The sequence below is a fragment of the Indicator indicator genome, chromosome 8, assembly GCF_027791375.1.
Source record: "Indicator indicator isolate 239-I01 chromosome 8, UM_Iind_1.1, whole genome shotgun sequence".
Classification (NCBI taxonomy): domain Eukaryota; kingdom Metazoa; phylum Chordata; class Aves; order Piciformes; family Indicatoridae; genus Indicator; species Indicator indicator.
In genome coordinates, this window is record NC_072017.1 from 34,659,900 (window position 1) to 34,730,552 (window position 70,653).

At 42.5% G+C, this 70,653-nt stretch overlaps 1 protein-coding gene across 1 annotated transcript; it reads right to left on the bottom strand.

Moving 5' to 3' along the window:
- Window positions 1-23,355: 23,355 nt before the first annotated feature.
- SLC39A8 (solute carrier family 39 member 8) lies at window positions 23,356-48,328 on the bottom strand (the record flags this gene model as incomplete). Its single annotated transcript, XM_054382961.1, has 8 exons — window positions 23,356-23,502; window positions 26,192-26,376; window positions 26,857-27,064; window positions 34,770-34,937; window positions 36,057-36,179; window positions 36,722-36,891; window positions 41,846-42,014; window positions 48,146-48,328. Coding segments are annotated over 8 exons (1,353 nt in total), but the record flags the coding sequence as incomplete, so codon positions are not given.
- Between the last annotated feature and the right edge of the window lie 22,325 nt (window positions 48,329-70,653).

Here is a 70,653-nt window from a genome sequence, read left to right on the forward strand (position 1 = left end):
TTTCAGATTCATTTGAGGACAACTCAGATGAGAACACTCAGATCAATGCACAGCATGCACAGGAGCAGAATGCTGGCATGCTTGGCCCTTTCAAAATATCTAAAGGGCAAGTGTCAGGAGGATGGAGCCAGACTCTTCCCAGTGGTGTCCAATGACAGGACAAAGAGCAATGAATACAAAGCGGAACACATGAGGTTCCACCTAAGTATAAAGACAAAATTCTTGACTTTGAGGTGGCAGAGCACTGGATCAGGCTGCCCAGAGAGGTTGTAGAGTCTCTCTCTCTCTGGAGAGATTCACAACTCCATGTTTTCCCATGTGATTTACTGGAAGTGATCCTACTCTAGCAGGGGGGTTGGACTAGGTGATTGCCAGAGCTCTGTTCCAACTCCTACCCTTCAGTGATTCTGTGATTGCAGCTTGGTATGACACAGGTGTGCATGTGCAAACATATTCCTTTTGGGGTTTTTATCCACTGAAATCATAAAGAACATGACTCTAAGCTTTTTAAATGCTCCAGATTGAAATAAAATTAACCAAAATGTTTGGGTTCTTTGGTTTTTGTTGTTTTGGGTTTGGTTTTTTTTGACCAGCACACACAACCATTTGTGCAGTTCGCACTGCTACCGTATTTCTCTTAGAATAACAAATTGCAAGATTCTTTCCTTGCCTTTGCTATCCAATTTCTTCTTTTATTTCTGGATTTTATTCTCTCCCACATGCTCCTCCCTTAATTACAACTCCAGGCATTAGAGGAAAAAATTGTCATGCTGAATCAGATGGTTAGTCCATGAGGAGTGATATCCTATTTAATACTGATGTCAGACTGGCAAATCACTTGGAAACAACACTGCATTGCAAGTCAGCTGAAGAGAAATTACTGTGAGCTTTTTGAATAGTCAGTTCCTTCTGCTGATTCCATAGTGTATTCAACAGGCATAAACTAAAGGGAAGACAAAAAGTCTGTCTGCAACAGCTGCCACACATGGATTTTGCATTTCTCTGGCAGCAACACAAGTCACCTACAGAAAAAGCATAGCAATTGGGTCTGCAGAACATGTTGATACAGAAAGCTGGTTTTCTACCAAGGCAAGAGCATAGAATCATAGGTTATGTTGGAAGGGACTCTAGAGACCATTTACTCCCACCTCCCCAGCATAGGCAGGGATGCCTCTCAACTAGCCTCAGCTTCTCAAGGCCTCATCCAACCTGGCCTTGAATATCCACAGGGAGAAAGCATCCACAACCTCCATGAGCAACCCCTTCCAGAGTCTCACCACCCTCATACTGCAGAACTTCTTGCTAAGATCCTGTCTAAACCTACTCTCCCTCGGCTTAAAATCATTTCCCCTAGTCCTGCTGCTAGATACTTTCCCTTGCAGCACACTATTCTGTACGCTCTGAAAGAGACTACAAAAATGGATTATGTGTTTGTCCTAGCAGAAAGTGTGAATCCCTTGAGAATCACATTTGCACTACCTTTTCAACTCTGCTTTTCAAGCAGCAAATTCTAACATTTCAGGATGGTGAAAAGGAAAGCAACAGTTAGAGTAACCTAAACTTCAGCAAGGTCTGCCTGAAGTCACAGGTAGTGCCAGGTTTAGACTAATTTTGGGATGAAATAGTTTCCCAATTTCAAGTTTACAGGTTTGAGCCCTTCAATAACTGGACCAGAAACTTCAGTTTGAAACTATTTCCTTGCTATTTGGTGTCAATAGATTCCACAAAAGAAAGGTAGATGCATGTGAGAAACTTAAAGTGATTAAGACATAAGAGAACAAAGACATGGATAAGAATTTCTACAGAGATGCAGTTAAGCCAAATACTGAGTCTTAAAGTTCATGATTCACAACCTTTTCTAAATATTTTGTTGTGTATTCAGTGTGACCTCTTAAAAAGGTTTTAGATAAACTAGGCCTCAGTGTAGCAGCAGGGCACACACCTGCAAGAAGATACTTCCACTCACCTCCACCAGAGCAAAATTAATTTTCAATAAGCCTTCTTGTTTATCACACAGATACATTATTTAGAAGTCTCTTCTCTCCTTCCTGCCTCGGTAGGTACTCAGCAATTGCAGTACTCCTTTAATAGCCAGAGCATGAACCAGAAGATACCTAACAAAACACTGTGTGCAATGTTATTTTATGATAGATTACACTTAAACCTGTGATTACTGTTTGCATTTATTGTGTTCCAAGGAAGGATTACAAAACAATTACCAAGCCTACAGACCTGCTAGAAGGCTTAATTGCTGAGCTGCTGTATCTGCACCACAAATTAAGAAAGTTACATTCTTTAAGCAAAAATCCACTTTGCCCACACATACATACAGAGGTTTTTTTCTAGTTGCTGGGTTTCACCGTACTTTATTATCCATTTTTATACATGTATAAAAGGCTCTGTTTTATACACTCTACATGATGCTTCAGGGATTAGAAAAGGAGAAATAAATGCAGCTGCACAAAATTTTAGAACTATTCACAGCAGTAAGAGTCATTGGTAGAGGTACTTCTGCTTGAGGGTTTGGGGGTTTTTTTCTTCACTTATTGGTAGACTTGAGATCAAAGTCCACCTCACTGTTTCTGCTAAGTTTTCTAAGGGTTGCACAGAGTTATTTGGCTATATGGTGTCCAGTTAAGTAAGTAAAAATGTTTGTTCCCATATGAAAAACCTGTCATGGCAGGACAAAGTCTGAAGAAAAGGATAAGAACAGGAATAGATTATTTTAAACACACACACAAATAACAAAAAACAAGGAAAAAACCAAACAAAAAACCCACCCAACCTCCAACTTTTCTCCAGTAGCTAACAATGTCTTTTACGTGTAAAATTCAGGTATTGTCAGTTTACATCCTTCTGAAGGCTGGAACTATTTATTCAGCACTTCAAAGAGATTTGACTTCATTTCAGCCTCAAAATGGGATCACCTCTCACATAATTGGAAGAAAACTGCTTCAGATTTTGAAGAGATTTCAAGCTTTTTGTGCTAACAATAGAGATCTGACAAACCTATGTCATATGGAAAGTACAGAAATTACTAAGATAGACAGGTAGGGATCCAAACAGCTCATCTGAAGGGAGCTCTTCAGCAAGGCCTTCATAACACTTATTTTTCTGTATCAATCAGTCCAGCTCTAAAGCCACACTCCAAGGAAATACCACCAAGTCATTTCTATGTGTGTACATGTGATGGTTTGAAACTGTCTTTTTAATTTTTTTCCTTGCAAAGTTCAGAACAGAGAAAGTGAAAGAGTGTAAATAAAGTCACTATTGGGTGTAAGAAAGCAAAATAACGATTGTTCTAAACACTTCCATTGGATAGATAGAAATGTTTGAGAACTATTACCCAAAACAAAGTAGGCACTCTGCACATTCTGCGTTCGGCAGTGGGGGCAGTTGCTGGGCTGTCTGGCTGCTGTTTTCTTCTTCTTCTCTTCTGGCTGAAGATAACACACTGACCTTGGCAGCTAAGTTAACAACTTTCTGCTCTAACTAACTCTGCTTTCTGTCCAAGAGGGGTCTGGGGGGAAGCTCCTGGAGAGGGAGGCCCCTTTGGGAAGGGTCCCCTTTGGGGGGAAGCAAAGGGAGATCGGTTGTGCTTTTCTGTTGATTGTATATATTTGTAAATGTTGTGAATTTTGTATATTTGTACATATTCATTGCATTTCATTGTAGATTGTAGATTCTGCTTTGTAAATACAGCTTTCATTTGCTTCCAGACTGGGCTAGCCTGGTTATTGTCAGTGGGGGGGGGGGGGAATTTCAGCTCACACCGACACAGTACATGAGCAACACCAAAACCAATCCTTCATGGCAAACTGTGAACACAGCAGGTACATGCCACAAAGAAATTCTGATAATTTAGGGTTGTAATAGCAAGTGGCATATTCAGCAATGCCACAGGGAATCAAGCTTGCAAGCTGTAACACAGAGCTAAGAGATGCTGTCAGTGGAGACTAGCCTGCATATCTCATCTGCAAGAACTTAAAAGTGTGATGGGAACATGCTCACACATGTAGGAAATGGACGCACATCTGTGGGTGCTGAGTGCGATCCAGCACTAAGGATTCAAAAATAAGTGTTGTATCCAAACAGGACATAGATGTCATGATGGATTTGGGGGAAGGCTTAGAGGTATCAAGTGCCTTCATAAGCCACAGATGACCACAGAAAGGTCGATTCTTCACATCCTAAAATTTCATTAGAATTTTTCCACCATGGCCCAGCACAGTTAACTCATTTTAGTGTCTCAAAGACCTGCTCTGGACTGTGGGATACCTTGTTTTTTTCAGGTAAGAAAGCCACTGGCCAGTGGCATTTGGTTTGCTGCCTCACAATTTAAAGCCAAATGTGTGGTCACACAAGCTATAAATAACCACAGCTTCTGTGCAGCAAGAGCCTTATTACAGCAAAGCTGCTATGCTGAGACAGGAAGTGATGTGATTAAAGACTGATAAGTATCTGACAGCTCAGGAACTTGTTTTTTCCTTAGAATAACATACAGCACCTTCCAAGTTCTGTAGCTGGTGTCTGTCTATTGTTGTTACTTCTCTCACAACAGAAGGGAAAATTGTTTCCAAACATAAGGAACAGCCATGTTTGGTATGCACCAAACATCTGCTGTCTACCAAATGAAAAACTATTTTCCCTGATACATCTAGCCAGTATGAACTGCTAGCAAATTCTCTGCTCAGCATCCTGTATAGTGCAAATTATGATAACAAATCCATTCCCAGTTACTTCTAAAGGGTATTTTTCACCAGGGTATTAACAGGAACTCATCACACATGCAAAAATAATGATTTTTTTTTTCTGTACGTGATTTTCTTTGCAGGGGAGGGAGACAGAGTAGACAGAATCTGCCAAGGGAAGAATTGATGTGGACTTTATGTTACAGCCCCCATGAAGAAAGCAGTCCCACAAGAGGGGTAATAATCACTGGTATAGTCCTAAAAAAAAAAAAAATCCTTCAGCCTGTTTATGAAACACACACCTATGACTAAAAATCAAGGTGATGCAGTTGAGAGGAAGGTGTTACTCTTCTCCAGTGTGGGCAGTGCACTGCATGAAACCTCAGAGTAGCTTTGAGACCAAGGAATTCAGCCAAGCTCTCTCCTCTCAGCCCATGTATTAGGCACAGTTACATCAGTGTTAGTTTTCTGTAAAACATCTCATATGGAAATCTTAAATGGGCAGACCTTACAGATATGAGCCAAGCATTTCAGTGGTAACTCTGCCACGACATCATCAGTGGAGTTGCCAACAGCACTAAAGGCAATGAAAACACCACAAAAAATGGCAAATGCACAGCTGACATGCAGCACAGACAAGCATTAATCTGTGCTTGTAGCAAAGATGAGAAAAGTGTGAAGAAAGAGGAGCTCAAGGCTACAAAGCTAATTTCAACAGCTGCAATATCAGCAAGTAAGATCAGAAAGACTTCAATCACAGTTGATAATTGCTCTTTTCCTCTTGCCATTCCTTAGAAACCACAACTGAAGAGCCAACTGATGGAGGGGGGAAAAAAATCCCCTGTATTGTACTTTTATTTCCTGTATTATTGAGTTAGTGTCTCATGAGCAAGGAATTTCTACCTTAACAGAATCAGTCCAAGCTTATCAAGAGAACATCAAGAATTATATTCCTTAGTCTGCCATCCTAAGCAAAATTTATGTTTCTTTTCTTTCCTTGTTTTTACTGGGTCAAAGGGAACACTAAGATAGGATCTGCTTCAAAGATACAGCTTGATTGTTGAGAAGAACATGCGAATGATCCTATGCAGGAAGGGCTTTGGGAAAGACATCTTCAATAGAAGAAATTCCTAAATCCCTAAGATGCTCCAGTAGTTCCTGTCAGTTAAGCTTAGGTTTTGAGCTTCTGTAGGCAACTTCCCTCCCTCCACCCCACCCAGTACTGTTGCCTGACACAAATAATCTAATGAAGTTTACTTCTAGCAGAAAGTACTTGATTCAATTTTAAGAATAAACAGGACAAGCATGGCACTGCTGACTTCAAAACCTTTTGCACCAATGTTGAGATCAAAAAATTTCCACAATTTACCCAAGGGACAAGAGATATTAGCAGCAAAAGGATACCCAAAAATAAAGTTACCATACATACAACTTCAGTGAGAGATTGCCCATTACATTTTTTTTTCTGTTCCCATTTATTTTACAAACATTCAGTATAGCTTCAGGAGTTTTTTGTTTTGTTTTGTTTTTTACTAAAGAAAGGGAAGTTGCAATTCATAATTTTTTTTCAGGTTTAATTTAAAAAAAAATGTAATATACTCAGACCCTTCTGTGGGAAAGCAGATGCACCCAGTTGCTAAGGCAAGAAAAGAGGAGTTGTCATTTCTTACACAGAAAAAAGCATAAGCAACCATCAACAAAGCAGCAATCAAGATCTATCCTGCTTTAAGCCTCTAGAGTCTGCAAGACTCCAAACTGTTTCTCCAAACTTGCTGTCTCTAAAATGATTTGCTACAGACTTCAGGCAGGTTTGAGTTCTCAACTGGGAGCACTATGGTCTAATGTTGTCTGTTCTATTTCAGCCCAGGCCACCCTTTCAAGTCCTGTATCACAAATATCCCAGTGCACAGACCTTTGCTGGGGACTCAGCTTTCTGGTTTATTCCATTGCTTAAGAATCATAAAACCATAGAATCATTTCTGTGTGAAAAGACATTTAAGATTATTAAGTCCAATCATTATCTAACTCTAGCCAGTCTGGTGCTAAACCCTGTCCATTAGCACCACATCTGTATCTTTTAAATACCTCCAAGGATGGGGATTCAAACACCTCTTTGGGGAGGCTATTCCAATGTTTGAGAATCCTTTCAGCGAAGAAGTTTCTTCTAATATCCAATCTAAACCCTGCTGCAAATTGAGGCCATTTCCTCTGATCCTATCACTTGGTACTAAGGAGAAGAGAACAACACCCACCTTGCTATAACCTCCTTTCAGGTAGTTGTACAAAGTGTCACCCTTTCCTTTGCCATCCACTGCTGTGGGACTCAGCAATCATTTCTCCCACACCTGCATTTCCTCTAGCATTGTCTTGGCTCAGTACTTAGAAGTTCTTCTGACCTGCAGTCCACACATGCAGGTTCTGCTGTCAGGAGGCCTCTCTAGCCCCATTATCCCAGTCTACAGATGTCAACAACCACTCATAAAGACTGGACCACCAATTTTCTCTTACTAAAAAGGGTACAACCAAGTTCTGGTCTACTCTATGAACTGAAGGTGTTCAGGGAAACCAACAGAAATTGCTGTAGAAGACAGAGCAGATATATCCGTACAAGTCTTACAAGAAATACATAAATCCCAGTCTTCTACTTAAGTCTGCATATTTTTAATGAAAGAAGATTTTAAGCTTCAACTACAAAGTATATGGCCTTGCTACAAAGGAACATTTAGCTCATTATCTTGGTCATGATATGGACCAAATCATCAGTCTGAACATGAATCTAGACAGACTGAATGTCCTTCCACGCTTGCAAAGCCAGCTGGACACCTGCATTTGTCTATTCATGTTGAGTGTTTCTATGCTCCTTTCACCTTCTTTGAAAGAATGGAGAGCTTAAAAACCTCAGCCTAATCTAAGGCTTTTACTTAGGTCACTAGATAGTTTCCACCTTGTCATTTTGGATCTGAAGTGTTTAGAACTAGAAAAGACACTTCTAGTTGGTTTGTCACACAATCAATGTTAATAGTAGCAGTCAGCCATGCTAAATCCTACTCCTGTGGGAAGATCCAGGATACTGAGGTAGCAAACACTGGGTTTTGATATGCAGAACTGTGCCACATCCATGAAAGGGAACTTCCTGTCCAGGGCAGCTAGGGAAAGCGGTAAGAAGTCAGATTTATGAATTTCAACAGACAGGCTTTGATAATCACTAGCAGAACTACAGAAAGGCAGGATAATGGTAGTACTCGGCACCCTGTATAGGAACTTCCTTTTCTTACTTTCACCCACACATGTGTCCCTGTCAGTTTCCAGTATATTGCTTTGCTATTCCCACAGTGCTCAAATTTCCTCTTTTTTTTTTTTCTTAAATCCTGAGAAACTTCCTTGTCACTTAGCTGCCAAGAAGTAATACAGAAGCAAAGCAGTGTTTTACCTCCAAGGTTGGAAACAGTCTTCCTGGATTTGTGTGTTTTGTTGAAAATCAGACATCAAGCAGCCCTGTTGCCACTGCATGAGTCACAAAGTGCATCCCCAGGCACAGGCCTCACTGTTGTCGGGCCTGGGGTCAAAAGTGGAGCTGAGGCAAGTTGACACTGATGGGCTTTTATTTCTGTGCTAATAACAGAGTGGCAATTTTATCTCACCCAAGACGGACATTCATTTTCTAACTGTTTTACATGCACTAACAGCTTGCAATTAGCAATGCTCTGAACAAGATGAGCCACTATTGCCATTTGAGGGAGGGTGAAACGGAAAAGAGAGATTTAAGTGAAATACACAAAATCATCATAGTAGCAGCTAAACTCAGAAACAACTTGGAAACCTCATGCTTTCTTTGTCTAAATGTTGACACACAACACAATGCGATTTGGGGAGCAGACCACATTTAACCAGACAATGGCTGCTTTAACACACAAACGCAGTCAGCCTTGCTCTAGACACATGCTGATGCAGACCAAAGGAACTTGGCCATACCTGTACTGTGTTTCCCATCCTTCTATTCAGGAATTACTACAAGCCAACCTGAATGTTTCTTTATCTGCAGTGTCAGCAAGTGTCCTAGACAGAAAAGATAGTCTACCCCTTTTTCAAGGGGTAAAATAAAAATACTAACCCTGGACTGGAAGTCTAAATGGAAACTCTGTTTACAAATATATATACAAAAGGCATTCAGGTAAAATGAATACACCTGGGCCTACCAGCCCAAAACCTTCCAGAGCCTTCCAGAAACCTCCACCCCACTCAGCTTCAGCAGGCCAAACTGCCTCCCTACAGCAGGCTTCAACAGGCCCAGTGGCGTAGCTGGAAATTCCCTGCCAGCCAAGGCCAAGAGAAAAGCTCTCCCCCACAAACCATAAGGTAACTGCATGTGTCCTGACTGGAGAGAAGAGAGAGGGAGCTTTGGCTGTGCATTCCCTTAAACAGAGAAACACAGGAAAACAGAATAAAATCACAGATTACAATATCCTGGGATGAGCTGCCTGCCCCCCTGGGACTCGCTAGCCTTTAGAGGACTTCTCTTTATGGTTATCCCAATTAACTCTGGATTTCTCTTAACCTATACAGCAAGTCACAGGGTCTTACTCTTCCTTGATCTCTTATTTTCCAGAGAGGAAAACAGAAAGAATTTGAAACCATTAAATTTAAATGTTCCATATGATTTCCTGCATAGCAGTCACTACAATATGTTTATATTTATGGATTTTGACTATACCACTTGTGGCAGGTAGGAAACTTTCAGCTTACAGATAAAAAACAAGCACAGAGCTCTCAACAGTCCTTGCTTCCCCCTCCTACACCACAGTATCTTCCTAACTGTTCATTCCCTTTGTTTTCTGTGATTCGGTGCTCCCTCCTACCCAACAGCAAGCAGAGGGGAAGTTATAAAATTTGTTTCCTGAACTTTTTTCTCCAAGAAGGCTCCCATTAAAAGAAAGCAAATACACTTCCATTAAAAAGGACCCAATCATACAAGCTGGCAGGCATCTTTGAATGCTCACAGCCTGCACTGGCTTCATTCCCAATAGAAAACACTCAGCATCTCAAGGGTTACCACACTAATTACCACAGCCAAAATAATTTTAAAACACTGAACAGTCTGGACACCCAACAGGAGAGTACCACACAAAAGAGAAAATGAAATCTCCATAAAACTTTGTATGTTCACAGGAAAGCAACCAACAATCATTAACAGTTCTCAGAAATCATAGTTCACACACTGAAAAATAACAAGATACAACAGATAGAAAATTATAACTATGAACAAATTGCTTTTCAACAGCCCAGGCAGAGCAGCATGTCAGCCCTACTATTTCACTTACCCCATTCCTAAGGCCACTCACACGGCGAGTATTTTGAGTTACATGAACACAGTCCACATTGTGCTGAGCAACTCCCTCTAGCACCCAGGAACAGCTGTAGCAATCAGGGCAACAAGCTTGAACTCACCTACCAAACATCACCTTGCATTCAGCTGTACAGTGGCATACAGCCAATACATAGATCTGGACAAATATATGTAAGCTGCAACTACTTCCCTCGCCATCACTTTTTATGGTGCCCACAAATTATACTCCACAGCAATTGTATCACTTCCAGCCCTTTTTGCAATAGTTCAGAACACCATTGTATGAAGACTTTGTTACAGGATTCCCTTAGAAGCACTCCATGATAGAGCTATCAGTACAGTGCCCTTGTTCATAGAGAAATCTGCCTTTGTCTCATGTTTCCCTTGGTTTTTATACATGTGGCCTTAGAGCACAGCTCCAGTACACTCAGCACTTCAGTTCAGAACCAGTTCAGAAAAGCAGAAAAACACACATAGCTCCATACCGCCTACAGTGGTAGAGGCTCCTCAGCCTCCCTTGCTCACCCTCCCCTACACCACCACCCCTCTTACCTCCTCCTCAGCTCAAATCTACACGGAAGTCCGAGGCAGTTCAACCTCCTGTCCAAAGTTTCCTGGTGTGATGCAGGCTCCAATCACTTTCCCTTTAAAGACAGGCATTCTGCTTCCTCAAAAGCCTTCAGGTTGCAAAGTCTGTCTCTGACCCACATATAATTCCAGCAGAAGTACAAGTGCAGTAAAATGCCAGAAAGGCCATAGATGAACCATTTTGTTCTAAACATCCTTAAGAGTGATTCTTCACTCCATTTTTGGTGCCTATCCTACAGTTTTCAAATTTTTAAAGCAAGTTGTTTCCTGGTCCTGCAAAAGCTGCCGTCAAGCCTGTGATCTGCCTAGCCCCAGCTGAGAGAGGTAGGGAAGTGAATCATTGCAGCTAATGGCTTGACAATCACCACCTGGGCTGGAGCACCCCTCACCATATGCTCCCCATCCACACTAATGGCAGCCGCTTTTGTCAACTTATTGCTCACACCTGCAACACATTCTACAGCACACATACACTTAATTACCTCACCTCCCTGATGCATTCCAGCTCCAGTCTGTATTTCTCCAATGCTACAGCAGATCTTTTATGCTTTTTCTTTATTGCAGATGCTCCAAATCCATGTGATCAGAAATCAGAAGGTGCACGACAGACTATATGCTGTCACCCACCTAGGCTACCTGCCCTTTTTTAGCCTAGATAAAACATCAGCAATTTTTTTTTCTTCTCCCTCACATCACCTGACCCTACTTTCTCAGTGTAACTGCCTCCAAATCCTCCATCTGACTTAAGAAGTACTTCCATCCTCAACAACACCATTACCAGCCCCAAGTCTTTGCTTCTCTTCATGATTGTTTCTCACTAGTTGCTCTGAGATCCATTCTTTTAGCAGTTGTCAGTAGAGCTGTAAGGCCTCCTTAATTCTCCCCACAACAGATTCATTTAGGTGCTGTGGTATTCCCTTCCCATACTGACATTTCAGCTTCTTCCCATCCTTCTACCCACTCCTGGGAACTTCACCTTTCAGACTCTAGCTTGAGCCTGTTATTGCCAGGTGCTACATTATCACTCCTGTTTATACAGTGACCAGTTAGACTACAGATGATTAGTTGGGCAGACCTCTCTTCCATATGCTCCCATTTCTTAAAAAGACCAATTGGTGTTATTTAAAGTATCAAACTACAATGTTTCTTGGTCTTAAAAAGGAAGTCACTGTTCACTGTGCAAAGGGAAAGCTCTAGTTGAACCAACTTTCATTTCACAAGCCAGAAATCACAGTATGTCCATAACATTAATTACAGCATTTAGTACAGAATTACATTGATACAACTACAAGTAATTACAATAATTACTGCTACTGTGGTGCAATTATTTTACTAATTGTGCCCTCTCGTATCATGATCACCCTGACTTGCATTTCTGGTATCAGTGATGTCTTTGTATACTTTTTTCACCCACTCAGAGAGAAACAAAAACTAAGCTCCTCCCTCAGACACAGCATTTAATCACTTTTCTAACCAAACTATCCTGTTCTGACCTGTTAGTATGGATTTACTTAACTTGTTAGGTTTAGATGCTCAGGAGACAGAATAGATACAGCTGAGGAAAAAGCAGGATTTGTGGCTCATGGGGTGCCTTCTATTATGTAGTTATTGATTAAAATTCCTAGAAATACCACTATTTTTAAGTGCCTCATAAACTGCAAACTGAGATGCAGTTTCACTTTGAAGATCCAAAAGGAGAATGTTTCTGAATGTCCTGGTTTCAGCACATTCCCTGAATCTGCTTGGCTGGGAACTTGGCACATATTTTATACTCACAAATGTGGTAACAGCTCTAATTGTTGCTCTAATATCTATGTTGTATCTATGTTTGTGTCTAAATCACAAGGCACTCTGGAGAGTAAACCACAGTTCATAGTACACCAGTTGCCTAAAGCAAAGGTCCAGATCTACCCAAGCAAACTGCTTTCCTTCCAGTGGAAGTGACTCAACACAAAATAATGAAGGTGGAGGAAGGTTGTTACTTACCTAGGTCTCATCTCAATATGGTGTCCAGATGTATCTGGACACCCCTCCAGTTATTAACTAAGAAGTACTCTTCAAGTTGTAGGGATGAGATCTGCCTCACAAACAGACCAACACTTCTCTGTTGTGTTCTCTATGAGCTTTCTCCTCAGTATGGCTAAGCAGACTAGGAAGCAGGGCTTTAGATAAGAAGTAAGGCTGAAACCCAGCAAGTAATTAAAAAGTCTTCAAGAACAGATGATCATAGAAAGCATGGTGAATCAGAATTACATTATGGTGCTGGAAGTACCATAGATTCATAGAATGGTTTGGGTTGGAAAGGACCATTGAACACCTCCAGGGGGGGCATCCACGACCTCCTGGGCAACCTGCTCCAGCGTGTCACCACTCCCACTGTAAAGAACTTCCTAATGTAATTTTTCAGATAAGGTATAAAATTCAGGTTCTGATTGCTGTGACCACTGTCAGCCTTTCAAAAGTAAAGAGCTTTACTCTCAGGGAACAAACCTGAGTTCCTCGTGTCATCCTTTTTAAATGCTTTGGGGAACTTATAGCTGCTTTCCACACATCCCGCTCTGAAAAGAAAAAAGATGAGTATGAGTATGCTAAACTGAACTGAAGAGTGAGAGCATTGGTCTACAGGCAGCTTTCATCCCAAATTTGTTAGAATGCAACTATGACGCAAGTTTGTAGTGCAGTTAAGTTCCAGTACTATATATATATATATATATATATGTATATGTATATATATATATATATATATATATGTATTTAAGACAGAAAATCCTGTGCCTAATACTTACTATGCAAATATATCATACTATGGCTTCATGGAGGTACTCCACCAGCGAGACAAAGAGATACTGTCATTTCATGACATAGTGCACTCTTCTTATTAGGGTTGGCTGCCTTATCAATATGGTTGTCCTCCTTCCTGCAGATACTCTTTAAGAACCCACACTGTTCTGTTTATCTGGGCTGGTATAGGTCTCTCTCAACAAAATGCCTCATTGTGCAGCACAGACATACCCATTCAATAAGTCAATCAAGAAATTATACACAGGGTAAGTCCAACAGTACCACATCTGTTCCTAAGTTCACCAAACAGTCTTGGCAGAAGATGTCTTCAAAGACATGCATTTTCAAGTATGAAATGTGGTGAGTATGGTCATAGTTAGAAATCATTTCTATGCCTCTTGCATTCCCAGAGCTCTCACTGAAGTGCAGAAGAAATTTGTTACAAGTGAACAAGGCCCTTTGTTGTTATCAATGGAAGGAATTCATTTGAGCTGTTAAGTGATTTGTCACCAGGGTAAGACAAGCAACCATAAATTTAGCTATGACTGGAAAAGCAATGAAAAAGCAAAAAGGGAGATAAAATTTTTAGGGACTGATTTTTTTAAACAACAAAAAAGGATCAGAGAACATTATATACCTCATCTAATTACTTGCCAATTCAGAAGTAGCTGGAGCTTTGATTTCACTAACGTACCACTGAGGTAAAAAAATCACAAAATCTCTACTGAATGGAGGACAATTTCTCTGTTGGCACAAGGAAACAAGCTTTTTAATACAAGAACATTAATCACAACAGAATAAAGGTTTTTTTGCACTTGAACCTGCTGTTTGTAAAAGGAAATTTCAAACAAATCACACCATAACTTAGTTCTAAAGAACACCTACCTATTGCAAATCACTACGAACACTTTTACAACCTACAGAGGATCTATATTATCTTACCACCAAATTTCTTTTTTTCCATTTGGTGTATTTTGAGGAGAGAGACTAAATGGAGCTTGCAATTCTGGCCTAGCTCTTTCCTGACACCACTTACAGCCATGTCTAAGCAGATGGAAAAAAATTGCTTTCCAAGCCGCAGAGAGACAAAGAAAATCATTGGGGGCTAACACATGAAGGGAACCTCCTAGCACCAAATTTCTTTGGCCATTTGGTGTCTTTTGAGGAGAGAGACTAAATGGAGCTTGCAATTCTAGGCTAGCTCTTTCCTGACACCACTTACAGCCATGTCTAAGCAGCTGGAAAAAAACTGCTTTACAAGCCGCACAGAGACAAAGAAAAGCATTGGGGGCTAACATATGAAGGGAACCTCCTAGCACCAAATTTCTTTTTCCATTTGGTGTATTTTGAGGAGAGAGACTAAATGGAGCTTGCAATTCTAGGCTAGCTCTTTCCTGTCACCAGTTACAGCCATGTCTAAGCATGTGGAAAAAAGTTGCTTTAGAAGCCGCACAGAGACAAAGAAAAGCATTGGGGGCTAACACATGAAGGGAACCTCCTAGCACCAAATTTCTTTTTCCGTTTGGTGTATTCTGAGGAGAGAGACTAAACGGAGCTTGCAATTCTAGGCTAGCTCTTTCCTGTCACCAGTTACAGCCATGTCTAAGCAGGTGGAAAAAAGTTGCTTTACAAGCCGCACAGAGACAAAGAAAAGCATTGGGGGCTAACACATGAAGGGAACCTCCTAGCACCAAATTTCTTTTGCCATTTGGTGTATTTTGAGGAGAGAGACTAAATGGAGCTTGCAATTCTGGCCTAGCTCTTTCCTGTCACCAGTTACAGCCATGTCTAAGCATGTGGAAAAAAGTTGCTTTAGAAGCCGCACAGAGACAAAGAAAAGCATTGGGGGCTAACACATGAAGGGAACCTCCTAGCACCAAATTTCTTTTTCCATTTGGTGTATTTTGAGGAGAGAGACTAAATGTAGCTTGCAATTCTAGGCTAGATCTTTCCTGTCACCAGTTACAGCCATGGCTAAGCATGTGAAAAAAGTTGCTTTAGAAGCCGCACAGAGACAAAGAAAAGCATTGGGGGCTAATACATGAAGGGAACCTCCCAGCACCAAATTTCTTTTTCCATTTGGTGTATTTTGAGGAGAGAGACTAAATGGAGCTTGCAATTCTGGCCTAGCTCTTTCCTGTCACCAGTTACAGCCATGTCGATGCATGTGGAAAAAAGTTGCTTTACAAGCCGTAATAGCTTATTAAAATGGTTGAGCTTCCTGTAGACCATAGGAAGTATATTACAAATTAGACAGGAGAAGAGACATTAGAAGTTCTGTGATAAACTTTACAAGATCTAATTATTTTCACTGTATGAAAATCTGAGAAATAATTTCACAGCCTTCTTGGTGTTACACACAAGAGTGATGCTCCCAAAGACAAAAGAAACATTCTGAAAATGCTTTCGTTGCAATTAAGTCACCTTAGTGCAAATCATTGCAAGGACAAAAATATACAAATTAGTCACACAGCAATAAAATTTTCTGTGTTAAGAAACAAATTGGAAATGATTTACTATTCTCTTCAGTATTTTGTTGTGTATTTCTTGTGAGACAAAAACTCTGTTAGCTTTCACTTAGAAAAACTGGATTTTAGTGCAGTTTCTGTATCCTTCAGGCCAATAACTTCAAAGCCATTTGGCATTCTTTAACTAAATATGCCTGACTTATTTCTTCTCATTTAATGTTTCTTCTAATTAGATCAGTTTTCTCAGTCTTTAGCAGTAGGGGGAATGCCACTGTGCATGTTTCTTCTCAAGAAATAGCCTATGAACAGATCACTGCTGCTGTCACTCCAATTATCTAAGGCTAGCTGGATATAAATATGTTTTCTTCCTGTCTTTCATTGTCTATACCACTACTGTTTACATAACAAAATCCCTGGTATAACTAAATGCTTTTATTGAACACTATTACTAGCTATTATTATTTTATTTTTAGTAAGTCAGGCATTGCCAGGACCAACTCCACAAAACACCATGTGGCAAATTTCAGCAACTTCAGAGGTCCAATTAAATTTTCTTTGCAAATAAAGTCACGATGGGTTCCTCCTCAGCACTCGCTAATATGGCAAAGCATTAATTTGGGATGGGATGTGTTTTTGCTTCCATCAGGAGATACCCGCTGTGAGAAGTGAGGCAAAGTCATGATAAAGCAGCCGGCAAAATTGAAGAGATCAGACTTTGCAGTTTCTGAATGGTTTGTGATCTCAGGCAAGAGCCACTCACCGAAGTTCTCCATGTATGCAAGGTTTGGATTTTATTTCTAGAGAACAGCATCATCATCTCCTTTCAACTAAACTGCATTCATGCATGTGCTGCTCCCAGTGTCATCACCAAGTGTACATACACAAAAGGTCCAGAAAAAAATGGGCAGATTGCAATCAGTACTTTTTAAAAGAGGGCAATAAACAACCAAAGAGAGTTTCTGATTATATTAGCTTTTGGAATGTTATCAGTCTTCTCCAATGGCCTAAAGGATAGCTAACAAATACAGAAAGAAAGAAAAGTCACATTATACTCCTAACCATATTTCTTGCCTTCTTCAGTATAGCTATTCCATAGTTTTCACTTCCTTTATGGGTAAGTGATGCTATTTACAAAGACCCTCTTACATGGGACAGTTTGAGATTTAGATCTGAAACGAACCCATGAGAACTAAAGAGTTCAATCTGAAGTTAACACAGTAACTTAATAAGCATTGGATTTTATAGTGACAATCACAATAGAAGTCTTTTCTACTCAAAACTCAAAGAATAATGTAATTAAGAACAGGAACAAATGTGGTACATCACGGTGAGCAAGAGCCCGTTTGTAACATTAAGTAAAAAGAATTCCTTTTTTTTCCTCTAACACAAGCTAAGATTGCAAGTTAAAAGATCAAGTAAGATAGTTAGTAATCAGTAAACAATTAACAACTGTCCATGGAGGTAGTCAAGACAAGAAATAAATAATCTTGGACTAGAATTAAACTGGGTAAATAACTGAAAGGGTTTGTTCATCTACTTTAAAACACAGAAATCTTGTTTGTGCTTCAGGCCTTACAAGTTCAGAGAAAATGTTTCTGAGTTTGGTCTAAAGAAGCAGTTCTCAAAGAGTTTTACTAAGCAGTTTTGGTAAATAAATAAAAATTTCTAGCAAATGTGTTCTACTTTATGTTCTCTCCTTGCACATGGCCTGTATGAAGAATTATTTATTGGAGCATAGTACAGCACTCCTGATGTGTTTTTAGGTACATTCCGTTTATTTTCTCCTACAGAACAGAGACAGTCCTTCCTGAAATACACTGACACACCAGACACCTTAACTTCTACAGGAAGGGGAAAGAGCAGGTGGAATACTGAGCATTGTGGAATCCTTCATGTCACTATTGCAGATGCTATTACTCACCTCCATCAATGAGTTTCCAAAAGGTTTTTGTCACATATAAAGACTGCAAATGAGAGTCACATGATGGAGCAGCTCTTCTGAGTGTGGAGAAGATATTCACATCCCTCTTTGGATACTGTAGTTTCCTGGGCTCTGGGTTTGGGGGTTTTTTGACTTAAGTTTTCTGTCTTGAAGAATGCAACAATTACTTAAAGTTGTTTGTTCTCAAGGCTCAGGAACAGTTATCTCGCTAAAGGAAATGAAATTTGGATCCTATGAATCTTTCCTATTGCTTTCACCCAGAACAGCAGTTAATAGCTATAAGTTCATATATATATTCATGGATAAGTTCATTATCTCCTAAATTTACATGCTCTCCATAAATTCCCTGCAATTCACTTCCTATACCATTTAGTATTTTTTCTGCTATTTTTACTCCAAACTTTACACAGAATCACAGAATGTTAGGGGCTGGAAGGGAGCTCAAGAGATCATCCAGTCCAACCCCCCTGCCAGAGCAGGATCACCTATACCAGATCACACAGGAACTCATCCAGGAGAAGATGATCATAACTGGGACTACAACCCATGTAAACACATTCTCTTCTTCAAAAGCACTGTCATAAGTTTTTAAAATCTATTGGGTACAAAAGAAATGTAGTAGAGATCAAGCCCCCAGAAGACAATGTAACCTTATCTTTGACAGGTACATGACATCTACTGCTAGCAGATGTGGCTCTCTAGTTTTCATTTTAGCAACCTTTGTCAGCCTCTCGCACCTATACATTTTTAATTGAACTGCAAGAGGAGGAGTTTCTTCTTGAATCTTGAGTGATAACTTGTGCATCAAGTATTTTAAGAGCTGATAAGGCAGCTACAGCATTCCTGGAAACTTTGGGATACTATAGTAAAAAAAAAAAAAAGGAAAAAAAAAAGGCTAGAACATGCATTTGGTGCACATGTGTATGTGAAATTGTTTGCTGGCACCTGCCAGAGTAGAAGGATAATCCAAGTTAGTGCCCTTTCCCAAATGTATTTCTGAATTAAAACATGCATTTCTATAGACAATTTTTCTCTGTCTTCTTTATCTCTAGTTGTGATAGTTTTAGGCTGCACCTTTAAAATTTTCCACAGATCTTGAACAGAAAGTAGTAGAATATAAATAAATTACTATTGGATGTAAAAAGGAAAATAATGATAAATTCTAAATAATCCCATTGGACAGACCACTAAGTAAGTTGGTTTGTATAAACTAACTTTCTCTCTTTTCAGTTTCCTCACTCTGGCTGATACTAACTTCTGGCTTCTGCTGCCTTTGCTGACCTTGACTGCACTCTTCTTGTGGTCAAGTAACTAACACCAACCCTCTGTTCTTTCTCTTATCCTGTGGAGAGGTGGGTAGGGAAGGGAGCAGGGAAGGGGAAGCTATTACTAGCCCCCTGGTTTGTCCAGGGGGGTTCTTCTGCTGTTTATAAATTGTATATATGTATGTAAATATTGTATATTTTCTACATATCCATTGCATTTAATTTCTAGATCGTAGTTTTGCTTGTAAATACAGCTTCATTTGCTTCCATCTGAGCTAGCTGGCAATTTTATGTTGGGGGGAATTTTCAACCCACCACACTAGTCAAAATTCCATTGAGGAATCTTAAATCATTTTGATCCTTTTAGAAGTGGCCTCACAGTGTCTCTGCTTTCTTGCACACATGTGTTTCCACTGCTGTCACTGCACAACTGAATGTAATTTATGCATGTCTTTAAACTATGCAGATCAGGTTTTCTAGCTCTTTTAACTAAGGCAATGCAAAGCTTTAAGCAGGCTGCAAAACTTGATGGAGCAACAAGACCAACAAGCCAACGTACAGAACAAACCAACGAGTTCCAGACTCCTGTTAGAATGGAGCTAACGTTTACTGTAACTGGTTGTATTTCAGACCACATTTTTAGCTTGATGCTTCAAATCCGTGTTCAGTAAAGAACTTACTGAAATGTCCAAAGTAATAACCATATACTTTAAGTACAAATCTATTTTTTTCAATTAATTTTTCCTTAAATTATGGACAGCAATTACATACCACATTTTTGAAAGGTTTCCCCTATGGACCATTTCACTTTTCCACATACCCCTTCTCCAATGGATTACAAGAACTCTAGGGCTTATCCTTTGAGCATATTGTTGCTCTTTACATACTTTTGACTCCAAAATAATTATTATTCCTTTTTTAGAATCTTTTCTTTCATAGGTGTAGGGGTTTTGTGGTGTTGGCTTTTTTTCCCCACCTTTTGAAATTTACTGAAGTGTGCATTGGGTCATGAATCACATAAAAAAAAAAAGATGAAACTTTACAACTGTGATCTCTTTATGACAGTATACTATCTACCACAGTACTGCTAACACAAAGGATCTTCCTAAGTTTGTTAGAGAATGTTTGTTTCTTAGAGAGTATCTAATGTTAAGTGTGTGATAATTTGAAATAAGTAGTATAAAAGCATGTAAGAGTCCTCTGAAACTGCATGACAGCCTTTGAAAAGAAGGCCAAAGAGATGGTGGAATATAATATGAAGTATGACACTGACATTCATATGAAAATCTTTTTCCTCAAGTAGGAGACTTAGAGGAGATCTTATCACTCTCTACAACTGCTTAAAAGGAAGTTGTAGCAGGTGGGAGTCAGGCTCTTCTCCCAGGCAACCTGTGACAGGACAAGAGGGCATGGTATGAAGCTGCACCAGGGGAAGTTTAGTTAGATATTAGGAAGCACTTCCTCACAGAAAGGGCAATTAGACACTGGAAGGGCAATTAGACACTGGAATGGACTGCCCAGGGAGGTGGTGGAGTTGCCATCGCTGGAGGTCTTTAAGAAAAGATTGGATGTGTCACTTGATGGCATGGTTTAGCTGACATTGTGGTGTTAGGGCACAGGCTGGACTTGATGATCTCAAGCCTATTCCAGCCTCAGTAATTCCGTGATTCTGTGAAGTAAGTTCCAGACTTTTAGAGAGTAACTTAACTGCAGTCTTACTTGTCACAAAACATTTTTTTTGAGTGTTTGTTCATGCTTCCTCCTCCCTGGACATATCAGGAAAATCTAGGAAATCCTAGCAGTCCTAGAATTGTACATAATAGCAAAGACAAGACAGCTCATACAGAAACCAGAAAGCTTTCTTACCTACTAAATATTTCACTAGCAGAAAAGGCAATTTGGTTTGTGAGTAAAGCACTACCCTGAAAATCAGACTTTGTTCCATCTCTATTCTGCTCTGAGATCTAAAAGTAGGTTATTTCAATGACTTGTTTGTGTCAGTTTTTCCCCCTTAGGGAAAAATCAAAAATCAAGTCTCCCTTGCAAATGTCTGGCTTTAAAGGCAGAAAGTGCCATGAAGCCATATTATTACAATAATTTGTTCAACTAGGAATGGCCAAATGATTTTAAAATGTCAGAGACCATCCACAGTTAACTATAACACATTCTTGTCATACACAACAGTAGCATTTACAAACAGCTTATATCTAAAGAATCAACAAAAGAATGAATTAAAGGAAAGAATGTGGAGTGAGTGGATTCTTCCTTGCATAAAGTAACTAATAAATCCTTTTTCCATACAGCAAATATCATAATTACTATAATTACATTTTTTAATTTATAATGTGTATTTTAAAATAAGTACCATTTACAACTCCTGTGCAGTTTGCCTTAGGCTTTTATCACAGAATTATTGAGGCTGGAATAGACCTCTGAGATCATCAAGTCCAGCCATTGACCTAACACCACCACACCAACGAGACCATGCCACGAAGTACCACATCCAATCTTCCCTTAAACACCTCCAGGGATGGTGACTCCACCACCTCCCTGGGCAGTCCATTCCAGTGTCTAATTACCCTTTCCATGAGGAAGTGCTTCCTAACATCCAACCTAAACCTCCCCTGGCACAGCTTCAGGCCATGCCCTCTCATCTTGTCACAAGTTGCCTGGGAGAAGAGGCAAGAAGAAGAAGAAGAGCCTGACCCCCCACCTGACTACAACTTCCCTTCAGGTAGTTATAGAGTGTGATAAGGATACCCCTGAGTCTCCTCTTCTCCAGCCTAAACAACGTCAGCTCCCTCAGCCTCTCCTCATAAGACTTTCCCTCCAGTCCCTTCACCAGTCTCATCACCAGACACCTAGACAAGATACTTTTTCTAGTGTATTAGAGATTACATATAAATAAGATACAAAAATAAATCCTTTACCTTATAAAAAAGGTATTTTAATAGTCAATTAAAAGTAAGGATTTGGCCCTTCCTACCAATGGGAAATGCATCAGGAAACAGAGTCTTCTTTGAAGATGTAAAACTTGCCTGAAAATCAATTTAAAATAGTTACTTACTAGAGAATAACAACACTTCCTTCAGAGATCAGTGGTGACTCAAATGCAATGTATTTTTTTATGAATCTTCTTGTACACATCTTACAATACCAGAGTAGCTGAATCATTTATTTCAGAAAAACTCATACATATAAGCACATGCAACAGATTGTGATAAAATTTTCTATATTTTAATATCACTTACTTTAACCCAGCTGCACACAAGAAAATTATTCAAATTACCCCCCCCCCAAAAAAAAAAAACTTACTGGAACATTGATTTTAACAATTTTTTCTTCTAAATTCCATTTTACAAAACTAACAATGAATCTTGAAAAATTGTAATGTTAAACACTGATTTTTTTAAAAGTATACTTGTGGAACTCAAGTATAAAACATTCTTTTTTTCAGAAAATACAAAAGGCTTGAACATTTTTTTTTAAATCCTGAATGTTCCTAAAAATATTATGGCGTTGAAAACTGACATAAATTTAACACAGATTCCCTCTAATTTAAGAAAGTGGTTCTCAAAAATAAACCAACAATTCCCTAGTGCACTTTATAAAGAGAAAAGGTCAAAAGTAGTAACTGGTATCTTTCTTTCCAGTGTTAATTAGTAATTACAAATCTTAGCTTCATTAGTACCTACTCTGAAATAGTTTGATTTTTCTTTTTTTTTTTTTTTTTGGTGGGGGAAGGGAATGTTACACAGACAAATCCTGCAACAGAAGGAACAGAATCCTGCAACAGAAATCCTGCAACAGAAAATGACACAGTTCTGAACCTGCTGCTTGCCTTCATCACAGTGTGGTGGGGTGAAAATTCCCCCCAACATGAAAAATGGATATGAGACTCCATTATTTGCTTTTAATTAAACATCTTCCTTGAAGAGCTCAGCTTTCATTTGGTCTTAGGTTGCATGTAGTTGCATATACTGCATAATTCTATTGGCCAAGTAACATCCTCTCTCTATGACAGTTCAGATAATTTGAAGTAGAAATAAAAAATACTAAATTGGTTCTTTGGCACAGTACAAAAGTTGCCAGCTCCTACTACTTGGATTTACCGCAAGTCTCAAAGAAGAATTTCCTGTATGAGGAGCAAGGGGGATGGGACTTGTCACTGTTTCAAAACAAAGTAGATTAGATGAACAGCCTTTTATGGATGAAGCGTCTTCCGTCTGTAATTGACTTGAGGTCTCCAGCAGTGACCCGGTCTTTGCTCTCATTTTCACAGCTCAATATTTCCTGCATACAAGGTAATCATCAGGATAGCCGTAAATCCCGTCAGTAAGCCAGCGTTCTGAATCAGGAAGAATGTCAGATCCGTCTTTCTTCCTGTCACTTTCTCTCGCAGCATATCATTCATCTCTGGGAACTGAAGAAAGGCATTTTTTAGGTAAGCATTGCCACCTTGTGGCAGAATGCACAACCCAAGGCATTAAGAACTGAACCATAGTGCTGCTTTGAACTAACACGGGGTGGAGGCAGCCGCAGGAACAACTAACCCTAATTAGCCTGAAAAACCACTTCACCAGGGATGGTGAAAAAAAACGTTGGGTTGGTGGTGGGGTTGTTTTCTTTTATTTGTTTGTTGTATTTTATTTTCATTCGGGTTTGTGTTTTGTTTTTCCTCTCTACTCTGATTCCACCTGGTTGTGTCTCATGAAATTTTCCTGGGTTTGAATCCATCAGTCTCCTAGGGTCCAGTTGTTGGTCCCCATGTTGCCCTTGTATTGCTAAATGTTGTGTTTCTTCCTTCATTAGTATAAACAGAGAAATCCTTGTTCAGGAAATGGAAGAGTAGGATTCTTCTGCTTTATCTTTAAGCAAATGAAGTGAAGCTGAAAATGCAGACAGCCTCTCAGAAATAATAAAACTGTTACAAATAGGCCTGGTGGGCTGATGAGGCAGTGAAGACACAAGGAAGAAGCAGCTGGTGTTAGCACATGCAGTATTAGGTTACAGCACAAGGAAGGGATTCTTTGCTATTTTGCTGCTATTAAGATGCCTGATAGAGAGTAAAGAATGACGGCTTTGCTGTCAACTGCAAAAACAAAGGTACTTCCTCCAAGAGCCAATGGAGATGAGGGCAGATGAGCACTGGTGATAAAGTCCCCTGTATGGGGTGATTTGGGTATGTTTTTACTACAGATAAAGTCAACTGCCGTGGATTTTGACAAACATCCTCAAATAAACTCTTTAAATTCTTTTCCTATTGTGCTGAGAGAAGTATAGCCAGAATGCAACGAAGAGTTTATAATTCAGTGTTTGTTTGGACACCTTCAAGCTGGGTGACTCATAAACTGTAGTATCTTTCTTTGATCTCACAAGGCAGAAACAGCCATTGAAGTTAATGCAACCCTTAAAGAGCAAACTAAGGTTAGTAGGAAGTGGCCAAACCTTCCCAGAAATCATTCCAGAGCTCTGTCATCCTCTTGCAAAAGAGGCAAAGACAACAAACCAGATCAGCTTCATGCCATACAACAAGGCTCATTTGTGCACACACCTCAATGTACACATTCTCACACGTCCACAGCCTCACCACACAGTGATCTTACTGGCAGAGGCTGGACTATGCCAATACTAGAGGAATAAAGAACAGCAAGAGCAGAAGGAAGAAATTACATTTTAGATAATCCTACCTGCTTCTGGACAGAAATGTGTGAAAATTGTAACAGAAAGCAGAAAGGCAGATCTCTGTAGAGAGCACTTGAATACCCTGTTTCAGGCTTTTCAGGGGGAAGGAAAGTTCAGATAGGAAACTGATAGAATCCAAAGACCTATAAAGAGAGAGAGAGAGAGATTCGGGGGCAGGGGAGCAGAGACAGACACACAGAATAGAACAACAGATACAAAGGAAAGATTCTTACCTACTTTGATGGATTCAATAACAGACTTAAGTTGCAACATTCCAAATTTATACCACAAGTTTTACACATCATGGAGTACACAACTATTCATTATGTAACAGTGATACTAAAGCATTTGCAATTAAGGTGCTGCAAAATTGTGAAATAAACTATTTATATTGTTCATATATATGTTCATTAACATTATTACTTATTAAATCCTGTTACTACCTAAACTGCAATAGTCTTGAATGAAATGGTCACATATTCATGAATATGAATAACCACTTGTTAAATGCATGCAGAACCAAACTGGGGTCTCAAAACTTTTCAAAACTAGGCCTCACTCTTGCAGTTCTACACTCCCATGGATTCTCATGTGGCAGGTGTAAACACCCTTGCAGATATATCTGATCTTAGAACACTGATACATGATAAAATTCTTGAAAGATTCCTCTCATTTTCAAATCATTTATCACCATAAGAGTAATTTGTGGAATATTATTGACTGCCAGTGCATCTAGTTTTTATTGCCCAAGTCTAAATCTGATATGGACATTAGCACAATTTCTTTGGCTTCTATCTTCTAGCACACTTAAAAAAAAATAACTGAAAGACAGACTGTTTTGAATAGTTCAGCAAATAGTCTGAACCAAGAAACTGGGGCTAGCATTGTTTAATTTAAACCAGAATAGAATTTGTGTCAGGGCTTTCACTTAAATGACCCAAAAATTATCACTAATTCTGTGGTTGCACAACATCTTCCATTCAACTCAAAAATAAATACTTCATTTAATTTTCTTTACCTTCTTTTTTTTCCCTTTTCTTTCAAAATATGGTTTAAATAGTCAATTGAACCTTTAAAAAATAATAAAGTGAAATACTTTGCCAATGTAAAACGCTAAACCCAAGTATTTATACACTTCTTACTCACTGAAGAAACCAGCTGAAATTCATGAAAAACTTGTCTCTCTCAAACTCCTTTTCAACAATAAACTGATCAGCCCTACATGTGAAGTGAAAGGCTTTCATGCTTCATGAATAAGCATAACCATTTGTGCACCCTCATTAATGGCATCATTATGATTTAAAATCTAATAATAAGTAGATGACACTGCCATGAGAGGCACAAAATACTACATTTTAGTGCAGAGAATTAAGTGTAGTCTTTGTTTTCTTGCAGAAAAATAAATGCAAAGTAAAATTGTATCTCACCATATCAGCCAGAGAGATGTACAGAAACATTCCACCGGCTACAGCAAAGATGATGTTTGGAGCAAAGTTGTTGCCTACTAATATTCCAAAAGCCATCCCAATGTAACAGGAACACGCAGACATAAAATTGAAAAACAGAGCCTGACGAGTACTCATTCCTGCATTAAGCAAGATAACAAAATCCCCTGGAAGAAAGAGATAAAATCACCTTCAGAAAATGATGCTGTGATTATTTTCTGATTTCAAAAGGAAATCTGAAGAGATGATTTGTGTATAAATTATAAGCCCTTGCTGTTTTCTTCATTCAAGTAAATTATGAAGATTTCCCTTCAATACTTGAGGCAAAGGAGCAGTAGGTAGTACCACAGGAGCAAAAACTTCCTATAATGATTTAAAATCAAATAAAGAAAAATATACACCAATGTATGCAGCAAGGATGAACAGGGCACATAATACTTCTCTAGTATCCAAACCCAGCTTCCATCACCTGTATGTAGGGAACTTCCTGTGCTTGATGTGTATTTTCGTGTTTGGGAAATTTTGTATGACTACTTTTTCCATTAATTTGTCTAAACTTCCTTTCAATCTGGATCAAATTTTGGCCAGCACAACCTCCTACAACAGTGATTTCCACACTAAACAACATGGTGAATGAAATTCCTTACCCAGTTCATGGGGAAACTCTTCACACAAGATGGCTATGGAGGTACTAAGCCCTTGAAGCAGGGACAAAGTGAAAGAGGCACCAATAGCCAAACCATCTATGAAATTGTGTACAGCATCACTCAGTGTCACCATCCAAGCAATAGTCCCAATCTTTGACAATGGACGCCCCTTAAGACACTTGCACAAGCTGCTTTGGGTGACTTCTTCCTGGAAAAAAAAAAAACCAAAACCAAAACATAATAAGACAGTCACATAAAACCCTGAATAAAGAAGCCAATGAATCACACTTTCGTCTTTAAATGAACATCAAATATAAAACAAAGCACTACCACATGTGGGGACCAAAATGCTTGGTCCAAGAAACAGCAGAAAATTTTTGCTGCTGCTACCTCTGTTTCAACAAGTTAACATACAGAGCCCAATCACCCTTCTGGATACAAAGCTTTACCTGAATGCCCTTCTGCTGAGACAGAAATCAGATCATAGTGGGTGGAATGTCTCTCGAGTCTCTGTTAAATTAAGAGTGTGCCAAGATTTCTCACAGCCTCCTCTACTAAGCATGGACAGTCCAAAGGATCTGATCAGCACCTGTGTTTCCTACCTAAAACACATCTGGACTAGTTACATACTGCCAGTACATCACAGTCTCAAGAGATACGCTCTACTTGCTGCACTAACAGCCAGCTGCATGTGAATATAGACACACTTCCACTTACCCCATAAACTTTATCGCTGACCTTAGGCGAGAGTAGTCATGTCTAGGTATTCTAGTTTCTACCAAGTGCATGTTTAATGAAAAAAAGCAGTGGGTAATTCTGACAGTGTGAGCTGATGTCTCCAAGCACAAAAACAAACTAATATGAAACTGCAATGCACAGACACACCAGAGAGCTCGCTAATTCCTTCCAGAAGTGGGAGGAATTTATACATGCAGTGCCATGAAATAATAGAAAACCTGAAGCAGACAAAAGGAACTGCCACTTGAGCTGGAAGCACAAACTAGCCTCCCCTAAAAAATGCCTCATGATCCACTGTGATAAATTTCTGTATACACATGCACTGCAGTTACATAATAATTGCAAGCATTATAGTATTTCTCCTCTGAAAAACAAAAGGGTTTGCATATACAGCATTAATTAGTGTTTACTCACTGGAATACATAAGCAGTAAAACGTACATCTGTGTGCCCACAGACAAATTTATACACCTCTCTTTCTCTTGCAGGAGAAGGGTGTAGAAAAACAGAGCCTCCTTAAGAAAAGGTCGCAGATTATTCCAAGACATTTCCTTTAGGCATTAAAAAGAACATCACAAGTTGTTTTAATTTTGCCATAGCAAACGCAAACACTGCCAGGCAACTGAATTTTGACCCTCACGGAAATATAATGATTAAGAAATTCTTACAATCCTTTAATGACCATGGTCTGTCTCATTATTTGCTCACCAGACTTTTGCCTGACATACTACACCCTTGCATGCAGGAACTGCCTTGGGATAGGACAGAAGTCCATGTCAGGAATTTATGAGACAGATGCCCCATTGCACTAGCTGGCACTGACAGCTAATAAAGCCTCAGTTAAGTAGTGTCACAAGTGCCATGAAGCACACTTACAGCTCCTATTCAGTGCACAGGAAGTCCCAACATTATACTTTTATGATATGAAAATGAGCAATGGTGTCTAACAACTGAAAGTCTCCCTGCTGATTCAAACACACAGGTTGTACTAAATGCTTGTCTTCAGTTTTTGGAGGTTTCCTCTCAATGCTTCATCTAAACACACAGGGACTGTCAACCGTATTTTTGCAATGATTAATTTCTACTTGTACTAATTCTCTTGAGCTAGGAACACTTGTGAGTAAATAGATTTCTCTCCTAATCCACAGAGGCAACTTGAACTTCAATTTAAGAAAGAAATATTACAAAGCAAGCCGCATAAAATAAATACATATTAGGTAACTGGAAGTAAAAAGAAACATGAATATAAGAAGATCCAAATATAATTAGCAAAGCTCTTCCACCTATCCATCCAGCTCCCTGGGCTATAGTTCCTTTCCCCTGTGTTTTATTCTGTCCCCTGGTGACCATCCTTCAGGCTGCCTAAGAACTGATAGAAGCACTGTTTTATAGCTCATCCTGATTTATGCCAAAAGCAGAATCTTCTTTCATGGCCACATTTCTATCTTCAGTGAGGAAAAGGGAGTTTGAGATAATGCACAGATTTAAATTTTAAATAATTCATTGATTTTTCTACTAAAAAAGAACATTCATTTTTTTTTGGAAACCACACACACAAACCCCAACAACAACAGCAACAAGTATTTTCTGATAAAGAAACAATATTAAACTCAAGAGACTGTACTTTGAAAAGCTATATTGGCAACTTCTACCATACAGGAGAGAAAGAGAGGTGGTGGTAAATTTTGTTCTGGGAAAACTTCCTATTACCAAGAAATTCTCACCTCACGTGCCAAAAAACCTCCACAAATGGTTTTATACAGAGTTTAGAAGCATAGAATGGCTTACATTGGAAGGGAGCTTAGAGATCACCTACTCCAACCTCTCTACCACAGGTAGGGACACCTCTCAACTGGACTCAGCTGCTCAAGGCCTCATCCAACCTGGCCCTGAATACCCCTAGGGAGGAGGCATCCCCAACCTCTCTGGGAAGCATATTCCAGACTCTCAACAGCCTCATACTGAAGCAAAAGTTCTTTATCATGAGGGTAGTGGAACACTGGAACAGGTTGCCCAGGGAGGTAGTTGAGGCCCCATCCCTGGAAATATTCCAGGTGAAGTTCAGCAGGCTTTGGGCCACCTGATCTAGTTGAGAATGACCCTCCTTACTGCAGAGGAGGCTGGACTAGACGACCTTTGGAGGTCCCTTCCAACCCAGACCATTCTATGATTCTTCCTATGATCCCATCTAAATCTACACCCTCAGCTTAAAACCATTCTTCCTTCTCCTATTGCTAGACACCCTTATAAAAAGTCCCTCTCCAGCCTTCCTGTAGGTTCCCTTCAGGTATTGGAAAGCAGCTATAAGGTCTCCCTGGAGTGTTCTCTTCTCTAGGCTGAACAATCCCAGCTCCCTCAGCCTATCCTCGTGGCAGAGGTGTTCCAGCCCTTGCATCATCTTTGTCACCCACCTCTGGACTCACTCCAACAGCTCTGTGTCCTTCTTATGATGGGGACACCAGAACTGGATGCAGTACTTGAGGTAGGGTCTCACAAAAGCAGAGTAAAGGGGAAGAATCCCCTCTCCTGCCCTGCTGGTCATATTCCTCTTGATGCAGCCTAGGAGATGTTTTGCCTTCCCGGCTGCATGAGGGCACTGCTGGCTCATGGTGAGCTTCTAATCCATCAGTACACCCAAGTCTCTTTCGTCAGAGCTACTCTCAACCCACTCTGCACCCAGCCTGGATTTGTGCCTGGGATTGGCCCAGCCCAGATGCAGGACCCTGCACTTTGACTTGTTGAACCTCATGCAGTTGTCACTGGCCCATATCTCAAGCCTGTCAAGATCCTCCTGGATGCCATCTCTGCCCTCAAGTGAGTCCAGCACACCACACAGCTCAGTGTCATCAGCAAACTTGCTAAAGGTGGACTTGATGCCACTATCCATGTCACTGACAAAGATGTTAAACAGCACTGGACCCAGTACAGATCCCTGAGGAACTCCACTTGTCACTGGTCTCCAAACATTGAGCCATTGATCACAATCCTATTCCTAAGGGAGCAATGGAAACAGTGAGCAAATAACAAAAATGTGCAAAAAAAGTCACTTGTGAAGACTTGTGATTGTTCCCTTCAAAGCACACTTGGTTTTGTTTGGGAACCATGTGTGTGCCTACAGTTTTCTGAAAGCTGTAGGGGCATAAGTGGCTTAGCCATAGAACTAAGTAAAGGACCTGTTTTGGGGTATCAGATGCACACCTGAGAATGCCAGTGGCAGTCCAAACAACCACACATGTATGACAAATACAAAAAACTGGTCTGAAGGACTTTTTTTGTTCAAATAAATAGTTTACAAACCTATGTACTGAACCTTCTATCCATGTATGAAGAAAATGAACACTGAGTATGAAAATGCTATTAGGAATTAGCTGTTGAATTCATTGAGAATTCAACTGACACTAAGAATGTGATGAGATCCGGGTTGTTTTACCTAGGTACTTTAAGTAACTGCAATTAGTTTAGCAGAACAGTATTGACTCACTTCTAAAAATCACTTGCTTCATCCATTTTTTCAAAATGCAGAAAGATCTGTAGCTTAAAGAGTTGGAATTTATTCTGAGAGGCTTCTGTAACACATATACAGCTATCTGTCATTTAGCGTGGAGCTCTGAAGTATCATTAATTCTTGCCTGTAACCTATTTTAGATAATGTCTTGACTTCTGTAAGTTATATAAAATACAATGGCATTGCTTGTCTGGGTTTCCATTCTGAACTTCACCAGAGCGTGTGTCTGTTGGAAGAGGATGAACAACTAATACATATTCTTAATGCTTAAGATAAGGCAGACTACTGACAAACTTATCCTACAAACATACTGGATTCCAAGGCAAAAATGAACAATGTCTATCTCTGCTGGACTGTTCCCACCTGGTCATGGTAGTTTAGCAGACATCAAAGAACAGATGCCAACTAAGAAGCTCTGCAGCACCTATCTGGACTATTGGGTCTGACTTTTATTAACTATTAGTGGAGTTTTGCTTATGGCAATCCAAAACACACCCTTGCTATTTTCACTCTTTGGATTTTTTTGTTTAAAAATAACAGCCTCTCCTTTGTTTCCAAATTTGAGAAACTCTCTTATTTTATCCCAAGATACCTCATCAGATTACTACTGCTCTTTCTAATGCATCTCTGACTGCCTCGGACGTGAACCAGAAATGAACCAGACATGTCCTTTTGCATCCTCTAGAAGTGCCCACAGGATCAGGAAGGAATCCTGACACTGTCTTCAGAGCATAAATAAAGGCACTGTAAAGTTTTGCTACCAAACATTGTGCACTAGAGGGTACAGAATTCAGCAATTTGTCTCTGGAACAACTTTTCTTGAAAGTTCCTGGTGTCAAGCCATGTAATTTTCATGCATGGTAGATACAAATTTTGGGTAAGCATGAAAGAGGTTTCCAAGGTTGCAATTACTGCTGCAAGTGAAATCTGAAAGTATGTGACTAATTAAACATTTAAATTTATTCTGGCAGTGAGTCTCTTCTGGCATTAAAACAGAGAATATGGCTGGATCCCCATGGCTGAAAACAGCTACCACACTTTGACAGAATCAGACTTCAAACTCCCTCCTTAAAGCCTCCATGATGTTTTCTGGCTACTCTGCGTTTGTTCTCTCTAATAAGCTTTAGATCACATGAACACATTAAAATTCTATTAGGTCTGTGTTCACTTAAACCAAAGAGTTCCCTCAGAAATACTGAATGTCTGTAAAGCTGAATGCATACCTTTCCACATGGCACTATTCCACCTCTTCCCCCTCCAAATCCTCAGCCACACTGGCCCTCCCCTGCCCCCTAATGACTTCGAAGGCTACTTGGCCCCTTTGAACCTGCCTGGAGGAGGAAAAGAGTAATGTTGGCCTCAAATATTAGGAGCTATCTGCCACTGGAATTTCCTTGCAGCCAGCCTTGGTTACGGAATGAATTTTACCATGTCACTTTCAGGAGGTTTTAATACAACATATTCTCTTTGGAATGTGGAGAGAAGAAATAATGGAAAGCAACAAAATAAGGAGAGAAGAATCTTTGTCAAATGTTAAGCTCTCAGAATCAAGAATGGATGTAAAAGGGTGACTGACAATACTTTATGATCACAAGCCCTGCATCTAAGCCACTTACTAGAAACAAATGTAACTAGAGTTATAATTTATTATTATAATATAAAGAATCACACAGAGTTACAGAATATATTTGGTCAGAAGAGACCTTCAAGATCACCCAGTCCAAACTTTGACACACAACTGCAGGATCAACAGTAAACCATGTCCTTGAGCACCAGGTTCACACGCTGCTTAAACACCTCCAGGGACAGTGACTCCACCACTGCCCTGGGCAGACCATTCCAATGTTTGATAACCCTTTCAGTGAAGAAATATTTCCTAATACCCAGCCTGAACCTCCCCTAGTGAATGAGTTCGTTATTCTTACGTTATGTGTAAGCAGATGGGTAGCCAAAATGTAATAGGTCCAGATAAAATTTCTGGTAAACTGGGCAGAAAACCAGCATACCAGTAGAGATAACTGTCCCTGCAGAGCATGGAAGGTTCTTTTGTTTGTTTTATAAACCTACAAAATACAGTTTAGGGACCACTTGCAGTACTAATTCCCTCTTGGTGCCCATGCAATTTCAATTAGTACCTTTGTTTCTCCTAGATTTTAAAATGCCCTGCATCTATCACACTTCATGACATTTCTACAGTGAGGACAGGTACCCTTTTGGTACTTCCAAGCCATGTGCAGTCAAACACACTGTGAGCTTGCAGGGTCAACGCAGAGCTCTCAGATGTTCTCCTGGCTGTCAGGGCCTGCCTCTGGCTTTCCTGCTCCTCATTGCTCCCCACAAAAAAATTACCACTTAAAGAACATGGGTGGTAAACCAGAATTCTTTACTATGATAAAATCTGCCTTAGTCTGTGGGTTGGGGTTTTTGGGGTATTTTTTTGTTGTGAGGTTTGGTTTGGGAGTTTTTTCCCCTGACTTTTTTTTCGGTGTTTTGTTGTTGTTGTTGTTTGGGTTTTGTTTGTTTGTTTGTTTTAATAAGGGAGAGTACTGCACTCTCCTGGACCTGAAGAAGAGTAAAGAAGGACAGAACTTTCTCTTCCTGTTTCCATTTTCTTCTCAGACAGAACAAAGTTGTACTTACACATATACATAGGGACATCAAACTGCTGGAGGAGGGTCAAAAGATGATCAGAGGGCTGGAGAACCTCCCCTATGGGGACAGGCTGCAAGAGTTGGGGCTGTTCAGCCTGGAGAAAAGGCAGATCCAGGGAGACCTTATAGCAGCCTTCGTGTACCTGAAGGGGACCTACAGTAACACTGGGAAAGGACTTTTTACAGTGGCTTGTAGTGACAGGTCAAAAGGGAATGGATTGAAGCTTGAGAAGGGTTGATTTAGACTGGGTATTAGGAAGAAATTCTTCACAGTGAGGGTGGTGAGACACCGGAACAGGTTGCACAGGGAGGTTGTGAATGCTCTCTCCTTGGAGGTGTTCAAGGCCTTGAGTGACCTGGTCTAGTGTAGAGTGTCCCTGTCCATGGCAGGGGGTTTGGAACTAGATGATCTTTAAGGTCCCTTCCAACCTAAACCATTCTATGAATCTATGAATATATTTGAGAAATACAGAGAACAAATCTGAAATATAATGCTTAAACCATGAGGAAAGGCTTCCGTCTCAACATAATGCCTCCTTAATTCCCATACTATTCTGATATACTGGATTAGGATAAGTAGTGCTCACAATACACTGCCTAAAAGTTACTGTGTTAGTTTTCCTCATTAATCATTGATTCAGAGGAATCAGGTTCTCATACTTACGGCTTTATGTAATCAGGAAGACAATACAGATCATGTAACACTAAGACACACTATCACTCTTTAAGCAAAACAATAACATCAAAATTAATTGAATTATCTAATTAAATGTCTCTGTCCTACCCATCCCAACAATGATATCAGTTAGCCTTTTTTGTTTGCTGCAAACTGGACACATCATCCAGTTTTTAAGCTTGACCCAAAACTCCACATTTTTCTTGGTAGGGCTCCAGCAAGTTATAAGCTTTAAAGTTTACAACAATCTGACAAAAGTAGCAAACATTTGTAATAACACTCCCCTTGGATGTGCTTATAGAATTGGCAGGGATAAAAGAAATAAATAGACACCATTTTCATACCTGTGCTGAGACCACACTGATGCTGTCAAAACCAAGATTTCCATTGCTCTCTATCACAGCTGAATTTGCATAACATGTCCCCCCATTGCTGGCTGAGAGTGGTTTGGGTGAGTTAGTCTTATCCTGACAACGATTCTGTTCACCATTTTCACAGTAAGTATGGCCAGTCTAGGAGACAAATAAGTAGGTAGCAAAATAGCAAACCAAAGAAAACAGAGACCTAGAAGGAAAAGGTGGAGGCATCATACCCATGCTGCCTTGCTTTCAACAGTTAATACAGGTTTAAATTAACTTCATACATCTCTAAGTTCCTAACTGATCTCTCCCTTCCAGTTAACCAGAATACATATGAGGATTTTTCATTTTGATACCTTTATACAGAACCTCCCAAGCCAAACACCAGACCACATGTGATCAATATTTACTACTTATTTAGCTTGTCAAATACAGATTATTAGCCTTTGTCAACTGTTCCCAAAAATAAAGAGCAACAAATTAAGTTTTTTCCTTTTATCTTTTCTTTGATGCCATTATTACAAACGAGGAACAGTTGATCAATCTTCGTAACCTTCAATATCAGCAACAGTTTGGGAGGGGGAATTTTAAGTGAGACAAGAGTAGGAAGACAGGTCAGTTTGCTTCACAAGACATGAGCACAGAGGACTAAAAATGTTGAGAGGTCCTTCCCTGAGACAAATTCAGCATTGTTCATGTGAGTACAGAGAGAGCACGTAGTCTGATGTATGGGTAGAGAGCAGAGCCCTGCACAATGTGGGTAACTGCAGTGTCACTAAAGCAGGGCTATGCACCAGAGCATGGGGAAACAGAGCTGCACTTACTGAGGGTGAGATTCAGGCACTGTCAGCACAACTACACTTGACAGATGACTAAGAAGCTAATCATGCCACATTGATTTCTCCTGCCCAAAGTGAAGCTCCATGAGCAGAATTCTTTCTCTCCAGCTCTTACATATTTCCACTTTTTTTCTGTTTTGTTAGCACAGCAATGAGCTGGCCTCTGAGAGTGACAAGAGGAGTGACAGAAGTGGCAGAAGACCACATTTACATCTGGATTCTATTCCTAGCTCTGTTTGCAACTCCTTCAAAAAAAGGAGTTCCCTATCCATAGAGATTTTAAACATATATATCAGAATGCCTGATAAGACTAAATTCCCCACATAAAAATGAAAAAAAAAATCCCCACATTTTAATAAACTATTGAGTACCTCATAAAAAACAACAAGTACTTTAAGGCAAGGCTCATTGAGCTAGGGACATGTTTCATTACCTGGCCATAGATCTTCAATATCACTTTAAGAATCCTTTCCACAAAGAAGAGAATATAGAATCCACCAAACACAGCAACTGCTTTCTCAATGTAGTTATCTACTTTGGGGTCAAATCCAAATGCCTAACAGTGAAGAAAAAGGCAATGCAAATTAGTCTGTAATCTGAGTACATTTCCAGAAAAAACCAAGCAAACAAAGACTCCATACACACAGATACTCCTCTAAAATACAGACTGGCTCTCTACCATCCATGAGTTTCCATGTGGCTAGAATTATGAAAATACCCTTATGTTTTTTACTTTTTTTTTAACTTGAATTAAATGTTAACAGTGTTTTAATTCAGTAGAACTTCACATGCCAGCAGTAAAATGCAAGATGAGGAAAAGTCTAACCTGTAGCCCACTGAAGTTCACTAGAACTTTACCCATTGCATCTCTCTTTGTCTAGAGGCAAAATAGCCCTTGGTCTCCCCAATGGCACAACTACACATGGATCCTGATGGCTCTGCTCAACCAGCCAAAAAGCCATGGTAACTAATGGCACTGAAACACACCCACAACTCTTTGGAGACTGCAACCCACAGAGCCCCACTGCAGCTTGCTTCTGAAATTCCTGTACTTTAAAAACTGTTACCCAAACCAAATAATGATTTCCCCTTGCTTACCTCTGGAATCAGCTGGAAAATTGCATTAGAAAAGAGAGTACCAATGGCCAAGCCCACAAAGTAGGTTAAAACCTTGGGGAAATATGGCTTCTTTAAGAGAGGACTTAAGATCAATCCCAGAAGTGATGCCAAGTTAATGATAGTCACAGCCAGGAACCCAAATCCCCAAACTGTGGATAAACAAGCAGAAATTGGAAATAGTTTAGTATAACACCTTTTTCAGGCTGTTTGTGATTTTTCTAACAACTACACTGGCGTGGAATTGAGGAAAACAGAGGTTCCCTGGTTGGAGCTATACTTTGAAAATACAATATTTTTAAATGCATAGATACTCAAGATGCACACCTGCAGAAAGGAAGTATCTGGAAGCACTGTCTGGGACTAATGTGTCGGTGTGAGCTGAAATTCCCCCCCCCCCCCACCAACAATAACCAGGCTAGCTCAGTCTGGAAGCAAATGAAAAGCTGTATTTACAAGCAGAGTCTAAAATCTACAATGAAATGCAATGAATATGTACAAATATACAAAATTCACAACATTCACAAATATATACAATCAACAGAAAAAGCACAATCGATCTCCCTTTGCTTCCCCCCAAGGGGACCCTCCCAAAGGGGCCTCCCTCTCCCAGGAGCTTCCCCCCCAGACCCCCCTGGACAGAGAAGCAGAGTTAGTTAAGCAGAAAGTTGTTAACTTAGCTGCCAAGGTCAGTGTGTTATCTTCAGCCAGAAGAGAAGAAGAAACAGCAGCCAGACAGCCCAGCAACTGCCCCCACTGCCAAACGCAGAATGTGCAGAGTGCCTACTTTGTTTTGGGTAATAGTTCTTAAACATTTCTATCTATCCAATGGAAGTGTTTAGAACAATCGTTATTTTGCTTTCTTACACCCAATAGTGACTTATTTACATTCTTTCACTTTCTCTGTTTTGAACTTTGCAAGGAAAAATTAAAAAGACAGTTTCAAACCATCACAACTAACATACTAAAAAGAGCAACTGTGATAGTATAAGATCCAGGGTAGCCTGTCTGCTGCTAGTCTAAGTCAGGTCTCTCTACAGTCAGCAAAGGGTAAAAAGCAAGGCTTAGGCCAACTGTCAAAGGAGCTATGAGACAAAACTTCTTACTAAACCAGGAATTTGATGCCATTGTCATTTACTCCTAAGGAAGTCTAAGAAAGTAAGTCTGCTGTCCTGGCTGTACTAGATTCAAAAATCTTTTCTTCATCCTCAGGAAGCAATTTTCTGTTTCAAACACTCCTCCTGTTCCTCTAATTCAAAGTAGTGCTCATCAAAGAGATAAGGTGGTTAACAGATGAGCTAGTTAATGGTACAGATTACTGTAGTACAGAAATGGAATCACATAAAAAAAAAAGAGACTCTGAGTTCAAAAATATGGACATGTGCCTTGGGTACACAACAGCAAAAACCTTTTCTAAGAAGTGGGAAATGCAGCAGGGTTCACCATAACTTGCCTTCCCTCACCATAAGAACAGTCAGGGTTCAGACACCAGACAAAGCCATATTGTACCTATTCTGGAGTCTGAACTATAGGTTGCTGCTGTTCACTACCATCAGAAACTTGTGCCTCTGCTGTTTTTCCCATTGAAATCTCAAGTCCCTGTGAGCACAGAAGAAAGCTTTAAAGGTTGCACTGAAGAGGTCTACACTGCCTCAGGTGATGCTACAGACCCAGAAAGTTATACACAGTCAGTGGGTTTGTCTATCAAAATTAACAACAAAGCCAACACAATCTTGGCTATATCAGGACAGCATGGTATAATCTAGAAAGTTGTGTCATTATAAGCTTACAGTATGTAGAGGTTACCATAAATTCCTTTCTGCACAGCAGAAACTAACAGATCAGATTATGATCTGCAGCCTAACTTTCCTGCAATACCATCAGCAAACATGCTAAGCTGGATTCCTCACCTCAACTGGAACAGCTCTACTTTGTTTGCTCAGTGTCACAATTTCTGCATGTAATGAATTTGGTATTATGGTAAGCACAGAATGCATCAGAAACAGTTTAAGTATTTGCAGAAGGCAAATCCATGCCAGTTTGAACATTCATTTGTCATTTTGAGAGAGACCAAGAGAGAGAAAACCACACAAGTAGATATGGATAGAGTCACTAAGCTACATAGGAGATTAATCCCCATTAAAATAAATTACAATTAAGCTTGCAAATTTATTTTTTAAATCAAATCTATAACAAACAAATGTAATGGACTTTCAATGCCATCATGAGTCACAAACCACTGTTTACAGTTTGGGATTACTGTAAATCTTTCAGCTCAATACCCAGACACCTCCAACTCATTGTTCTATGCAAAATGGACATTTTAAACTGAGTTAACAATATCAAAGCCTCATTTACCATATATGAAGCATTTAGTGTACTTGCCCAAATTAATTCAGACACAGAAAATCAGAACAAGTTTCAAAAATAACAATTAAAAAAATTACTGATTACTTTTTACAAGACAAAGGGGATACATTTACAAATTGTGTCTATAGGTGGATGACAAAAACGATAGGAGAATGGAGCTTAAAGCCAAGCACAGCCAAACAGGTCATTGCTGAACTGGGAAAGAAGTTCTCTTGGTACTATACACTTCAACAAGAAGTGCTATAACTTTCAGGCTGGTACTCTTTGTTCAGAAGTCTAACTGGAAAGAAAAAGAAATAATATTGCTTCATAATTACACAATTACAGGAACCAGCAGCTCAAGGAGAACAGCACAAATCAGGGGGAAGAAGTACATTGCAAGACAACCAAAGTTGCCAGTGCTCCTGCACTACAAACTGTATTTCACAACAGCATGTGTGCACTGCTGTCTCAGCATTTGATTTGTTCACTAGGACTCTATTCACACTAAGCTTTAGAGAGTCCATGCATCTGAGAATGCTGGCTACTCTCACTTTATCTATCAGCGCAGAGCATTCTGCTTAGGACACATACTCTGTTCTCCTGATAGTAGTGCAGTCAGCTTCAGCTTCTCTCTCTCTAGAATTGTAGCCCCAAAAAGACCACCAAGATACTCAAACCCACAAGAAATTAAAAAAAAAAAAATGGCAAGAGTGCAAGTAAGATGCCATCCTTAGAACACTCCTGCTCAGCATTGTTCCATATAAGAAGTGGAGATGACTGCCCTGGGCCTTCCTGAGAGGTTCAGGCTCTTCCTTAGCAATGTCCCAGGAAGAAGAGGAAGTAAGGGTATGAAATACCATTCTGAAGAAGCCAAGCAGAGAGCACAGAACCTGTCTGCCTTGGACAGAACAGTGACTCTGAGAATGACAGCTATTTCATGCAGCTCTATACACCTCCCTATTACTTTTCAGAGATGCAAGAAAGGGAAGGACATAAGTTTCCTCTGAAGATCAGTTCAATATGAGTTATACAAACCCTGAGGGAAAGGACTTGCTACATACTGCCCTTTAGCTTCTACTCTGCTCCAGCAGCACTTCTCTTTTTTATTGCAAGAAGCCCTTCTGCAAAACTTACTGTACTGGTTTCTTCTCTATGTTTTCTGTCCTTCAGAGGACAGAATATTGTTGAGTGTGTGGAAGTCCCCGGGCAGCAAATTCACATAAGCACAGCTGGAAATACACATAGAGGGGTTTGCTTCATGGGCAGTAATTGGAACAAGCTGGTTTCAAGGCTGCCACAATACAGATCAACTTTGTGATGGGATGGGGGTATGCATAAATCCACCTCTGCATTTGGCACTGGGCCTTTCTGTGAAACTCCCTGAAAAACAGGTAGCACTGTGTCACAGCCTCATACACTTGCGGGGTTAAAATACCCTAACCATAGGCCTTGCAGATTTTTTCTACTGCAGCTAAGAGAGGAGCAGGGAGGAGGCTGCCTTGCTTATCTGCCTACTGGACATTGCTTCTGAGCTGGCAGGATAAAAGAAAAACAAAGGGGATGGTTTAAATAGCTTAGGTTAACTACAGGTCAAGCTTTCTATGTACTACCTATTTAAATGGCCTCAAAATAAAGACAGACAGCTCCTGCCCTCTGGTACAGACGTTATGGACCTCCTGATGGTATAAGCAATCATATGGTATAAGACACCTAGAACAACCCTGGTAAATTAATACCATGGTTTCAGTAATTATCAAATATAATTCTAATTATTCACTGACACAGTCTATAATTCTTACTATCACTTCTATTAATCAAAATGTTATTAATACTAATATTTCAGAACTTATGAAAAACACTCTTGTATCTCTGCTCATAAATACTGACACTAGGCACCTGCTCATCCAGCATCCTGTCAACTTTGATTCAGCTGACCACCCTGGAATAATAACTTTACTTGCAATACTGAGCCAAATAAATAAGCTATTATATATTTGATCCATATCAGTGCAATAAGGGATTTCATTAACCAGATAAATCTTCCCAGTCCTGCATCTTTTACTGCACTATACAGTTATGTGCACAATACAGAAATAATAGTATGAAAACCAGAAGGAAAGAAGATTCAGGTTACTCAGCCATGTAACAATGTTCCGTGCAGAGGGGGCAGCACAGCAGGTGACAGGAAAGCAGGAGTCAGAGTTTGGAAAGCATATGAGTATTATTCCTCAGTAAAGTAGTCACTGGCTCCCTGATGTCATCATGACTCCCACCTGCAAATAATTCCACTCAATGCAGACCCCTAGAAATTTTACCTTCAGTTGCCTTGATACATGCACAAACCACCAGGTCTGATTTCCCACTGCAAATCACCTGCATAAAGTTCCCTTTTGTACTTCCATCTTCTCTCATATTAAGCAGCAAGAATCCTTATGCTTCGAGGCACAAACCATTATCCAAATGAAACAGGCCAGAAAGACTCTTCCTTCAAGGGGCAAATTATTCCCTAACCAGCTATTAAGTTCTTTCACTGTTCTCTAAAACACTTGGAATAGATCACTGTGAAGAGATAGGTTATTTGTTTAGATAGTCCACTGACCTGAAACAGCATTTTGTATTCCCGCTTTACAACAATTCCTGCTAGACAAGATATTCCTGTCATCTACAGACAAATGCTTACTATTGCCCTAAGAAATAGGGAAAATTAATTTTGCCACTCCAGTCACGATATTAACGCAATTACTATTAACTAACCTTCTAACGGATGTGGTTTAGATGTATTCACAAAGTCTTCATGACGATCACATGGGTGGAAAATTAGCTGCTGCAGAACAGCAGGACATATTGTAGAGAAGCTTGAATTTGATACATGGCTGTTGTTTGGTATCCCATGTAAGTAAAAAATTTCCTCACCAGTCAAGCACTGGAACAAAAAGATATTTTGACAACTTAATGCATTAATGCGACCCAAACAAAATAAGTCACACAGAGACACCCAATAATGACAATATGAAAATACCATAACACATTCTCAAGGAAGTGCACACAGGGTTTGTACGCTGTGCATGAAGACACCGTGAGTGCTTCCTGTGAAGCAGAAGTGACTGAAAGCATTTTAAGTAAATCACAAATCAGTGGAACCTCTTCCTAACAGAACATTTGCAAATCCTACACCCTAAGAACACAGGACAGTTAAACTTCACAATATATTATTTGGAAAAATAGCTTCAAAGTAATTAATATCTCATTTAGGAGCAGACTAGGTAAGAGTTAAGATCACAGAGTAAGTCAGAAAATTACTGGTAATTCAGTGACTGCTTATTCATGTAAGTGACCACTTCTGCTTTACCAGAATGCTTCTTACCTATCTCCCCAAATCAGCAGTTCAGAAATCACCTGAAGGCTTGCAGTACTCAACAGTTGCCATTCATTTTATAGCAGGAACTGTTAACATTGAAAACACTGGTTTTGTAAAACCATCCCATACTCTAAGAAGATAAACTCTTACTTGGGATCTTCACTTTGCCTTCATCTCAGGACATAACAGTACCTAATAGGTCAAGGATAAATACACTTAGCAGTGCTAAACCAGGCTGGGGGCAGGGCTGGTTGTTCTGGTCATCATTGTCCATAAAAAAAAAATAAAAGACAAACCATGAAATACCATAAAGTACACATATACAGAATAATTAAGTACTCTTATATGAAATGTTCTATATTGCTGAAGAAGTCTTTCATCTGACATTTTCCATTTACTCATGTTATTTCCTACAATGATCAAGAAGGAAGAAATGTTCTTTTTCAGGTTTAAAGAAAAGGAATTTGGCTTATTGCTATACAACAAACACACACTAAGACTGAGTGTCAAGACAAAAAACAAGTCAAACGTTTTCTTTCTGTGAGAGACACACAAGATAAAAAACAAGTCAAACGTTTTCTCTCTGTGAGAGACATAGAACTAGATCATAACTCTCCCTGCAGCAAATCTCAGCGTGGTTGCAAAAGAGCAGCACTGGAAGCCTTAGGAAAATAAAAACAAATGGTCACTCCCTGCTCTCTTCGGTTTTGCTGGCCTTCAGATTCCACACCACTTCTCCAATAATTCAAATCAGTATTTATCAAGTAAATTCCATCTAGAGATAAGCCAAAGCAACTGCAAGCCATTTACTTCAACAGATCTGCTTCTGTTTTCATGAATAAATATTTTTATAATACTGTGCAAAAGGTGAAAGGCATGCACATGCCATCTGAATGTGACTGTTGCTGATTTAGCTTGGAGGAGAGGAACATGCAACACAATTCAAGTGATTTCATGCCTCCACTTAGAAATACTTTCTGTAGGGCCATGAGACATTGAAGGCTCAAATATATAACAGCAATATGCATATACTTTCAGTTTTCAATGTCACTGCTAATGTCAAAGTATCACTTATATAATATATAGAGAGAGAGCTTGATAACAGAAAATCTCAGAATTGTAGAATGGCTTAGGCTGGAAGGGAACTTAGAGGTCATCTATTGCAACCTCCTCACTATGGGCAGGGACACTTCTCAACCAGACTCAGCTGCTCAAGGCCTCATCCAACCTGGCATTGAACCCCCCCAAGGAGAAGGCATCCACAGCCTCCCATGGTGGATTTTTTGTTTTAAAGTATGTTGCTTGATTAATCTCAGTGAAAGTTATGCACAGAGAAATCATGACAGCCTTTAACAACCCAACACATGAACCTCTGGTTCTAAACTAGTTATGCATCTAATCATTTTTCCATGAACTTCACATTAAGGAAATGTAAAATCATGGAATAATGCAAAATCCATGGTTAATGTGTCCAGTGTGAAACAAAGAGCAGATAGTCATGGTTTATAGTAATAGTTCATATATGGTGCTTCATGTATTGCTGCCTCATAAAGGCATTTCTGGAAGCCTACAGTGAAAAGCCATTAGGAAAACAAGCTAGTAGGAGCTGAGAATATATCATACAACTATATGAAAAATCATTGTTAACTGTGTGATTCCTAGAAACACAAAATGGTTTACTAGTATTTTAAAACACTAGTGTATTTGCATTAATATTAGTTCACAAAAATCCAAGACATGTTGTAGATGAAAAACCACATTATGGAGAGAGAGAAAAAAAACTTGAGACCTGTAACTTTGGTTACATACAAACAAATAAGTGAGAAATACCATTGGACAAGAGGTCTTTTATGTGAAGATGAGAAAGAACATTTTATTTAATTACTATTATTATTTTGATCAGGGACAAGCCCAGAGGATAATGATTCTTATAAATGATTCATTGTTGCAAGTCACCTCATCCTCTCTGTAAACTCCTGCATACATCCAAGAGCTACAAAGCAAGCTTGCACTGAGTTCACTGCAACAATAAGGATTAATTAAAAGATTAAATCTATTAGAAGCCTTGGATTGGAGCAACTCATGTTTGCACGCTGCAAAACTCTGCATTGATCTGTGGAAGATAAATACATTAAGACAGCCACATTGCTGTAAAAACATATGCTATTGATTTTGAAAGACCGATGGATGATCTCAGGAGAAAGGAAATTTAGCTGCATGGTAGAGGGGACTGAGACTGACGTCCTGGCTCACCAAGGCTACTGTCATGTCTGTCCCCTACTACTAAGCCTTGTCAGAGTGAGGAGACTGTCACCCAAGTGCTTAACAAACACTGCAGAAAAGATACAACTACTCATGTCCCTGAACTAGTAAAACATATAATTTTAGAAATGTTTTCATCAAATCAATAAAGTATTCAGACTTAAGAAAAAAAAAAACAAACTATCCAGTGGGTTAAATAGATGTTTATTTTTCTCTCAGTAAGCCTCTCTCAAAAACGATTGACCAATATATAATTTTATTTTTTTTAAGGTGGTAAATTAGCTAAAGTGAGGACAAACTATCTAGAATCTCTTTACACCACTGCCCTTATAAATGAAAAGCAGATGCCAGTCTAACCAATCCTTTGACGGAAAGGATGGGATAACTGCTCAGACAAAAATAATACAGGTAATTTTGCAAAAATAATGCAGCAATAATTTTCTAAATGAAATTTAACAAAAAATGCTACAGTACCAACCACCTTGTAAATGCTTCGGCCCCTTTTCTGATCTTCTGCACGTTCTTATCTTTGCTCTGCCTTTGTTTTATCTCTGGCATTCATTCCACACGTGAAGTACTAAGATACCCTAAAGCAACCTGGACTGCAGTTTGTAAGTGCTGCCAGATTAGATACAAGCCTAGCCCACACCAGGGATGAGCAGTGGGTCACCCTGTAGCAACAGCAAAGGAAAAAATGAGGTGAATCCCCACCTGGACCAGCATTTTTTTTTTTTTTACACTTTTCACTTAGTTTGAGCCTGGATAAGGCAAAATACAGACATACAACTATGTCTTTCTCAACTTGGTAACAAATCAAAGCATCATGCTTATGTGGTAACACCTTTTCATCACTCAGCACAGGTAAGAACTGGATGCTAGGAGACAATCACGCCTTCAGTAAACAGCACTCCATAGGAGTCAAACCAGATGAAGCTGCCTGAATGCACCTGCGTGCTTTAGGGATTGCACACACACCCTGACACGTTCAAGGCAGCTGGAAGCTGAACGTGTTCATGCTGGGAGCTGAAAACTGTCCATGAATGCTGAAATTTGCTGAAGATATTCTAGGAATAAGACACTTAGGCTTAGTTGTTCCACCCTCTATCTTCTCACTGTACAGGCAATGTCAGATCATGGTGTTGGATCAAGACAAAAAACTACACTGTCAGACCATTCCCTCTTCTTTCAAAAAGCTCAAGTTGTAATTAGGACATACTACTACAAATGCCTACACAAGTACACATTCAAACACTATGACCACCAAATTCGATAATTGCTTTCATTCACCCTTGTCTTTTCAAGTTGGTATCAAAGGATTGCAGAAATCAAGCAACCATCTTCTTCTGCCTTATGCATCTAGACTCTTTCAACCTTTAAGAAAGAGGATCTGTTTCTTGTGGGTTTTCCCTTGTGAGACTACTAGGCTTACCAAAATTGTTATCAATGAAACATTAAAAGTAAACCCCTATTTTGGGATAAAACTGACAGAGACTGTTCCTTCCTTCCAGTTTTTGAAATGCCATACCACCTGTCCCTTACAGATCAGCTCTCCACTAAAAAGTACTTCAGGCTTGGATGAGGGATTCTTTGACAGAGAAGTAAGACCTGGGAGTCGTCCCACTGGGTCTGTACACTGAAGTTAAGAACTGAAAGCCTGAGATAAGCCTTGTTTCCTCCTATAATCAGGTATTTCTGCAGCCTGAATAGATTCATCCTACCTGAGGAAGAGCCAAATCACCCTCCAAAGGTATTTATTTTCCTCCATAGAGATCAGTAGAGCTTAGGCCTCAGGTATGTTCCAATACAGAAAGTTAGATTAGGCCACTTTCTGTCTTCTGTCATAACCAGTAGATACTCTAAATTATAACTTGTAAGCACAAAGAGTCATGTGTGATTTAATTGGTATGAGTACAGATTTGCATGCACCACCTGCCCACAGTCACTGATACACCCAACATCTACCTATCTACAAGGGATCAAAAGCCAGGAAGGAGAATACACTTGCTTAAATAGCAACAGCAAAACTTCACTAAGAATACAAGTCACACAAAAAAAAGATACACTTTTCAGGAGGGTACCCTAGGTATTGTTCAAAACAGACAGCACTAGAAAGACCTGGGGAAAAAAATAAAAATTGTTAAACTTCGGATGACTTAGGAGGAACACACATTTGCAGTCGGAAGAAAAAGCATTACTTTTCTTTCCCTCTGTAGCTTGTGCCAAGCCTGTGTACGAGGGCTACGTGCTTCTGTGGAGGCAAAACCTGAAGCACTGAAGAATTTACTTCTTTCTATGCCCTTTTAAAGAAAGCTCCTTTTCATAGCCACATGCAACACTGCAAATTTGTATTTAGCAAGTGTGGCTGGGAACGTTTATGCTTTTAATACGCTGTGTTGGAACAGCATGCAGCCTGTGACTGGCAAGTACTGCCATGCTCACACTGAATACTACATTGACTGCAGTGGCATTACCTCCCAATTAAACCCCTGCTAAGGGCATCAGAATTGCCCCCTTTCTAAACCAAAGGGTACTTATCCAAGGTTTGTCGCCTTCACAGACAAAGCAAAACAACGTGACTACTCCAAGGTCATTAAGGCCACGGCTCTTCGGTTTCCCAGGGAGCAGAACCAGCCAGAGGAAATACTCATCCCTGCTTTCCTTTCATTTTTGTGACTGACTGTGTGTCCCTGATTCCTGAGCATGAGGAAATCTCCACCATCTTCAAGATTTCCCTTCAAGGAAAAAATTTTAGTCTACGACACTACAGAAATGTAAAATTAGCAACGAGGACAGAGTTTTATATGGAGACACTAAAAAAAGTAAAATATCTTCATGAAAGGTAACATTCCAGTAATATTTCAGAAGTAAATTAAACACTATTTTAAACAGCTTTTATTAGGTGGGTGTTCACTTAGCCCTCAATTTAGTCGAAAGATGTGACAATTCCTCACTACATTTCTTCACGTGAGTAGACTTGTCTGTAATCAGCTCTGTGCTATCACACAACTGTATTTTAACAAGAGATTTATTTGTACTACTCTAGGAAGGAAATACTAGCTGATTTTCAAACGTTTTTTGCCGTTCTCTAGATGCTGTTTACCCAGGACAAGTGCCAGTTCAATTGCTGAGCAAGGGAGAGTTAGAGCTAACCCCAGAGGCAGCCCCGCACTGCAGCAGCTCACCGAGGGTCGGCAGTTTCTCCTCTCGCCAGCGGCCCGGTATCCTTGCCCAAAATCCGGACCCAGCGCTTCAGGACACCTCTGCTCTCTGCCTCCCCGCTTGACATGTGGAAACACGACGGCGATGAGGCTTAACTACGGCGCTGCCCACCGGGCTCTGCGCCCTCGCTCCTGGACGTGCGCTTGCAGCCCGGCCCTCACCCCCAGCGCCGCCGCGGAGCCCGCACGACCTGCCTCCCGCCCTACCCGCGGTACCTGGTTGTGGTGCAGGTGCGCCAGGGGCAGCACGGCGCCCAGGGCCGGCGCGGCGCCCAGCTGCTGCAGCAGGGAGGAGAGCTGCCCGGCCGACAGGCTCTGGTTGGCCCCGAAGACGCGCAGCACATCGTCGATGAAGGCCGTCGTGGCCGGGGCGCGTCCGAGCATCTCCAGTCCGGCGGGATGTGGCGAGTGTCGCTGGGCTCAGCACTGCCCCTCCGCACCACCCTCAGGCCGTCTCTGCCCACACGCCCGCGCCTCTGCAGGGCGGGAGCGGAGCCCGCGCGGCCCGGCCCCTCCCCGGGGGGCGTAGTGGGCAGACGGGGCGGGCGCCGCTCCCCCGCGACACTCTCTCAGCCCTGCGGGAGCCCGCGGCGGAGGGTCGTCCCGGCTTTGGGTCCCCACAGCGGGGCCGGGCTGCTGGCCGAGCATCAGACCTAGTCCCGGCGCGGGGGGCAGCCGCGGAGCCTCCCCGTAGCGCTGTGTCACGACAGAAAGGTGGGACGGGGCTGCCTGGGAACGTGCGGGCAGGCGGCGCGGCTGCAAAGTTCTCCGCTGCCGCCAGCCCTGGCCCCGGGGCCACGGGTCACAAACTCATCCTTGGAGGCACAGAGCCTTTCCCGAAGTGTTCTGGCGCTGTTTCTGGACTCACACCAGCTGAGCTCAGTCGGCCTGGATCTTCCCCTCGCTCCTACCTGGGCCCCACAGACAGGCCCCGCAACACCTGCCACGTCCCAGGAGACGCCAGATGGGACAGTGGAGGCCAAGGTCCAGGCCAGGGTCCAGACCCAGGCCAGGTGCATGGGCAGGTACAGCTCCACTGTACACACCTCTGCAGCAGAGGCACCTGGACCTTGGAATGAACTGTTCAGTTGGTAGCCAGTCAGGCAATTTGCTTCTCTCGGGCCTCCTCCCTCCCGCAGGCTGAGACAGGGATTCGTGTCTAACCTGCGTTTTTAGGAAGATTTAAGAAGAAAGTATCTTGCTGCGTGCAAGCAGAGAAAATTGTGACTGGTCACAGGTCTATTCCTGGGACCTGTCAGGGGGTTTAGATAAAAAGTCATCCTGCTTCAGGACTGCAGTCATGTAGTAGCAGCTTTGGCTCAGGAGAAATATGTTCTATTAACAAGCTATTCTGCAAGTGCCTGTTAAACATTTTCTTACATATCCCTGTAGTGGGCAGACAGCATATTTTAAAAGAAATACAACTTTTAAACAGATTCTTATTTAGACCTCTGTGGAACTGTGATGAATTGCATGAGCTGAGACACTGTCCCTGATTTCAAATCTTCTGAAACCAGAATTCTGTACTGTGTGTGCCAAGCAGTGTGCTGGGTAACAGCACTGTGAAGGAGGCATGGACAAAGATACCTCACAAGAAGCAAAACTCATTTGGATAAATTCTCCATAAATCACTTCTATACCACAATGCACAAAGCATCTAGCAGAAAAAAAAAAAATGCCAGCAGCATAACCCACTACCAGGGAAAAAAAACCCAATTATAGAGAGCACTACAACCATATCAATTCTACTATCGGAAACCCTGTTACTCGTTCTGAATTAGAGCCTGAAGAGCTAATGTATTTTCACACTTCCTTCATACTTGGTTGGTGGCAGCTAAAACAGCTCCAGCGTAATTTAGCAGCAGGTTCTTCCAAGTGACAGTCCCCATCTGCGCTGGTTGTACCACCAGCCATAGCTGAAGATGCTCCACCCTACCTCCCTCTCTCCATTTATGTGTGCATTTTGGGTCTCTTCTGGAGAAATCAACACAAGATTTCCTTTGCTGCTAAGGAAATCACAATATTATTGAGGCAGCAGCTGTGTCAGTACCAGAACTGACACCTCCTGTACTTTCTGCTGCAGTATGTCTATTTCTAAACACAGCTATAGTCGCAGTTGATTATTGAAGGCACTCTGAAATTTTAAAAAGTCCATACTTGAAAAGTGCCTTATGACCAGAACAGAACTTGGAAAGATCTGCAAACTGGTTAAAACAAGTAAATCAAAACAGATTGCTGGTTGCATTGAAAAGATTTGTCAGTGTCCTGTTGTGCAAGGCCAAAAGGTTAATCTCAAAATTGATTATTCTAAGACTTCCTTTTTATCAGTAACAGAAATACAGGGGATTATTTAAATTAGTGTAATTAAACAGACTCATATTTGCATTAGTTCTTAGGCATCTATATACTGGGTAACTCCATTAAAAATTATTCTCTATTGCCAGTCTTCTGCAGAATGAAAGTCCTGCTCTGAGAGCCAGATTTTTTTCTCAAGCAGTGATGTGTTCATACTGCTTTAAAGGGATATAAAAAAAAAAAAAAAGTTTCTAAACAGAATGTACCAGAAAAGACCACAAGAGCTAGAAGAGCATACTAACAGTAACACCAGAGATAGCACTTGAAGGACTACCCCAGATTTTGGGTATATTCTTGTGAAGATCTTTGTTCTTGGCAGTTCTGATAAAGCTTAACTAAATACTAATGGAGCCAAATTCTCTTTCTCAAACCGAAAGAACAATCTGTACACTATAAACCAAGTATTTCCCAACAGTACTCCATGGTCCTGATTCAGTATTGTTTTATTTCCTGCCTTTCTTACACCTGTGTGATGTCACTGTCACATTTAAACCACCACAAGATGCCAGCGCACCAGATCGTGACTGAGAGTGGGCAAGACCACAAATAATCAGCTTCTCCAGTCTTAAGGACTAAGTCTTCCCTGAAGTGGGTTTCTCTTAGAAAATTCAGTGAAGCTGTAGCTAATTACATCAGAGCTAGCCTGATTTGTAATCATATATGTTGTTTCCTTATCTCAGAGGTGGAAGAACCCTCTCTGTTTATTGTCATCCAACCCAAATGAAATAAATCTATTTGAAAATGCCAATCATAGAATTCTGTCATTTAGCAGGTAAAAGAGACACCCCCATACCTTGTATCAACATTGTTGCCCTTTTCCTCTCAATTTCTAGTTGGATTAACTCTTTTAATAGGATTACAAAATTCATCCTGTTACAAAACACCTTTGAATAAAATAGCACATAGCAATAGATATTTCTAGAGGAAGTATCTAAGTAGATATGAAAAAATAGTGGACTGACACCTTTTTTCATGTATTCTCTCTAACAAATTCTTTTCCCTTTGGTGAATTCCCAGCAGTTCTATTTGTTCATTTTTAACTCGGCCAGGCAAACCCAAGCACTCACAGCCTTGTAACTTCCAGAGCCTCACAGTCCAACACATCACAGATTAAAGGTATGCTTAGATAAATACTCAGTTTTCAATACTGCCAGCTCAGGGATCTTGCAGTTCTTCTTTGTTCTGTGCTCCTACAAATACCGAAAGGGAATTCAGGGATTACAGCTCTAGGAACACAGACAAAGAGTACTGTGAAGACTCAAAACCATAGTAATCAAGGAAAAACCATACTGTTTGTCTCAGAACTCTTTTTAAGTTTGGGTTCATAGAATGGCACTAGAAATATATCCTTATATATGATAGAAGTTACTGAAATTACAGAATTAAAAGGAATCTTTCCTTTAAAGCACATTGGCTAGAGCAGCTCATACCTGTACAGTAAACCAGTCAAATGGAAAAGTGGGATCATAGGTTTTACAGAAGAGTTTGTCATTTTAATGGCTTAATAGTGAATTACAAGTGCTAGGGGCATGATATGTACTTCAGAATACAGGAGGTATAATGGCACTGCTATGCTAAATCAATCAGAACCTGCTTATTTTCTGAGGCTGCACTATTGGTACCATTTGTGTATTGTTTACTGTTCTGCGAAGCTTGGCTCCCATGAAAGGTTAACATTATGCAACAGGTTTCACCCAGTGAGAGGTATTACTTGTTCTACAACCCTTTACTAGCAGCTCATCAACACTCTCTGGGAAACTACACTACCCATTCTTATCAGTTAAACTTCATTTTGCAAGAAAAAAAGGCAGTTTGGAATTTTTTTTTTTTTTTAAGGCAGCATTATTTTGAACTACAGCATTATAAAAGAGAAATTTAACATTTACAAATTCTAAGTGAAACATTACAGCGATTCTCCTCGAGTCTTGCCAACACGCTTTGAAATCTGCGTTTTATATTGTTTTAAAATTGGGTACAAACCAGCCTTAAGGTCTCAAAATCATTGATGAAAGAATTCATGTTTCATAGGAATGTGCCTAGTAGTGACCTCTTAGCTGGTGATGACCTTTCAGTCCACCAGAGGATCCCAGAGAAGGGTCAGTACATAGCTGAAAGCTACAAACCTGGATTTATATTGACATCTCTGCACTGAATTGTATGTATCTAAAGAACAAGGGTTACCACAGAATAAAGGAGAAGCAGTCATATGTCAATATTTAGTATGATTAGATAAGCAGAGTAGTGTCAGCAGGATGTCTGAGACACAGCATACAGCCTGGATTCTGCAGGAATCACAATGAACTCTATGAGACTGTGATGCTAAACCAACTGCAGGAGTCATTAAGTTTGTCCTTATTATCCAAGAGAGTGGAAAAATAAGTAGCATTTCTGAGGAGGAACCAGGACAGCTTTACCAGCTCCCATTACAGGATCTGGAAGAAAACAATTGTTCAGGACACTTTTCTAGATCAGTGGTCTTCAATATATCAGTCCCTTCCTTTGCTTCTTGGAAATACAACTGCTAAACATGCTTAAGGAAGCAAATTCTTTCTGAAAACATGAAAACTCAGCACTGAGCTTGCAAACCATGTCAGTGTGCTTAGCACATCGCCAAAACAGGTGCTGTACAGGCCCTTGGGATTGGCAAATGTGCTTCATTTTTCCACAACTACTACCATGGTGTGGTGGGTTTAGGAATTGCCCCAACATGAATTTGGAGAATTACCCCCAAAATAAATCACCAGACTAGCTCAGAAGATTTTGCAAGCAAATGAAGCTATGTTTACAAGCAAACTAAAATCTAGAAATATGAAATGCAATGAATATGTACTATATATATATATATATATATATATTTTAACATATGTTTACAATTTATAAACACACAAAACCCCCTCTGGGGGCTACCAAACAACCTCCCCTCTCTCTCCTCCCACCTCTACAAGGGAAAAAAGGAGAAGAGGAGAAAGCATCTAGTATAGTTTGCTAGTACTCAGCCACAACAAGGAATGCAGCCAAGGTCAGCAAAGCCAAGCAAATACACCAGGTAGTAGAAGTGTAGAAGCAGGAAAGAAGACAGAATAGTTTATGCAACTGCTTTTATCCCTATTAGCAAGCCAATGGAATTACTTAGACCTTGTCATTATTTTCCTTTTACATCCAGTGGTAATTTTATTTACATTTTGCAATTTTTCTCTGGAATTTTCCTATGCATCAGCCTAAACCTGTGACATATGGGAGGGGAGATAAGGTGCTGTAAGATAGAAGACATCTTGCTTCAGAGAAAAACCACAGTTGCTGCTAACATTGTCCTAGTTTGGGATGCAGTGGGTTATCACACAGAATCAGGCCCTTCACTCACTTCTCTTCTACACAATTAACACCCAAATTTTAAAAGTTCCAGTTAGCAGACAGCACTCCAAGTCAACATGAGTTCTTAAGTACTGTCACCATGCCAATTTTAAAATCAGGATATGCTTAAAACTGTGGTGCTTTAACCTATTAAAATAATAGCTCCCAAATGACAGTTTCTAAATTTGAGACATGGTTTCCGGTCAAATATTAGTTTAGTCACTTGGAGGATATTACTTGAACGTGGAAGCATCTCAGCTTTAATTCCATCCTGAGTGTACTTCTGCACCTAACTTCAGAAATCTGCAAGTAACAAAGAATGCTAACAATTTCAAAGATATTTTTTATCACACTGCTGCAGACCAGCAGCATTATCTCAATGGAACACCAGAACTGCTCACAGTTCATGACAGCTTTTGAACTCTTTGTGCTTTCATGAACTTGTTCCCAATATCTGTAGCCTAGATTAATATTCATTCTCTGGCTGATGTGGAAACAGGTTTTGTTCTGTTGGAAAGTATGAGAAGATAGTTTTTCTAAAACTGACAGCTCGTAATTACTCTACAGAATACAGCCACAGGATGCCTTTGAGGCTAGGTAAGGACTAAACAGTACCGAAACAGGACTGAATTTCATATTGATAATCAAAACACTCAAGTATATCAGACAGGACTTTATAAGATGACAGAGAAAAGGGCATGAACCCTTACACATAGTATAATGGTTCAGTAAGAGGCTGCCTGCAGACAAGCTCACCAAGTCTGGATTTCATGCACACCAAGGTGAAGCTTCTAGTGTCATTCACAGAAACAGTACACACAAGATAGCCAAAGGCAGTTCCTATTTCATCCCTGGTTATTTAAATCTGAAGCATTACATGTATGAACTCTTATGGACTTGGTTCACACAACAGTGGAATCCATTTCCATGCTTATTTCACAAAATATGACTGTGTATAAACACAAAGAAGACTGTTTTTTAGATTATTCTACCACTAAACAATATACAGGAAAATCTTGGAACATGCAGCCAAAGATCCAGAGATTCAAGGACACCCATCGGCTATGCCCAGCACTTGAAACCTAGTGTCTGAAGCATCCAGTAAAGAAAGAGGAAAATGTTGTATTCAGTGTTCTTGTAAATAGATTTGGTTATTGGGGGGGTTTTCAGTTGGTTGGCTACTTTCTGTTGTGGTTGTTTGTGGCGTTTGGGTATGTTTGTTTAATAAATTCCTCTCAGGACAGAGAAAACGATGTTATTGAAGGGCCTGATGTGACTTTGTTGCTTAGAAGTGAGGAAGCAAAGTTAAACATTAATAATGTGGGAGATGTGTTAGTTACCTCCTACTTCTAGCAACTGTGGTAAGAGATGACCCTTCCCAACTGTTCCAAAATTCCAGCTTCTCTCTTTTGTAGGGACAGCATCCATTACTAACATCTGTGAGACAAACAACAGGCAAAGGACTTCATTTGTGGCAAAGCTGCTACGTCACTGAAATGTCTGACATCTGGTCAAGTGGCAACTGCCAAAAGGCCAGATGAGTTTTCTTCCAAAGTTCAGCTGAAGCAGAGCATTAACACATGAACTTTGGATTTCACAACATCAAAGGAATAGGAAGGGAAGGATTTGAAAACCATCAAATAACTATTTGGGGAGCAGGAATTTGTAACTGTATTGCCAGATGAATCCAAAATTAAGTAACAGATCTCAAATCTGGTCCTGCATTTAAATTTTTTCATGTCATTTCACAAATATTTACCACAGTAAGTAACATAATGATACCAAGTCTTGACTTAACCACTCAGATGGTGGTTGAGAAATGTGAAAGAATCTCTCACAGACTGGTGACACCAGAAGCTGTCAGAAACAGAAGTGTTTCAGAAAGCAAAAGCAGGCAGCTCATTCCTGCAACACCCATTACAGATACCAGCCTAAGGCTGGTAAACTCAGCATCATGTGCTGCCTTACTCTGCTCAGCTCTAAACAGAACACTATTAAGAACAGAACAGATTTATTTCTTTGTATTAGTATATATTCTAGCACTTTGATGTTTTCCATTTTTAGAGTGTTTGAACAATATTGCTAAAGTATCCCTCATTACATCACTGAAGACCCAACAATACACCCAAGTTTTGCATTATAAAATTGCTGGTTCTGTGAATTTCCAAGGCCTAGATGTTTAAAATGCCATGCAACATCACACGTGCTTCACCCTGTGAGAGCATTTTACTGGCATTTTAGCATCCTAGACTTTTTGTCACTAAGAGATGTTTAACATTCTTGCTGTGATGCAAAATAATGCTTGAACTGTAGTTCAGTTATTAACTGTACAACACAAATTCAAAATAGATCTGCTTATGCCTCTCTAGGTGTAAATTTTAAAAAATGCAGATAATTTAGTGATGAGTATACATACCTTTGTTCACAGAAGAGGTCCTGTCGCAGTGTCAGCTAACACATACTGTGTGTATGTACTGATATGCTTGCACCCCAAGGCTTCCATCTTCTCAGACATGCTATTTTCTGTACTGTTTATAAAGCAAACCTTTCCCTTCTCTGTCCTTCACTTGACTTGCTAGTAAGTAATACGAGAGTATCTGAAATTCAAACAAAACCTCCTTGTCCTGAGAGTACAGGGGGCGGAGGAAGATGCAGCTAGAGCAAGAGGTTGTTCTTAGTGCCTTATGCCACCCCCTTTGGCAAAATAGGAAGGGCAGGGCATTAACAAGGCCATTCAAGGGCAACTATGCCTAGGTCACTTGTCTCCAGCTCCTTCTCCATACTTTGTTATGGAGTTTTCTGGTGAGTGGACCGAAAATTGTAAGTTATTTCATTTTTAAGTATGATTACACTTCTCTGAGACATTCTGATGGCTATTACAGTGTGATGGCTATGTCCCTTCCAACCTCTAATGTACTGTGATACTGTGAAGGAGGCATGCAAAATGCACCTGCCTTAACACTGTTCACCTCACATGCAATGGTGACTTTAAAGTTGCTAGGCAATGCTGCACATATACACAAATTCCCTTCCAGTCTTTTTAATGTAGCAATAGGATTTGATTCCTTGCTTGTAAAATACCTGGCAAGAATATGGTCCTCATATACAAACTAGAAGCAGATGGGGGTTGATCATAATGCTAAATTGAAGGAATCTTGAACTCCCACTACAGGATTCAAGGAATAAAGAACATTAACTGTGAATTTATTCCTGTATTCCAGTATGCAAACACAGCTGTCAACACTCATGAAAAATTGTGTTAAACAACTGAAACACTTCCAAATGATTTATCCAAAATAAACTTCCATCAGAAAGCTACCATGAACACGGTTTCATCTTAGCTCTTAAAAAGGAGCAATTGCTCTGGTTTTGAAGCCCTTTCACATTCTTGAGTTGAAACTTCAGATTTGACATTATTTTAATTTAATATCACTAATTACTGTTGTGTTTAACACTGCATAGGCTTAGGCTTTACCTCACTAAAACCAAAGGAAAACTCCTCCCATCTTAAGAAGAGCCAGAATGTTGTAGCTTATCTTATAAGGAAGGGACTGGACAAGGATGACATGCTTGTTTTCTCTCTCATCTTAAATTTGCAAGTATAAATAAAATTGTTTAGATAACAAAGCAATAGAGCTGCAGTGTAAGGCCTAAATCAGTTTTGCCATTTATAGTAGATGCACAGGCAGCATACAGGGGTGGATACAGACAGCAGAGCAGTCACAAACGGCTGTTAGAGCAGAAAGGGGTGGAAGGGCTGTTCATGAGCAAAGATATGATAAACAAGTGTGCTGCTGAGCAGGCAACTGGAATCATCCTGAGAAAGTCAACATGGTGTTACTTTAGAGAGAGTTCTCACTTGCTCCCTACCAAATTGTACAAAATCAAATGCATTTCATGCAGCAATGGCTTATGACTATGTTGCATTAAGTAAGGCATTACCTTCCAGTCCATTTACAGCAACCCCACAGTATCAGAGAGTACATGGTACAGCTCCTGTCAAGAGAAGCAGATTCATGGCTGCCCTCTTGGCCTGCCCCCGCCCTTGAATCCCAGCACTGTGCTGATCAACAGCAAGGGTTGTGTCTGTGCGGTTTGTTTTGCTCTGACAGGTACTGGTGTTTGGCAGCATTCCCAGCAAGCAGACAGTTACAGAGATATGAAGACTTGGCTGCAAGTCATAAAGCCAAGCTCATGGATAGCATGGGAGGATCCAGAGGATGCAAAGGTGTTAAATCCCCTTGGTCCTGGAACAGCCAAACGCTGCTGTAAACTGTGCTGACTGCCAGCAGTTGCACAGAAGCTGTGCATCTCAAACTAAGCATAGCCAAATGCTTACCAAAAAACCCAGAGGATATTTCTTAGCTCTTCATCATCTTCCAGCTCATGACACACTAAACTATTGGAGGAGGCCAAACACCAGCCCTCCACTTTCTTTTGGAATTGCAAGGGCTGGTTTGCTTCCATTGTTTAACAGCTGTGATCCTTTAGTGTTACACCAACAGGTAGGACTCCCTTCAAGCTGCTAGCTACAATAAAGACAACCCATCTGCAAGACAGATTTCTTTCAATTCATGATGTTTAAATGCTGATAAATCTACATGTAAGCAGCACTCAGAGCAGAAGAGCAAGTTACTTCTCCTTCCCTCTCTGTGCTCACACATTTCCAGAACATTAGCATGAGAGCAGTTCTCAACCAGTGAGTTTGGGCTAAACTTACATAGACTTACCGAATGCTAGGGGCTGGAAGGGACCTCGAAAGATCATCCAGTCCAACCCCCCTGGCAGAGCAGGATCACCTATACCAGATCACACTGGAATGCGTCCACAGGGGTCATGAATATCTCCAGAGAGGGAGACTCTACAACCCCCCTAAGCAGCCTGTTCCAGTGTCCTGTCACCCTCACAGTGAAAAAATTCTTCCTCATATTCAGATGGAACTTCCTAACCCTCATAAGAAAGGATTGTTAACAGTTTAACTCACTTTGTACCTCAACTAATGCTCTTGATTATGCATAGGCAGTGATGCTCAGTGTGGTTACCATAATCAGGGAAAGAGGCTGTGAGAAGTTACTTCATGTCTTCCCAGCCAAAATTTTTTTTTTTTTTGCATTTAGCACGTCACCTTCCCCTGGACTGATGGTATTCATGAGCTCATTCATAAAATGTAAAATTTCTACTGGAAGTAAATGAAGAAAGTCTGTCATTACAGTGAAAAGATGAAGTACAACCTGGCAAAGCTGTTCTTTTTTACAGTACAGCAGGGGCATAGAAGCAACTACATCTGCTAAGGAACTAAGGACCTAATGAAATTCAGTTAGGAACCCGTATCAGAGTTTCTACCACACCAACAATGTAGCTTTCAGTCACTCTCTGGGAACACCCAGTACAGCAGCCTTTCACCAGCTAATTATTAAGGAGCCATTAATTGCCATGTATCCAAGCACTAGAGCATTTCAGTTCCCTCTGCTCTGATACAAGTATTGTTGTTCTTGATAAACCAGAACTGTAGCTAATCCTCTGGCTTTATGCCCAACTGTATATTTGGTTTGCAATCTGACTGTGCTGGATGGTTTACAAGAAACATGTTGTTAAAAGGACAATTTGAAACTTTCTGATGTGTTCGGACAACTGAAAACTTGGCTGTCCCAGTTGTGGCCTTCTCTACACAAACTCAGCAACTCTGAGAGAGAAAAAAAAAATATTTTTTTTTAATATGAATTAGGCACTTTGGTTTTCTTGTGAAGATTTACTTTGACAAATTAGTGTGCTGTGCTTCCGCTGATCCAGCCCCACCTCCTTTCCCTTTTGGACTCTTCTTCCATATCCTTTTCCAACCCAAGCAGGGCTTTCTACTTTACACCATCACCATCTCTTCTCTTCTCTTGCTGTTTCAGTCCTCCAGCTCCAACTGTGGTCACTGAAACCAAACTGACAACCCAAGCTGACTCAGTCTATAGCTTCTCAGGTGTCCTTAAGCTATGCTCCTAGTTCCAGAAGCCAGTAAAGGCATGCCAGGACTTGTGCATGTGGACTCCGAGCCATGACTGCCTCACCTGTGACATAGTTACGTCTCAGTCATTGGGACACACTTTACAGCTTGCGTAAACATAACTTTCAGACACATTTTATAGATGCCTACCTTTAGAAAGCATTCCTCCCGGGTTAAGCAGAATGAACCTGACATTTTGCCTCTGGATTTTCAAGAAGAGATACAGTGGTACACAGCTTCCCTAGTTTAATTAATACTGCAGCAGTTCATACTTATGCTCTCATAAGCCATTCTGTTAGTAAAACTGCACTCAGACTAAGCCTTGAGGAAAATTTCACTTCAGAGTGGTACCATTCTGAGGTGTTTTCAGGGTTTTTTTGTAAGTGATGATGATAATGCTAGATCTATATGTTAGATACCCTGCCTCCAGGAAACAGTACTTTTCTGTATGTTGCACTATTGGCAAAGCAGACAACTACAAAACACATGGGAAAGTAACCATCAGGGACTAAATGAACAAGATGGATTTTAGAGCTTTCTTTTTCTCTACATGGAGAACAGGAGAGAGAACTGCACACACTTCATACGTCAGCACTGTCTTCCTACACTGAAAGGTCAAGCTGTGCTCCCAATTTTACACTACTGGGTCACAATGGACTTGTTTGCAAACACAATATAGCTCCTTGTTTCCCCCTTTCCCTATATAAACATTGTGAACAATATTGTCCTTAACTAAAGAATGGCTACTTGAAAATAAAAGTTATCAGAACAAGTGGTAGATAGAAGTAAAGAACTTAAGGGAACAGACAGAATGAACAACTTCATTGGTACAGTCAACAGAACACCTGCAATTTCAGGGAAGGGACTTTCCAAAAAATTTCAGTGCTTTACTTCAAATCTCCATTACCAGACAGCTTCCCAGTTTCATACTGTCTTCACCCTGGGGAAGCAGAGATGCACTTACTTAAACCTCAAAGGCAGCATGACTGAAGTAGCAACAGAAGGGAGAGAGGTCCTTATTTTTCTCTTATTCTGCTCCCATCAATACTCTCCTTCAAGCCTTCTTCACATTTCAGATACATCCAATCTGATCTGGGTTTGGAAATGAACAGAAAATATAATGACTAAGCCACCCAGTGTCCTGTGAGGCATGAAGATGGTTCATCTAACAGCTTGAATAGTGAACAGCAAAGTCTTTTCTCAAAGAAATGAGATTAACCCTTTGTATGTTCTGAGTGGCAAAGAGAGTCAGACAGCAACTAGATAGGAAAGTTCAGACTGAGAATCCCTAAGTATTTATCATTTGTTGATTGACAGACAAATATTAAGAAGAGGTTTAGGACACAACTCTTAAGAACAGTGAGCCCCCACTACTCAATCTGTGGTCAGAGACAAGAACACAGGAAGCCATGGGGAAAGATTTTGTGTTACAACATCGTTCTCTTTTCACCTAGACATAGATCTGAGTGCCCAGTGCCTCTGCACTCCCTTTGTCTTCCGGAAAGCCTCCAAAGGTACAAGTAGCACTGATTGATACCTGCTTGTGAGAGACGGTTTGCCAAGGAAGATGTCAGAGAAACCACCTCCTCCACTGTAACTCTTAAACCTGTTCAAATGTGAGTCTGTCCAAGGACTGTAGTAGTTGTCAGCCTTCAACGGGACATACAATAAAAGATTTTCTGATACGTGGAGTGGGGAGGCAGTTCCTGGCAAGCAAAAGTTTTCAGGAGCTTAGCCGACACCTGGAGAAAGAAATCCCAGCCCTTCCAACCAGCTCTGGGAGAAAGGCCTTCATCCCAGTAGCTCCACAGGGGCTCCCGCACGGGAGCCTCCTCTGCCAGGCAGATCTGTGGGGTGTGAGCCAGCAGTGGGCACATCCTGCACCCTGCCCAGGGCTGAGGGGCTAGCTGTGGAGAGGTCCTGAGGCTGCTGCTGATGGAGGCTGCTGTGCTCTTTCCAGGCCTGCTGTGTCTGTGGCAGGAGCGGGGCTTCCATCACCTGCCGGGAGATGGGCTGCGAGCGCAGCTTCCACCTCCCCTGTGCCACCAGGGGCAAATGCGTCACGCAGTACTTTGAGGAGTACAGGTAAGGGCAGGCGACCCTCACGGCGGGAGGCTCCTCTCCTTCAGTCCCCTTCCCGCCAGCCGCAGGCACACAAGAAACGAAACTTCGCAGCGGCCAGGCACAGGCAGAGCCCGAGCTGAGCGAGCCCTCGGGCTCCTTCTCGCCTCCTCTCCCATCCTCCTGAGCACCAGCGACGGACCCGACCCTTGCCAGCGCACTCATCCCTTTCCTCCTCCCGCAGGGCCTTCTGCTCCAACCACTCCCCACAGCAGGCAGTGCAGAGGGACCCCGAGCCCCACACTGACTGCCTGCTCTGCCTGGAGGATGTGGGGGGCACAAAGTCCTTCACAACCATGGTGTGCCCCGTCTGTGAGCACGCCTGGTTCCACAGGGACTGCATCCAGGTAGGAGCTGTTCCCTCAGCCCAGGGGCATGGCAGCTGCTCAGCAGCAGCAGGGCCTCACTCCTACTCCTCCTGCTTCTCCTGCAGGGCCATGCTCTCCAAGCTGGCACCTCGGCATTTCGGTGCCCGCTCTGCAGGGACAAAGAGCAGTTCCAGCAGGAAATGCTGAGGATGGGGATCCGAATCCCCTGGAGGTTGGTTTCATTGCTTCCCAGCACACAAGACAGGAAGGAAGGTGCAAATGCTGTGCCAGGCCAAGGCCTGACAGTGAGTGCCCAGGCTGGGCAGGAGGACTGGGGCCCTGCTCTGGATTGTGTTGCTGCAGGCACTGAGCTTGTGCCCTTCACCTTCCTGCTTGCCCTTGCAGCCTCCAGTGCCACCTTGGAGGAGGCTGGTCCCAGCACCCCCAGGAGGCCCATGCAGGCGTCCCCCCGTGCCTCTGAGGCTGGTGAGGGTGGCAGCTGCTCCAGCCCCCCTGGGCTTGCAGCACCGTCCCCAGAATCCCTACAGGTGCCCAGGCAGACGCTGTGAGTAGCACCAAGTGTGCCAGCACCGAGTGCTGGGAGCAGCACCCCCAGCCAGGCAGTGCTGGGCATGGCCCACAGCTCAATGCTGCCTTCCTCTTCCTGTTTCCCCCGACAGCCTCCAGTGCCAGCCTGGCGCTCACTTGCCCCAGCACAACCAGTGAGCTGCCCTCAGGGCCTTCCTCCACCTCCCCAAGCCTGGAGAGCAGCAGCCACCACAGCTGCCCTGGGCCCCAGCGGCTGCACGAAAGGTCCTGCCTGGGCCGTGGGGTACAAGCCCCTTACAGGCAGCCCAGCCACTGCCTCAGGAGGAGGTGACCTCTTCCACCAGAGTGATGGAGACCTGTATCACCAGAGAAGAGGTGAGTGGCCCCTGCATATCCCCCTGCTCCCCGACACAGTGAGTGCCCCCCACTGCTGCCCAGCTCACTGACCCGAAGCGCTTCCTCTCCTCTCCTCCCCCAACTGATCCTGATCCTTCTTGCAGCCATGGCCACGAAGGAGGTGCCTCAGGCTGATGAGATGTGGCAGCTGTGCAAGTTGCTCAACAGCCTAGACCCCGGGGCTCTGATGGAGACTTTTGCCACCATCTCACAGGCAAGTGGCTCCAAAACAATGGGGTGGGGGCCCAGCTCCTGGCCTCCTGCACATCCCCCTGCTCCCCTCCATTGTCTCTGGCTGTCTCCAGAGCGAGCAGTCCAGGACAGCTCTTGTTAGCAAGAGCTCTCTTGTTAGAGAGGCTTTGAGACAAGACTGCCCTCCAGGCACACTGCAGGAGATCCTGGAGCGGTGTGTGGTGTGAGCGCTCTGGTCAGAAGACGCATTTGGTGCCGAAGCAAACAGCCTGGGGGAGACATTTCCACATGGGTTTGGCTGTGTCAGAATCAAACAGCTATGTCTGGACATGAGGCAGGCTCAAGCAGGGTGGGAGGGCTGAGGTGGAGAGCTGGATCTGGCCTTGGTACCACGGGTGCAGTCACTGCTCCTGCGCTGAGCACCGGTGCCTGGGCCCTGACGGAGGAGGGGGCAAGGGTGCACCTAGCATTTCTTTCTCCTCTTCTTCCCTTCAGGTACCATAAATCACGAGCACCCTTCGCACCTACTTGCAGCAGAGCACCCTCAGGCCCTCCCTGCTCCATGCTGGCTTTCTCCTCACCCTCTTTCAACGGGAGCCCTGCTCAGCAGTTTCCTCCAGAAGAGGCTGCCTGTGGACAGCTCCATGCACTGTCTGCTTCCCACCGGAGTCACACAGGGAGCCTGCAGCTTGCTTGCCCTGGGGGCATGCCATGGAGAAGCAGAGCTTTTCTTTCTGCCTGAAGGCTCCGGAGTGTGGCCAGACTGCCTGCTTGTGCCTGTGCCCTGAGGGGGCTGTTGTAAGTCCCTCTGCAGATGAGGGGAAGGTCTGAGGGCACTGCAGGACTGCAAGGAACTGGAAGAGCGGTAATGGTTTTCAAACTGGAAGAGCCGAGATGGAAGGAAGCAATTCTTCACTGTGAGAGTGCTGAGACACTGGCACCAGGTACCCTGAGGTGTTTGGGAAAGCCCCATGCCTGGAAGTGTTCAAGGCCCACTTGGGTGGGGCTTGGAGTACCTGGTCAGGTGGAAGGTGTCCCTGCTCATGGGAAGGTGGGTGGAAGGAGATGATCTTTATACTCCCTTTGAACCCAGAGCACCCTCTGGTTCTATGATATGGGCTCGGGGCTGCACCTCCCCTCCCTTGCAGTGACGGTGGAGCTGTGGTAGAGCCTGGGAAGAAGCATCCTTGGGGTTCCCATCCTGAGGTGCTTAGCAGAGAAACTCAACCGAGCAGGCAACAGCCCCCTGAGGCCTGGCTCTTCCCCGTGTGAATAGCACCAGTGTCAGCCTGCTCTGGAGACTCTGCTGAGAGTACTTTCAGTGGCAGACATGTTTCTGCAGCTCCGTATCTGCTTCTCACTCCTCCTGTGGTGCCAGGGGGTCGAGTGCCCTCTGTGGGTGCCCGCAGGGACTGCCAGGGTACAGGACTGGGCTGGCCTCAAGGGGTGTGGGAAGCTGGGGCAGTTCTGTGCTGCTGAGCCACGAGGCTGTGGCTGAAGTGCCAGAAACTGCAGAGAGTGACTCTGCTCCAGGCAGGGCCCTGGGGAAACCAGGCTGGTGGGAAAAGGCTTTGCCTGAACAGGGGCTTCTTGGTCATGTTTCCCTGCAGAGCAGGCGTGCCGTCTCCCAAGCGTTTGTCCCGAGGAGCACGGAGGAGCCCAGGCACCTGCTTCCCCTCCTCCTTCCCAGCCTCCTGAAGTGGGTCTGTGAAATGCTGGGCATGGAGAGGGTGCTTCCCCTGTGAGCAGCTGCAGACAACTGTTCCTTGGAGGCAAACTCCTTGAGGAGAAGCCATGCAGGGCAGGCAAGTGCCATGAAGGTGATCAGGGGGCTGGAGCCACCTCTCCTCTGAGAACCGCTCTCTTGAGCTGGAGTTGTTCATCCTGGAGAAGGCTCCTGGTTCTGTCTGACCGCGTTTGGACTTGTTTGTGTGTGTGTCTTTTGCCAGGGTTGTCCTCTCAGCTCTAGAGCTGGTGCTGCACAGGTGCATGGAGCAGAAATGGATGTGGCTGCTCACGAACTGGGCAGCCTGGGCTGGCCTGGAAAACCCCCTAGCTCGCCCTGAGGGGATGCATCTCCTGTGCAGGTAACAGCCCCGGGGACGCTTCCGGCCAGCTCCTGTGGGGCTGTGCCCAGGGCAATGGCTGCTGGGACCTTTCTGCTGCCTGGGAGGCCTCCTGAGCTGCAGAGGAGGGTCTGCATCAGCACAAGTGAAGTCTGCAGACCAGAATTCCTGGGTAACTGTGTCTCCCCTTCTTGTGTCTCCTGCACAGTGTCCTCCTCCAGGCTGGGCTCCTCTCGTGTCTCCCGATGCCACCCCAAATCAACCTTGAAAGGGCAGTTGAGAGTCTGGAGGCCAAAAGCAGCCCAAGCAGGCAGTCATGTGCTGAGCAGCTCTCCCTGCCAGCCAACTGCACCCATCACAGAGCCTCTGCATCGTGCAGCTCATCCTGATTGCAACCTGCAGACAGTAAGACGTGATCCAAGCTCAGCAGCCTGGTAGGCAGAACCTTGTTACACAGTCTGGGACTCAGAACCAGGCTTGGGCACATCGGCCTCATTGACCTGGGTGCCTCCAGCTCTGGAGAGCCCATTAGCACAGCTGGGAACGTGAGCACACCTCCTTCTGCCAGCAAATCCAATGGGCTAGAGAACATCGACCAAACCAGCTTTTTAGAAGACTTCAGTGGTAGAACATCTGACTCTCCTCCAGCTGAGTATGGAGCTACAGAGCCCAGGCAAGGGCTGAGAAGCCCCACCAGCCAATTCCCTCCAGTGACTGCACTTCCTACACACCAGCAAACCGTGGGCAGCTAAAAAGTCCTTGGTTCCTTAGCAGCATCTAAACCCATCAGCATCTTCTCAGCACTCATCTCGTCCTGAACCCAAACACGGCACCATTCCAGCCCTGTGAGCTACGAAGAGGGCAGGAAAATGAGCTGTGTCCCAGCCCATGCCAGGGCAAGGGGCACGAGCAGCGGCAGACAGCATCCTGCTCACGAGGACTTCGTTCTACAGCGCTGCCCTTTCTCACACTACTGCTGGATGTTGATAGCCCAATTTAAAGCTGTTCCTTGGATTCAAGAGGGCTTCCTGATCCCTCATCTTTGCCTGTACGGCCAAGAGCGCTCCTAAAGCAGTTGGCCCATGTCAGTGACGCTGAGCAAGACACGAGCTAGGACTGCAGGGTGAACTGCTCTGTCTAAGCCAAGAGAAACAGACTGCCCTGTGCCGCAGTGAGAGGGGAGGACCTTTACTGCTCCCCTGGGCTGGAGCCACCGTCACTGCGAGTGGCGTGCACATGGATGGAGCTGTGCACGGGCCTGGAAACCAGGGCAGAGAATGAAACTTCTTGCTTGGCAGTGTGATCCTGCTGAGCTCCTCACATGGAGAACAGTGAGAGTGGGGGGGGGAATGGTCAGAGGGGCAAAACTGGCAAGGCTTCACTCAGCTGGAGCTGACCGAGCAAGGGCTGGCAAGAGGAACCAGGAAGGGTCCTGCAGAAGTGTGTGCTCGTGCCACAAGGAATTCCTTGGCCTCCCTGGGTCCACTGGTGGCTGGGGAGAGTGCCCATCATGAAGATGGACGCTATGGAAAAAGGTGAAGAACCTGAGGACAGTTTTGCCCTGCTGAGACAAGGAAAAGAATTACAAGTGGAGTGAATTTTAGTGAAGTTTGTGCTGAGGGGCCTGTACGGTCCTGCCCAGCCCAGCCCAGCCCAGCCCAGCCATCCAGCTGTGCCAGCACTCCTGGGCACCTGCCACCCTGGGTTTTGGGATGCCCCCACCCCCCCACCCCCCCCCCCAAAGAGCAGAGCTATGCAGAGCAGGGAGCTGGCACCCAGACGGGGTGAGGCTGAATCAGCCTTTTTTTGCCTCAGTCTTCACTGGTAACCACTTGAGCCACACCTCCCGAGATACAGAGGACAGTGGCTGCATCTGGGAGAGTGAAGAACCACCCACAGTCGGATCTGCTCAGGTCTGGGAACACCAAGAGAAACTGAAGGTGCACAGGTCTGTGGGACCTGATGAGATACATCCATGGGTCCTGAAGGAACTGGTGGCTGAGGCTGCTAGGCCACTAGCCATCAGTCTGGAGAAGTTCCCACGGGCTGGAAAAGGGGAAATGTAACCTGCATTGTTAAAAAGGGGAGCAAAGAAAGTCCAGGGAACTACAGCCCAGTCAGTCTCACCTCTGTGCCAGGTACTGGGAGCAGATCCTCCTGGTAACTGTGCTGAGACCCATGGAAAGCAACGAGGGGATTGGTGTCAGCCAGGATGGCTTCACAAAGGGCAAATTGTGCCTGATGAATCTGGTGGCTTCCTACGACAGAGCTGCAGCTCTGGTAGACAGGGGAAGAGCAACTGACATCATCTACCTGGAGCTGTGCAAGGCATCTGACACTGTCCCACACAACATCCTTGTCTCCAAGATGGAGAGACACGGACTTGATGGATGGAGCACCCAGTGGATAAGGAACTGGCTAGATGGCTGCAAAGCCTTGTGATCAATAGCTCAAGGCGCAGGGAGCCACCAGTCACAAGAGGAGTTCCTCAGGGACCTCTTCTGGCTCCGGTGCTGTTTGACATCTTTGTCAGCAACATGGACACTGCCATTGAGTGTATCCTGAGCACGTTTGGAGGTGACACTGAGCTGTGTGGTGTGCTGGACTCACTTGAGGGCAGGGATGACATCCAGGAGGATCTTGACAGGCTTGAGAAACGGGATAGTGACAACTGCATGAGGTTCAGCAAGTCAACAAGTCAAAGTGCAAGGTCCTACATCTGGCTTGGGCCAACCCCAGGCACAAATCCAGGCTGGGTGCAGAGTGGGTTGAGAGTAGCCCTGAAGAAAAGTACTTGGGGTGTTGATTGATGAGAAGCTCCCCATGAGCCAGCAGTGCCCTCATGCAGCCCGGAAGGCAAATTGTGACCTGGGCTGCATCAAGAGGCATGTGGCCAGCTGGGAAAGAGAGGGGACTCATCCCCTTTGCTCTTGTGGCACCTCACCTTGAATATTGCATCCAGTTCTGGTGTCCCCATCGTAAGAAGGTCAAAGAACTGTTGGAACTAGTCCAGAGCAGGACCACAAGCATGATCCAAGGAATGGAGCACCTCTACTGTGTGCACAGGCTGAGGGAGCAGGGGTTGTTCAGCCAGGAAAAGAGAAGACTCTCGGGAGACCTAATAGTTGCTTTCCAGTGCTCCAGGAGATCCTACAGGAGAGCTGGAGAGGGACTTTTCATAAGGGTGTCTAGCAGCAGGACAAGGGGGAATGGTCTGAAGCTGAGGGAGAGCAGGTTTAGACGGGATCTTTAGACTAGATCTTTAGACTGGATCTCAGTATGAGGGTGGTGAGGCTCTGAAAAAGGTTGCCCAGAGTGGCATGTGACAGTGTGGATGCCTCCTGCCTGGAGATGTTCAAAGTCAGATTGGATGAGGCCTTGAGCAACCTCCTACAGTTGAGAGGCATCCCTGGCCATGGCAGGGAGGTTGGAGGAGATGACCTCTGAGGTCCCTTCAGATCTAAGCCATTCTGTGATTCAGACAGGGGTCTCCTCCAGCCCCCCATCATGTTCCAGATGACACCATGGGTGGCATGAGTTTGCTTCCCGGGAGTTGCACAGAGCTGCTGCCCTCAGAGGGCTCAAGCACTCCCAGAACACTTGGGTACTCCAGCCTCAGTTTCCCCTGCAAGGTCACATCTCCGTGATGTCTCCTCAGTGTTTCGGAACTGGGGTCCATGGGTCCCCTCCAGGCTCAACCCCACCAGCTGTACTGGGGCTGTTTGCCCCCCAGCCCCTAAATGCTCAGTGGGGTTTGGAGCTGGATACCCCACAGGCCCAGCTCACCCCCCAGCTCCTCCCTGGGGGACCAAAGGAGGACCCCAGAATCCTGCCCCCACTCCCTCTCTGGGTCTCTGGCAGCAGGAAGCTGCCACCACCCATCCCTGCTCCTCTGCTGCCCTCCCAAATTTTCCCTGCTCGGGGGAAAAACGTTGCTAGATGGAAATCCAACCCATTGCACTCCGCAGGGGAAAAGCCCCCAAACACAGCTTCCTGTGGGGGGAGAACTCAGCTGCTCTTGGCTGGGCTCTCTCCCGTTTCAGGAAGGCCAGGACTTGGCTGAGTCCATTTAGTCTGGGAAATGTCCCTGTTCTCAATACCAAAGAAGGTGAGAGTGCTCCAGGACAGAAGCACACCAGGGGGAGAGAGGAAGGAATGGATGGAGAAGAAGGTGAAATGGGAGGTGATGAAGCACCAACAAGCTGTTTCATTCCAACAGGTGATGAGCTGTAGAGGAAACTGGGGGCACTGCAAGATGGTTGCAGAAATCCCATGCAGTGCTACCGGAAGGCCTCACAAAAAACTTCTTTTAGGGACAGCAATGTGCCCTAGTGGCCAAGAAGGCCAGCGGTATTCTTCTTGGAAGGGCTGTGGTTAATAGGTTGAGAGAGGTTCTCCTGCCCCTCTACTCTGCCCTGGTGAGGCCACATCTGGAGTATTGTGTCCAGTTCTGGGCACCTCACTTCAGGGAACTGCTTGAAAGTGTCCAGCACAGAGCCACAAACATGCTGAAGGGAGTGGAGCATCTCCCTTATGAGGAAAGGCTGAGGGAGCTGGGGCTCTTTAGCTCGGAGAGGAGGAGACTGAGGGGTGACCTCATTCATGTGTATAAAAACGTGAAGGGCAGTGTCAGGAGGACGGAGCCAGGATCTACTCAGTGAGGCCCCAGGGGCAATGGGTGCAAGCAGGAGCACAGAAGTAAAATGTGGACATAAGGAAAAACTGTTTTCACCTATTCTGCTCCCATCAATACTCTCCTTCAAGCCTTCTTCACATTTCAGATACATCCAATCTGATCTGGGTTTGGAAATGAACAGAAAATATAATGACTAAGCCACCCAGTGTCCTGTGAGGCATGAAGATGGTTCATCTAACAGCTTGAATAGTGAACAGCAAAGTCTTTTCTCAAAGACTCCCTTTGTCTTCCAGAAAGCCTCCAAAGGTACAAGTAGCACTGATTGATACCTGCTTGTGAGAGACGGTTTGCCAAGGAAGATGTCAGAGAAACCACTTCCTCCACTGTAACTCTTAAACCTGTTCAAATGTGAGTCTGTCCAAGGACTGTAGTAGTTGTCAGCCTTCAACGGGACATACAATAAAAGGTTTTCTGATACGTGGAGTGGGGAGGCAGTTCCTGGCAAGCAAAGGTCTCTGTTGTTCACCAAGTTGTGTGACTACCTTCATTACCTTGAAGCTAATAAAGGACTGCAAGTGGATGCACAGTATCAGTAATTAATAAATGCAATTGATTAGTTCATAAGATTTGGATGTGCTTGTCCTTTCAGCACAATAAAACATGCATTTGATAAGAGCCACTGAAAACTGGACAGTAAGAGCTTTGCTCTGAAGAGGCACCAGCACGCTTCTCTTTAGCAATCTGTGAAGTTTTGTCAA